Here is a 72,089-nt window from a genome sequence, read left to right on the forward strand (position 1 = left end):
TCTGTGGTCAAGTGCGACCCTGAGAGTGAAAGTGTCAGACACACACTCGAGATCCAGGCTTGGCTCCTAGCAGAGGTGGGTTGTGGGAGGGAACTGGTATGTTCCCGGGGGCTATAGAATATGGCACTGAGGCTGCCGTGTCTCTCCATGGGCATCTCTAATGGGTCATTTACCAGAGGATAATTATGGGGAGAGATCAGGGAGAGAATTTGAGCGTTTCTAGAAAGGTCCCAGTTCGAGTGTCAGAGTGGATTAGTGCTCAGTGAGTCACTCATTCACACACACACTAACTTCCTGAGGGAGGAGAGAGAAGAGGAAAGCAGCTGATAAATATTGCCTTGGGCTAGTCCTGACAGAGTCTGACTACCTGAGAGCTGCCATCTCTTTCAGCAGGAGATATGGAGACTTGTGAGTAGGATAAGGTCGACTCTCTCGTCAGTGCGGTTTCAGGCTTTCTGCAGGAACTCCTTTCCAATCCCCAGACTCTTGAAGCAAAGGTCCCTCAGCATTAGGTTAGATCCCCTCCTTTCTGAGGTCTCGGGGAAAGAAAATCAGTTTTAATCTTGATATATCGGAGATTAAGTGTAGGTCAGACGGCTCCCAGGTGGCAGCCAGGTGTGACTGGAAGGAAGGACCAGAGCAGAGAGAGACGTCTGCATAGTACACATCTTCCTGTGCTCCGCAGTTCCCCTTCCCTTTTCCTGCAGCCTTGCCATTGGAGGGGAAACCAGTCCCTACCCCCTCTCAGTCATGTTCCAAGTCACCACTGGCCAGAAACAATCCCGTGACCCCATAGGAGCAGGAAGGGTATTTGTGGCTAAAGAGAGGAGAGCATCAAAAGCTAGTGTCCTGACCTTCCTCCCTCTATCCATCTTCCCTCCTTTTGTCCCCTCCTTCCAGTCCCCATCTCCTTTGGTCCCCTATTCCTCCTTTCCCTCCCCTCTGTGCTTCCCCTGTTCCTTCCTCCATTCTTCATCTTAGATGACATAATCGCCCTCTAAACTCCATATCCAGGAGTCTTCAGTCAATCAGTCAATCATATTCCCTTAGCACTTATTGGGTACAGAGCACTGTATTGTTTGGAAGAGTACACTATAACAGAGTTAGTAGAGACATTCCCTGCTCACAGGGAGCTTACATGCTAAGGGGAGAGACAGGCATCAATATAAATCATTAAATTGCAAATATGTACTTAGGTGCTGTGGGGCTGAGGTAGGGCTGGTGAATAAAGGGAGCAAAATAAAGAGATTTTCAGTGTTCTGACTCAAGCTGTTCCCACAGACCACCCCTAAATCTGCAGATCTACCAAGGTTGTATTCCTGGCAATAGCCTGCTGATCTAACAGTCTATACAGAGTCAACATATGCCCTATCACTTTGTCCATAAATAGTCTTTAAAAATAAAACTCTTACATGTACTGTGTACTTTGCTGCATTCTTGCCTAGCATACCTGCCGTCCCAGGAGGAACACAGTTGTAGAGAGTGTGAGGGGCTGGAGAAGCCATTAGCAATCGAATCAACTCCTTCATGCATGTTCTCAGGCCCACAGTGTTTTTGACTGGACTGAGTTTCACTGGTCATTTCCCATAGAAGACTCATTCACTTAGCTGAAAAGCTGCCCATATCTTTAGCATTACCCCCGTTAATAAAGAGGTTTTATTTTGGCTATATAGACTGGACCTGGGGCGGGGGGTTATACAAAATTGGTTATTTTGGTTGTATAGTCTGGCTTGTTTTTATTTCTCCATGACTCCTCATTATCTGAGTTTGCATAGAAGTGGAACCCTATTTGGGGGAGAGTCACTAGACATTAATTGATCTCTGTTTCAGATGGTTTTGGAAGTGAAATCTCTTTCGTGTCATTAGTTCAGTTAGACCCCATTCTGAGGTGAAACCCTGATTTTGTTTCTTCACAAACATTAGAAAGAATTCCAAGTGCTTAGTACAGTGCTCTGCACTTAGTAAGTTCTCAAAACATATTGAGTAAATGAATTATAGAGCTGTTACAGCACATTAATTGGGCTGATGGGAAGGAAGCCAGATCTTCCTCCATCATAGGAGAGTCCTCCTCTAGAAGCCTCTGAAGTTATGTGTTCAACCCCCTTTCCTGTCCAGGTACATAAAAGTCACCCTGTCCCAACACCATTAGAGTCTAAGTGAGCCTTGTTTCTCCCAAGAATTCTGTGGTTTTCAGCTTTCCTGGCTTCTCTCCCTACCTCACATATGCACCCCCATATCACTCACCTTCCATTTCCCCTTCTACCAGTCCTGCTGCCGTCACTTTTTGAGCTCATCACTGCCTTCTGCCCCTTCCCCTGGGCTTGACACATTAGGGAGTTAAAACCAGAGTGGGATTGGGGAAGAGGAAGGCAGAGGTGGAGGAGAAAGAGCTTTCTTCATCATCACCGAGCTTTCTCTCCATCTCTGCATGCCCAACATCTCTAAGGCACCCCTCCTCTATGCTCCCCATCATCCAAAATCTCGCCCCCCACTTACCTTGGGTTTTCTCCAACCTTCTCCCTTCCCCAACTCTCTCTTCCTTAAATAACCCCAACCCCCTAAACCTCTCTTCTCCCCCAAGCGTTGCTTCCCGGGCTTTGACTCTCCTCATCTTTTTAACTCTGGGGGGTGAAGACTGCTGGGTGTGGAAGAGGTTGGAGAGTGGCCAAAGCAAAGTCAACTCATTAAGATCCTCCATGAGACCTTCCCTGATAAAGTCCTCTTTTCTCCAACTCCCTTTCCTTCCAGTGTTATCTATGCACTTGGCTTTTTTGACCTTTGGGCATTTGATATTCACCCCACCCTCAACCCCACACCACTTATGTACATATCTAAAATTATGTATTATAAATTACTCCTTTGTACTGTCTGTTGTCCACTATAGAATGTAAACTCATTGTGGGCAGGGAATGTGGTTATGAACGCCAATGTACTGTACTCTCCCAAGTGCTCCACACAAAGTAAGCCCTCAGTAAATACCACTGATTGATTGTTGTATGAGCATGACAAATACTTGCAAAAATAAATTTAGCACAGAAAGAATTTTCAGGAACTGCGGAGAAAGGAAAGCAATTCAGGGATGCAAAGAAGGGCCAAGAAAACTGAGAGAATAGGGAGAAATAGACTAGCTAGGAAGAACAGTGTAGATCTACTTTTCTGATGAATTCACTCAAGCTATGACCAAGGTTTAATCACTTAATAAAGCAATTATCTCTATCTGACTGTTATGGAACTGATTTACAGGAGACAGGACTATTGCAAGGACAAATAGTAGACCTGAATTTGTAGAATGAAAAAGGAAACTGCCTCCATAAGCTTGAATTAATGGAGCTTGACCCAAGTAAAATATCAGGTATGCAGGATACTCTTTTTCAGTCATTAAAAGAAAAAAAAATGGGGAGTAAAACGCAAGACCATAAAACTTCAGCTGAGTTGTTTTGAGTTGTTTTTTTTTTTTCTACTCACTCATTTCTCTCAAGCTGCAGGTGAAAGATTGATTCTGGGGAGTAGATGGCAAGAGTCAGGTTGGCTCTGTTCTGTGCTCATCTGTGCTCATTACCCATAATGACATTTTTCTTAGCACAGGAAATTGTGCCATGAACGGCTTCACCCCAGGCAAGGACCCCAGCCCCGGAGACTGGTGACATCACAATGCCAAGTGTTCCACAACAGAACAGGGTTGGGGAGGCGTGGGGGGGGGGGGCAATCACTGGGCAGCAACCTGCCCTTGGCTGAGACTCGATAAAGTTTCCCAGGTGGAAGATGTAGAATCGAGGGGCTCCTGCTTTCCCTGGAAAATGCTCTGTGGACAGAGCAGCATTACCTCAGATCTTCTTTGTTCTGTCCCAACTTTACAGGTGGAGGGCGACATGACCTCCTCAACTGCCCCACCATCCAGGTAGTATGGGAACTGAGGAGAAGGGGATTGGGCACTGGGAAGGTCTTATCACGTCCTCCAGACCTTCTGTGCAGGAGGAAGGGAGATGATGATATCTCCCTTTGGGTTGTACTGGTGACTCATGGGACTGGTGAAGAGATGAGAAGGACAGGCATATGGCATTTCGACTCTCTCACGTTTAAGGTGGTAGAAAAAGTGGGTCCTCCATTATGGCCTAATTGGCTGTGGGATTTGAATTTTCAGGAGCCATTTCAAGTGGGGCAGCTGCGGACAGAGGGGTGATTTATCCACAACCCAGTGGAAGACTTTGTGTTGGCTCCACACCCCAAAATCTTAAGCTTGTCCAATATGTTGTGTTTGTTAAACATGCATCACTCTGCTCAGGCTCTGTTGGGTTGAGAAGCACGAACTGGATTGGAACTGAATGGGGAAGGGTTGAGCAGAGGTTTGGGTTTCAGAAAATCTGGAGGGGTTGTGGCAGGGGAAGGAGTCATGCCTGGGGAAGGTGGAGTTGGAGATGACATGACAGTGGGGGAGCCGAAGTAATGAAAGAGGAGTACAAATGTGCCAGAAGATTTGTACTGTGTAGCTCGTGATAGGTAGCGAATATGTCCAGCAGGTATGGAGCTACATAAAACAGCCATCCAACTGGTACCAGAGTTGTCAGATGTGTGGCCCCGGTGGCCTGGATGAAATCAGCCTGGAGTCTTTCCATCTACATTCACAACCCGGCAAATCCCAGCCCAACCCAGAATGCTCCGTGCACGGCCCCTTCAGTCCCTCTGTACACAAATGAGATCCAAGCTCTAATACTTATCCTGTCTTGACTCCTGCATCAGCCTCCTTGCTGACAGCCCAGACTCCTGCCTCTCCTCATTTCAATCCAATCAATCATTCAGTTGTTATTTCCTGAGCATTTACTATGTTCAGAGCATGATACTAAGCACTTGGGAGAGGACACTAAAACAGAGTTGTTTGAACATCCCCTTCCCACATAAAGCTCAGAGTCTAGAGAGAAGACTCTGGAGAAGCAGCGTGGCTCAGTGGAAAGAGCCTGGGCTTGGGAGTCAGAGATCATGGGTTTGAATTCCGGCTTTGCCACTTGTCAGCTGTGTGACTGTGGGAAAGTCACTTAACTTCTCTGTGCCTCAGTTACCTCATCTGTAAACTGGGGATTAACTGTGAGCCTCACGTGGGACAAACCGATTACCCTGTATCTACCCGACAGTGTTTTGCACATATTAAGCCCTTAACCAATACTAACATTATTATTATTATTATTAGAGGGGGAGACAGACGTTGATATACATCAATAAATTATGGATAAGTGAATAAGGGCTGTGGGCTGAGGGAGGCGGTGTAAAGAGAGAGATCAGGGTGGCACCAAGGGAAGTGGGAAAAGAGGAAAGGAGGGCTTAGGCAGGGAAGGCTCTTGGAGGAGATGTATCTTCAATAAGGGTCTGAAGGTGGGGAGGGTAGAATATTTAGGATATGGAGTGGAAGGACCTTTCAGTCCAGAGGCAGGATGTGTTTGAAAGGTCAGCCGTGAGATAGGTGAGATTGAGGTACAGTGAGAAGGATGGCACTAGAAGAGCCAAGTGTGTGGGCTGGGTAGGAAAACAATGAGGTGAGGTAGGAGGGGGCTAGGTGATTGAATGCTTTAAAGCCAATGACAAGGAGTTTCTGTATATGTGGAGGAGAATGAGCAATCACCGGAGATGCTTAAAGAGTGAGGAAACATGGGGTAAAGTTTTTGTAAAATACTGATCCAGGCAGCAGAGTGAAGTATCTATTGTAGTAATAATGTTGGTATTTGTTAAGCGCTTACTATGTGCCGAGCACTGTTCTAAGCGCTGGGGTAGACACAGGGGATTCAGGTTATCCCACGTGGGGCTCACAGTCTTAATCCCCATTTTACAGATGAGGTAACTGAGGCACCGAGAAGTTAAGTGACTTGCCCAAAGTCACACAACTGACAAGTGGCCGAGCCAGCATTCGAACTCATGAGCTCTGACTCCAAAGCCCATGCTCTTTCCACTGAGCCACGCTGCTTCTCTTCTTGTAGTAGGGAGAGACAGGAGGCTGGGAGGTCAGCAAGGGCGCTGATATAGTAATCATTCAGTACATACTTCACTATGCTGCTCAGATTATTTTTCTAAAAAAAAGTTCTGTCCAAGAACATCAACTTCCACATCAAACAGAAAATTCTTCCCATCAGATTTAAAGTACTCAGTCATTTTGCCCTATCCTATCTTTCCTCACTGATTTCCTACCGCAACCTAAACCCCACACTTTGCTCATCTCATGCCAACCTGCTCAACAGTATCTCAATCTTGCCTATCAAACTGGTGACCCCTTGTTGACATCAAAACTCTGGCCTGGAACTCTCTCCTGCTTTATAAATGCCACTGATGGCGACCCATCCAACTCTCTATCAAGCACAAACTCACTATCAGATTCAAGGCCTTCAATCAACCCTCTCCACCTTACTTACCTATCCTTGCTTGTCTCTCACTACAACCCAGCCCACACACTTCATTCCTCTAATACCAATCTACTCACTGTTCCTGGCTCTCGACTCACCTGCCATTGACCATTTCCTCACCTTCCCTCCTGCCTGGAATACCTCCTTTTATGTGTCTTATAGACCAGAACTCTCCCTAGCTACAAAGTTTTACTTAAATCATTACTCCATCAGGAAGTCCCCCTAGGCTAAACCGTCAACCCTCCACCTTATTTTCTTTCTTTACTGCTTCATCTTTCCCACTTGCATTCATTCATTCATATTTATTGAACTCTTACTGTGTGCAAAGCACTGTATTAAGCGTTTGGGCGAGTACAATATAACAACAGACACTTTCCTGCTCACAATAAGCTCACAATCTAGAGGAAGAGACAGACATTAATATAAATAAACTAATAAATAAATTACAGATATATACATATGTACTGTGGGGATGGGAGGGAAAATGAATAAAGGAGCAAGTAAGAGCAACGCAAAAGGCAGTGGGAGAAGAGGAGAGGAGGGCTTAGTCAGGGAAGGCTTCTTGGAGAAGATGTGCCTTCAGTAAGGCTTTGAAGTGGGGGAGAACAATAATCTGTCTGATATGAGGAGGAAGGGTGTTCCAGGCCAGAGGCAGGACATGTGCGAGAGATCAGCGGTGTGATAGACAAGATTGAGGTACTGTGAGAAGTTAGCATTAGAGAAAACAAGTGTCTAGGCTGTGTTGTAGTAGGAGAGTAGCCAGGTGAGATAGGAGGGGGCAAGATGATTAAGTGGTTTATAGCCAGTGGTTCTTTAAAATGCTTTAAAACCAACCAATATGCATTTAAGTACTCATGCTATTCTGAACCCCAAAGCACTCATGTACCTATCCCTATCCTTGTTGCTTTCCTAACCTGTAATTTATTTCATTATCTATCTCCCCATCAGTTTCTTGAGGATGGGGATCATGTCTAGCAACCATATCATCTTGTCCTGAAGAATTAATACAGAGATTTCCTCAAAGTAAACATCTAACAAATTGTATCAATCGATTCACTCGATGCAATCACTTAATGTGAACTGGCCTCCAGACCCCCTAAATACTTGTCCCCATGGCTTTTGAAAAATACAAGATGGCTCTCAGGGCCATCTTATTCTGAAAGAGAACTGCATCCCCAAGTGATGTGAGGAATCCTAGAATCTGTGCCTCATTACTCTTGGCCAAGTCTAGGGTCAGAGCTGAAGGGGATCAGAGGAGTAACAGCATGTTGAGTTTATTATGAGCAGATTGTCTTTGGTCTCATCCCTTCAAGCATTCAGAATTATACCTTTGCTGTCTGCAAAGCTCATGTCAGCACCTTACCAGGGTTAGGTTGGGCCCACCTACTCTGGCATCAAGCTGGGCATGATGGGAAGGGGCTTTACAGACACTCATGGCTTGGGACTCAGAGGATATGTGTTCTAATCCCGTCTCCACTGCTTGCCAGCTGTGTGACTTTGGGCAAGTCACTTAACTTCTCTGTGTCTCAGTTACCTCATCTTTAAAATGGGGATTAAAACTGTGAGCCCCATGTGGGACAACCTGATCACTTTGTATCCCCTCATTGCTTAGAACAGTGCTCTACAAATAGTAAGCCCTTAACAAATATCACTATTATTATTATTATTATTATTATTATTGCCCTCCATGACCAGGCTCCTCCCTCCAACCTCACACTCAGACTCAAGCTTTCTCTTTTTTTCATGGCCATACTCCTCCACCCTTTGGACAAAAGGATTGCTTCAATAGGAGGAAGGGAGCACAGCTTTCTTTTACTGCTCCTAGTATGTCTTCTCCCATGCTCTCAAACCGGCTTCCAGGCCAACTCCACCAAGGAAGCCAGTTAGACCTTCTCCCATGGTGCAGTGTGGAAAGGGTGGACCCTTTGCCATCTTTAAAAGGTCCCCTATAACCAATTACTTTGTGAGGAACAATCACGCAGACCTAGTCAAATTTGCTGCTATAACCCTTTTTGCATGATGGCCTCCAGGTAGCTTCTCTCAATGATGGCGGTGGTAATACCCATCCCAAATATGAGTTGTTGAGTTTTCGAGGTGTTGTTTTGAGAGACACATAACTCTTTTCATCTGTAAGCACACCGTGGTGCTGCAAATGCTTCATTATCTGAGTACCTTTTCCCAGTGCTTGGTATAGTGCTTGTCATAAAGTCATCTACCAAATGACAGGAATAATGATAATGATTACAGTGTTTGGAAAAATGTTGATAAATGATATATTGGTGCTTTCCTGTAATCCCAATTATGATTTATTTTGCTCTTCTTCACAACTGAAGATGTAGTTTTTGACAATGTCTTTTCAGACATGGGGTCAATGATACTGCAGTGGACACTGTGTGGTTTGGGTTCACTTTTCCATGGTGTGGGAGGAGAGCTGGGTTTTACAGTGAAATGAGTGTCCCACTGGCCTACACAGTAATTAGACAACTGTATTTGACTCCACAGTCTGTTAAGATTTTGAAATGCTTCAGGTTTGTAAAGCATTGCATAAACCCTGCCTCTATAAAAAGTTATGCATTCATTTTCAATCACTCACTTAGAGTCCCTGTCCCACATGAGGCTTACAGTCTGTCTGACCTGTTCATGTTTTTTCTATGCCAGTAATTATTACAGGGCTTAGAACACAGTAAGTGCATAACAAATACCATAATGATGATGTGAGCTTTTAGAAGATTAGGAGATCAGTTTCTGGATCAGGCCGGGGCCAATTTTACAGGCATTGCCTCATCTCTCCTTTTTATCTCGAGATATTTTCTGAGAATTCCACGCTTTCTTCTGCCCACACCCTCAGAAATGCTTTTTTCTTTGATGTGCAGGCTTGAAAAACAAAACTTGAACAAGGAGGATCCAGTAGAGTGTGATGGAGGAAGGAGGCAAAGCAGAATGGGGTCTGCCCATTACATTTCAAGTTACCCAGTTCTCACCTGGCCCTTCGGGAAACTGAGGGTCATCCAGTGGGGAGAGGTCAGTGGAGAGAGTGAGGTGGGGAGAGGAGGACGTTTGGTATCCACCAAGCTATGGGGAAATGATGCAAAGGCTTACAATCCTATAACGATACTGGGATATTCATTTCAGTGACTATCTAGTTGTAGGTTTGGGTCTTATAGATTTTCTATGAAAATATTTACCCACTAGTGTTCAAAGTAGTAGTGATTATGACTACTGGCTTTACCAAAAGGAAAGAGCTTGGTACCTTTCTTTACATTAACAGCATTTAGTGGACACCTCCTAGAAGCTGCGTTTGCACCGTGGTTGCAGGGGTGAGAATGAGGCAGGGACAATAGGAGAGGTGGAGTATGGGAGGGTGCAGGTTTAGGACAAAGACACCACTTGAATCTAAGTAGCCCCTACTGACAAACTCACAGGTCTTATAAGAGACTGGGATGAGATAGATAGGGAAAGAGATGGGTGGCTATCTCCCAGATCTTCCCCGTTGAGTTTCCATTAATCAACCAACCTATCGATGGTATTTACTGAGTGCTTGCTATGTATAGAGCCCTGTATTAAGTGCTTGGGAGAGTTCAGTGCAACAGAGCTGGTAGACATGTTCCCGACCCATAAAGAGCTTATGATCTAGAGGCAGAGAAAGACATTAATGGATATAAATAAATATGGATAAATATAGAAGTTCTTTAGGGCAGATATGGCTATCAAATGCTTACATAGTACAGATACAAGTACAGAGGCAATGCAGAAGTGAGAGGGAATAGGGGAGAAGAGAGCTTAGTGAGGAATCGTATCTTGGAGATGTGATTTAAATGAGACTTTAAAAGTGAAGAGAATGGTGGTCTGTCATATATGGAGGGGGTGGGAGTTCCAGGTCTGAAGGAGGAGGTAGGCAAGTGGTCAGTAGTGCAATAGATGAGAGTGAGGTACAGTGAGTATCTTTATGTTAAAGAAGAGAAGTGTCCAGACTGGTTTGTAGTCAGAAAGTAGCCAGGTAAAGAATGACGAGGCAAGCTGATTGAATGCTTTAAAGTTAATGTCCATCGATGGACGTATCCTATTTGCCGTGCTCTGAAATAGAATCCTGGGGAACCTACAGGAAGAAATTTGAAAACCTTCCATATAAAAGCAGCTTGGAATATTACTGTGTGACAATTGAATGCAACCACGTATTAGCATTTTTGATTCAAGAACCCAGTAGCACAGATTCATCAGGGAATTCGTTGTACCTCCAGAAAATCCCCAAAGTTCTAGCACCATAAATAATAGCATTTCCCAAGTACCTAAGACACTTGGTATTTACGGGGTGTGGAGCCTTAAGGTAGGATCTTGGGAGGAGTAAATGGAGAAGAACGAGTTTCTATCTCCAAATAGCATTTGCCTGAACCTGACAGAGAATTGATGTGGGTATTGGAGGGGCGTACCAATACCGTGTTCTGGTTGGCGATTCAGGGGCCCTCACAGCTAGAAGGAGAGCCAACTGTGAGGTGGTGGGCAGCTTTGCCTTCTGAAAAGGGGGTGTACTTTTCCCCTCCAGGGCTTCCACTAGTTTATGAGGGAGGATACAGTTCTGGTCCTCAGGCATTCTCAAAGAGGGAACTCCACAAGTTGACACTGGACCAATAGGATCCTGGGAAAATCCTTTGGTCCAGTACCTCAAGTGCTAATGGCGGCCACATACGGCTCAAAGCAGTTAGGAGGGAGTTTCAGTGGTCAGAAGGAAAGGAGATTCCTTATCACCCTGCTACCCTAATCAAAACTATTTTATCTAGTCAACAATTTGAAGTTAGCCAGGTAAGGCAACGATGGACTGCCAGAAGCTGACCTCTCTCTTATCCTTGACTCCTCTCTCATCCTTGATCCTCTTTCTCTCAGTCAACCCACATATTCAATCCATCACTAAATCCTGTCGGTCCCACCTTCACATCACTGTTAAAATCCACCCTTTCCTCTCCATCCAAAATGCTACCACGTTGATACAATCACTCATCCTACTCTGCCTTAATTACTATATCATCCTCCTTGCTGATGTTCCAGCCTCCTGCCTCTCCCCACACCAGTCCATACTTCACTCTGCTGCCTGGATCATTTTTTTACAAAAACATTCAGGATGTGTCTTCCCATTCCTCAAAATATTCCAGTGGTTGTCCATTGACTGCCACATCAAACAAAAACTCTACACCATTGGCTTGAAATCACCTTGTACTCTCCTACATCACCTTGCTTCTCTCCTACTACAACCCAGCCCACACACCTCTCTTCTCTAATGCTAACCTTCTCAATGTACCTCGATCTCATCTATCTTGATTTCGACCTCTTGCCCATGTCCTGCTTATGCCCTGGAAAGTCCTCCTTCCTCAAATTCGACAAGCAATTACTCTCCCCCACTCCAAAGCCTTCTTGAGGACACTTCTCCAGGTGGACTTCTCTAACTTAGCTCCTGACCCTTTCCTCTCCTCCCACTCCCTTCTGCATTACCCTGACTTGAAGTGGAGTCTGTAAGCTTGTTGTGGGCAGGGAATGAGTCTGTTGATTGTTATACTGTACTGTCCCAAGTGTTTAGTACAGTGTCTGCACACTGTAAGTTGAATAAATCCCCCTGGACTAGGCTTCTGCTTCTCGAGGACAGATTAGTCAAGCCCTTCAGATTTCCACTCAGCCTCATTTTTTCTCCATAATCTAGGACTGTTTTCCCTGCCTTCTGTTGATGTGGAAGGGTATGATAGCAGGAGTGAAGCTAAATCTTCAGTTGCTCCTCCTAGGCTGCCTCCAGAAAACACTATTACGCTGAATGCCAGAGCACTTCCTGCCTGTAAGCAAAGCAAATCCCGTCCCTCTAGACTGTGTCTGTTTCCCCCTTTAGACCGTGAGCTCGCTGTGGGCAGGAATGTGTCTGTTTGTTATTCTATTGTACTCTCCCAAGTGCTTCTTACTACAGTGCTTTGCACACAGTAAACACTCAGTAAAAATGATTCATTGAATGAGTAAATGAATGAAGATTCCCCCAAAATGAGATGCCAAAAGGGAACTTTTAAATAATAATGATGTTGGTATTTGTTAAGCACTTACTATGTGCAGAGCACTGTTCTAAGCACTGGGGTAGATACAGGGTAATCAGGTGGTCCCACATGAGGGTCACAGTTAATCCCCATTTTACAGATGAGGTAACTGAGGCACAGAAAAGTGAAGTGACTTGCCCACAGTCACACAGCTGACAAGTGGCAGAGGTGGGATTCAAACCCATGACCTCTGACTCCCAAGCCTGGGATTTTTCCACTGAGCCATGCTGCTTCTCGAGATGGTAATCATCCAGCCCTTCCCATAATGGCTACTATGCCACTTTTCTTCACAAATGGCCACATGATGGAAGGTGCTGTTTTGTGCAAATGCTACCAGGTTCCTTCTCTCAAAGACGGTACTGCCAATAGCTATTTCATAGGAGGACTTCTTGTTGTTGTCTTATGCTGTCGAGTTGTGTCCGACCCAAAGCAATGCCATGGACACATCTCTCCCAGAATGCCCCACCTCCATCTATAATTGTTCTGGTAGTGTATCCATAGAGTTTTCTTGGTAAAAATACAGAAGCAGTTTACCATTGCCTTCTTCTGCACAGTAAACCTGAGTTTCCACCCTCAACACTCCCCCATGCTGCTGCTGCCTAGGATGGATGAGTTTTGATTTATAGCAGATTGCCTTCCACTCGCTAGCCACCGCCCAAGCTAGGAATGGAATGGGTAGGCCTCTGCTTGACTCTCCCTCCCATAGATGACACCGGTAGAGTACTGGAAACTCTTCAGGTGCAACCCTGAGATGTGCACAGGGGGGATACTTGTGGTTTATTTGTTGGGTGTGAGGTTGGGTCTCTGAGTCAAGATGTTGAGGAATTTTTTTGAGGAAGCAGCATGACATTTTTAGACTAGGAGCATCTTTTGGAAATCCCACTCCACCCTATGTAGGTCTACATTTCCTTTGTCATAGTTCTGTAGGCAAACTCTGCTTTATTACATAGTTGCTGCACCATTTGACCTCCTCAGTGATTACAAGGAAATATGGACTGCCTCACTGCCAAAAGCCTCAAAACATTAGAAATTCATGATCAGCAGAGGGGGTGATTTTCAGGTTTTAGCCTTTCTCCCTTTAATATTTTGGGAGATTTTCTGAAACTGCCCCTTGCTTCAACCCCTCCCCAGAAGGGCCTCCTCAACGGAAGACAAGCTTGAAATAAACAACTTGCAGACAAGAGGATCCAGCAGAGGGTGGTGATGTAAGCAGAGATGAAAGAGCAGGGACTGCTGGTAACTTGCCCAAGGTCAAAAGGCAGAAAAGGGGCAGAGGAGGGATTAGAACTCAGGACTTCCTCTGACTCCTAGGCATGGGATCTTTCCACTAGTCAATGCTGCTTTTTAAATGGACCATCAATCCCAGAGCAGCAGAAAGACACAGCCAAGCAAACAAAAACTTAAAAGAACATTATAGGGCTATAGGACATGATGCTTGTTTTCTAGGAGTATAGAGTCTACTGGAAACAGAGGTTCAAGGAATGGTAATAATTGAGTACCTACTAAATGCAGAGCACTGAACTAAGCACTAGAGAGAGGGCAGCTGGGATAGGAATTATGGTCCTTGCTCTCAAATAATGTGGGAAAGGGTTTGAGTTACTTCCCTAACTAGTTCTGCTACCAAATCCCATGCCTGATCCTGGTCTTTAGGGGAATTTTATCCCTGAGCCTTTCCCCATCTCAGGTCGTTGAAACCCATTCTATCCTCCAGCCCCTGAGAGCAATATCACATCTGTCTTCCCCACTGCTGCTGCTGAGCTGTAACTGGGAGTCACAAACATCAAGCATCCTGTTTCTTTCTCCCCTGCAGATTTGAATGGTTCATTCCCATTGTCTCCCAACCCCACACTGCCCCATTTTGGATGTATTGTCTGTCCCATCATATCTGATGGATCAATGATAAAGTGGTCTTTGTGAAAAGTTGGAATCTGGGGACTCAGACCACTCCCCAGCCCCCAGACAGGAGTGGGTGTCTTGAGAAGAGCCTTGAATACTGAGATCAGAGGTCTCTCAAGGCTGGGAGGTCTCTCAGCGAACTAATCTCTAGGAAGCCAAGGGGCAGTGAGACTGTGACCCCAATCACGGTTCCATGTGGATCCCCCAACCCCAACTATCCCATCTCATCATTCCTCCATATCTGGGATCCCTGGGCAGTGAGTGTTCGAGCCCACTGGGGTGTAGGACTCCACGTCTCTCCATATCGAGAAGCAGTGTGGCCTAATGGATAGAACATGGGCCTGGGAGTCAGAAGACTCTGCCACTGTTTGCTGTGTAACCATGGGCAAGTCACTTCTCTGTGCCTCAGCTACCTCATCTATAAAAAGGGGGTTAAGATTGGGAGCCCTATGTGGGGCAGGGAATGTGTCCAATCCAATTACCTTGTATCTACCCCAGTTCTTAGTACAGTCCTGGCATATACTAAATGCTTTAAAACTCCACAGTTATTGTTCTTATTGTTATTACATCCCACCCCTTGTCCTTTTCCCTCTCTGTTGATGTCAATATGGAACATCCATCCAGGACATACAACCTCCTTAGGAGCTGGTGTGGAATCCAAGTTGGAAATGGGAGATGTCCTTCTCCCAAACATTCTCATCCTCTGGTTACTGTGAATGATCAGAAATGGACTGATGGTCAAGAAGGTGAAGGACAATATCTTGGAGTAAGTCACCAGGTGAGGAGATCTTTCCCTCATGTTGACTAAAATGCTCAGCGTTACAGTCCCTTATCCATAAAGGAGAACGTAGAGAGTGACCAAGGTGTCTACATTCTTGGCCGCCCTGACCTCGGGCATCACCCTGGAGGAGCAACCAGATCCACTGAAGTTTTGGACCTGTCGGTGGTGTCTGTGAAGGACAAACACCTTGTAGCCGTTGGCCGTACTCATGAGCCCCACAAAAAAGGGGTCCCGCAGGGAGAAGACCACCATGTTTACCAGAGTGGTGACTGTAATTGGACTACTGGAGGAGCAATATTAAATAATAAATATCATTTGAATATTGGTGAGATTGTGGGGTCTCTCCAAGTATATCAGTGTAGTTACCTCTATCAGCAGACTGAGGACCCACGAGAAGAGGCAGGAGGGAAGGATTCCTCTGGATGATTTGGCTTTGACCTAGGCCCACTGGCATGTGCTGGGCCTGATGGTGATGTCCTGGAAGATGCTCAGAAAGCAGGTGGTGGAGATGACAAGGCCCCGGGCTACTCGGTAGAGGTATAAGAGGATTTTACATCCAACCAAATCCAGAAAGTTCTTCAGCCCCCAAGCTGACATGGTCTCTGGGATTCAAAGAGTGAGAAGGTTGATGGTATTAGCCAATGCCAGCTGCACGAGGATTAAATCTGAAAGGTATATCTTGTGGCTGGTAAAGACCACGTGAGCACAAACCAGGAGAAGAAAGACATTCCTCCAGATGCCAATAATGATCTGTAGCAGAAGGAGAATGCCGTAAGACATCTCACTAGCATCCATTCTCTGGGATACACAGCAGGAACTTAGGTAGACTTCATCCAAAGGAACATGGTCTGCGGGATGGGGAGGTTAGAAGTTCCAGTGGCAAGACAAACATTCCCACATAAACACACAACAAAACACAGAAAGACCAGTAGCTCAGGATAATAATAATTATAATAATAATATTGGTAGTTGTTGAGCACTAACTATGTGCCTGACACTGTGACAAGTGCTAGGGTGGTACAAGCAAATCATGCAGTGTTTGTGTTTGTATCTATTGGACCTGATATCAAATTGTAAAAATGCACAAATCCCACATATGTTCCAATTGTATTCACATAACCCACCTCTTCATCAAACTAAAGAAAGAAGGGATCTTATTCTGGAGCCACAAAATATTTACTGAATATGGTGGCTGATTGAAAACCACTGGTAATAGAACAAGAGGCCCTGGTGTTTGTCCAAGGACAAGAACCCAGCTTAGAGGATCGGGAGGTCTGAGCTCCAGACCTTGAGCTGCCTGCCAGTGTCAGAGGTGTAGAATTCTGACTGGAGAATCAGGCATTCCACCAAAGTATTCCAAGAGTTGGACATGTATCGTGGATTATGAGAACAATAGAGAGTAGAGTTGGGCGACAAAGAGGTTCATTGGCTCCAAAGGCTGCTGGGTCCCAGAACTATAGCCCAGAATTGGCACTGTGCTGCAGATAACAGATCCTGAATGTCAATCACCTTTCCATGCCCTTCAGTGAATCATGTTGTAGGTACTTGTTCATTCCAAGCGCTTAGTACAGTGCTCTGCATGTAGTAAGCGCTCAATAAATACTATTGAATGAATGAATTGAATTAATGAATGAATATATTAATTGGTCACTTGGTGTTTTCTGAAACTCAGTCTCAACATGTATGGGTATTGGTTTATTATTCCATTAATAATTATCTTTGCATTGTTTTATCTGTAAATTAGCCCTATTTTTTCATAGGAGAATTTTACCACTAGTGATATAGTCTCCCTCTCCTATAATCAATGCCTTACCATGGCATGGGAGTTTGCAGATGCCAATGAGGCTTAGAGTTATTCCATTGAGAGATACTCTCACTAGGGTTACCCATAATGGAAAGGTCTAAGATGAAGCATTCGACAAAACTGATTCACCTCTGCTAGGCAGCAGTGATATGGGAAAGAATCAAAGGTGGATGATCAAATGATTAAATTGTTGATCAAAGAAAATGGAAGAGACTCAAGTTTTTGCTGTGCAGAAGCAATGGTAAAACACGTCTGTATTTTTACCAAGGCAACTCTAAGGATACACATACCAGAATGACTGCAGATATAGTGCAGGAAGATGAGCCCCTCAGGTCAGAAGGCACTCAGCGAGCTACTGAGGTTGATCAGACGATGTCTCAAAATATCATGGGTATTTATGATGTAGCCAGAATAGAGCCTTCGGACCTTCAGTCGCTGATGTTGCTGTACAAGAAATGAGTACCCGCAGCTGTAAAGATACCCTGAATATTGGAACATGGAATATGAACCAGGGAAAGCTGGAAATATTCAAGAATGAAATGACCCAGTTGAAGATTGACATCCTAGGAATAAGCGAACTGAAATGGACTGTTATTGGGTATTTCCATTCAGATCAGCAAAATATCTACTGATCCGCTCATGCTGAAAAAAGAAGAAATGGCGTAGTGGTAAATCTGACATAGAACTTACTATGACAGTTATTGGGTATAATGATGTCAATGATATTGGTTAGATTCAGAGGAAAACAATTCAGTATTACAATACTTGAGGAGTGTGCCCCAACAACAGGTGCAGAGCAAGAAGTAGATTTTACAGTGAAGTCCAGAGATAAAAACTGCAAGCAAGATGTGTTGGTGATCACTGGGGATTGGAATGCAAAAGTTAGTAATGGAATGGAAATGAAGGTTGTTGGAAAATATGGCCTTGGAAATCAGAATCAAGCCCGAGACAGACACTGATTTCTGTGAATCAAATGACTTTTTTATTGCCAACACCTTCTCATCCAAACTGGCCCCCACCAATGGCTCCAGGGTCTCAAAGAGAGTGAGGCTGCAGCCCCCAGCCCCCAGCCCCCTGCCCTCCATTCTCTAAGGGCAGGCTGAGGAGCCATTGCAGGTGTATGGAGCCTTCCCAGACTGAGCCCCCCTTTTCCTCTGCTTTTCCTTCCCTCCCCATTGCTCCTACTCCCTCTCTGGGCCCTACCCCCTACCCCCAACCCATAGTACTTGTGCATATTTGTACAGATTTATTATTCTATTTATTTTATTAATCATTAATATATATCTATAATTCTATTTATCTATTTTGATGCCATTGATGCCTATCTACTTCTTGTGTTTTGTTGTCTGTCTCCCCCTTCTAGACTGTGAGCCTGTTGTTGGGTAGAGAATGTCTCTATCTGTTGCTGAATTGTAGTTTCCAACTGCTTAGTATAGTGCTCTGCACACAATAAGAGCTCAATAAATAAGATTAAATGAATGCATGAATGAATGAATGAATGATGATACTACTCTACTAGCAGAAAGTAAAGAAGATTTGAAGGTTCATTATTAAAAGTTAAGGAACTGAGCAAAACAATATACCTACATTTGAATGTCAAGAAAACAAAGATCATGATAACTAGAATTTTTAACACATTCATAACAGAGTGGAGTGGAGATTGAAATAGTTAATAATTTTTCTCTCCTGGGATTGATAATCAATAATAAAGGAACTAAGACTCAGAAAAACCCTAAAGATTAATGTTAGGAAGACTTGCTATGAGGAGCTTGGAAAAAGTTGTGAAAAGTGCTGATGTAACAATTGTCACAAAAATACAAATTGTCATTTCTATGGCATTTCCAGTAACAGTGTATGAACCCGAAAGCTGGACAGTGAAAAAACAGAATAGAAAAAGCATCGATTCTTGTGAAATGTGGTGTTGGAGAAGGCTTTTGCAAATGCCAAGGACTGCCTGAACAACAAATTGATTTTGGAACAAATTAAGCCAAAGTGGTGTTTGGAAGGCCAATGACTCCACTTAGATTAGCATATTTTGGGTATATAATCAGGAGGACTAATTCTCTGGAAAAGTCCAGGGAAAACCTGGACAAGGCAGCACAGCCCCTAGATTGTTAGCGACCATAACGACAATAACGGAAGAACCGCTAGAAATGTTAAGGATTACGGCAGATGACAGGACGTTCTGGAGAAAATATATCTATTGAGTCGCTATGAATCGTAAACAACTGGACGGCACTTGATAATAATGATATAGTCTTCAAATATGCAGGGCAACTATATTTATACTTTTGTTTGTCTTTCCCTTTGGAGGGTCAACACCCTTGCAGCAGGGGAAGTAATACATCTCTGTTTTGGACTTCTCAAGTACCTAAAACAGTGTATTGACCTCAATAGATGCTCTGTAAATGCTATCACTAATACTAGTAGTAATACTTATAATATTTGTTAAGCCCTTGCTATGTGCCAGTCACTGTTCTAAGCACTGGGGTAGATACAAGATAATGGGCTTGGACACCGTCCTTGTCCCACATAGGGCTTAATCCCTATTTTACAGATATGGGAACTGAGGCCCGGAGAAGTGAAGTGACTTACCCAAGGTCACACAGCAGATAAGAGGCAAAGTCAGGATTAAAATGCATGGCCTTATGACTCCAAGGCTCATGCTCTATCCACTAGGCTTAGTCACTCCAACTATTACTCCAACTATTATTACTACCACATCTAGTAATAATAATAATGTAGGTATTTGTTAAGCGCTTACTATGTGCAGAGCACTGTTCTAAGCGCTGGGGTAGACACAGGGGAATCAGGTTGTCCCACGTGGGGCTCACAGTCTTAATCCCCATTTTACAGATGAGGTAATTGAGGCGCAGAGAAGTTAAGTGACTTGCCCACAGTCACACAGCTGACAAGTGGCCGAGCTGGGATTCGAACCCATGACCTCTGACTCCAAAGCCCGTGCTCTTTCCACTGAGCCACGCTACTTCTCCATTCCTACTGCTCTAATAATGTTGGTATTTGTTAAGCGCTTACTATGTGCAGAGCACTGTTCTAAGCGCTGAGGTAGATACAGGCTCTAGAAACTAGACAGCCACACTCCCAAGAGGCAATCTGAAAGATAATGGTGTGAATTCAGTTTCACCATAGTGCAACTCTGAATGGCTCAGAATCCAAAGGAGGAGGTATAATCTCCCTTCTCAGCTCCCTGGGTCCCATCACCGCTCCAAACTTAGGATCACGTGAGCATTAAGTGTGATTTTCCCCAACATAAAATTGCCGACCCTTTCCTCACAACCCCTTTGCCCCACCCTGGCTGAATAAAAAATGTGACAATTTCAGCCTCACCTCGCTACACACTCTCGTCAATCCCTGACCCGGGACACAGACGGTCGACTTCAAACTGCCTCCTTCTGGAATGTTGCAGGAAAGAAAAGTGCAACTACAGCATGAGGTATTAATATAACCTGGGAAAGCTGGTGGCCAGAGTAGTTGTTTGCTGCAACTTTGAGTAGTTCTTGGACACTGAATCACAAGGAACATGAAATTTTGACTTCTCTAGGCATAGGCCCTACTGAATTGGTTTTTATTTGGGACATTTATCCTGGTCCCTTCTGCCATTTTAGTGTTGCATTGTTCCCGATGTATCTGCCTCCAGTTTCCTCCCCAATTTATCCCTAACTTAGCACTTTTCCTATCTTGCCTTGTTTACTGTTTCAGCCAGTTGCGGACCTCTCTCCCCACTCCAGTCTCTACTTCACCCTGCTGCCCGGATCATTTTTCTACAAAACTTTTCAGTCCATTTTTCTCCACTCCTCAAGGAACTCTAGTGGTTGCCCAGTCCACACTAAATCAAACAGAAACCTTGGGATTTAAAGAACACAACTACCTTCCCCCCTCCTACCTTCACCTCACTACTCTCCTATTACAATCCTGCCCAGACACTTAGCTTCTCTAATGCCAACCTACTCACTGTACCTCCAACTGCCTATCCCACCTCCGGCTTCTCACCCACTCCTTGCCTCTGGCCTGGAACACCCTCCCTCTTCAAAACTGACTGACAATTACACTCCCCACCTTCAAAGCCTTATCGAAGACACATCTCCTTTAACAGGCCTTCCCTGATTAAGCCTTCATTTCCTCTTCTCCCACTCCCTTCTGTGTTGCCCTGATTTGCTCCCTTTATTCACACCTTCTCTTAGCCCCATGGTACTTATGTACAATTCCGTAATTTGTTTATATATATTAATATAGGTCTCCCCTTCTAGACTGCAAGCTCTTGTGGGCAAGGTATGTGCCTATTACATTGTTCATTCATTCATTCATTCAATCGCATGTATGTAGTGCATACAGTAGGCAGAGCACTGTACTAAGTGCTTGGAAAATACGATACTACAATAAAGAGAGACAATCCCTGTTCACAATGAACTCACAATCTAGAAGTGGGGAGACAGACATCAATATGAGTAATCAGGCATCAATATAAATAAATACAATTATAGATATGTACATAAGTGGTGTGTTATTTTGTGCTCTCCCACATGCTTAGTTCACTGCTCTGTACACAGTAAGTGCTCAATCAATATGATAAATTGATGGTTTCATTAATATTCACAGATTTCGACCTCCTCAAGGTTTGGGTTCTGTGTCTAATTCCCACCTGTACATTCTTTCCCAGCATTTAGTACAGTGATCTTCACAGAGTAACCATTGACTATATACTATTATCATGTCTACTACCATTAATGATTTGACATGACAGTTACCGCCTAATTTGTGAGGTCCAGCAGCTGGTCAACACCATCTCTGCAGTAATGACCTGAACCCAGTAGACATCTTTGGAGATCAAATGACAGTGGTCACCTGCCAATTGTGAGGGGTAAGATTGGGCTGAATCGGGATTGGGGTGGGGGGGGGAATGTTACTATGGAGAGCGTGGTTGAAAGCAAGGATCTTGTCCACAGTGAGTTTTTGAATTCTAGGGTGCACACAAAAGGCATTCAATCAATACTCTGGATCGATTGCCTGTCTACTTGATTGCTTGGAGCCTTTGGAGGTCGCTTCCAACCCACCCCACATTCTGGAGCCTCTGGTCTTTGGAAGGAAAAAAAAAAACACACGACAGAGATTTAGTAGGTTAACAACTCAGCCCTCCCCATTATGTCTGCACTCTTCATCCCAGATGAGACCTGAGATTGAATCTCTATTCAACTCTCATCTTCTCCCAGTCCAGTCATTTCAAAAAAGTCCCAAGCCCAACACACACATCCTGCTCTATTGTACGTCATGTGTGGGCAGGCCTCTGGTCCTAAAAGAAAAGAGAAGAGAGAGAGAAGTACCTCTGTCCTACTCACTTGTTCTCCGCTCTCCTGTTGGCTGGGCAGACAACTTGCTGAATTCTGGCAGGATGAGGCTAAGGCAGCATTTATCAACTGGTTTCCTCATTTCTCTCCTCCCTTAGGGAATGAATGCTGTGTTTGCGTGTATAAGTGACTTTCATTCATTCATTCATTCAATAGTATTTATTGAGCGCTTACTATGTGCAGAGCACTGTACTAAGCGCTTGGGATGAACAAGTCGGCAACAGATAGAGACAGTCCCTGCCGTTTGACGGGCTTACAGTCTAATCGGGGGAGACGGACAGACAAGAACAATGGCACTAAACAGCGTCAAGGGGAAGAACATCTCGTAAAAACAATGGCAACTAAATAGAATCAAGGCGATGTACAATTCATTAACAAAATAAATAGGGTAACGAAAATATATACAGTTGAGCGGACGAGTACAGTGCTGTGGGGATGGGAAGGGAGAGGGGGAGGAGCAGAGGGAAAAGGGGAAATGAGGCTTTAGCTGCAGAGAGGTAAAGGGGGGATGGCAGAGGGAGTAGAGGGGGAAGAGGAGCTCAGTCTGGGAAGGCCTCTTGGAGGAGGTGATTTTTAAGTAAGGTTTTGAAGAGGGAAAGAGAATCAGTTTGGTGGAGGTGAGGAGGGAGGGCGTTCCAGGACCGCGGGAGGACGTGACCCAGGGGTCGACGGCGGGATAGGCGAGACCGAGGGACGGCGAGGAGGTGGGCGGCAGAGGAGCGGAGCGTGCGGGGTGGGCGGTAGAAAGAGAGAAGGGAGGAGAGGTAGGAAGGGGCAAGGTGATGGAGAGCCTTGAAGCCCAGAGTGAGGAGTTTTTGTTTGGAGCGGAGGTCGATAGGCAACCACTGGAGTTGTTTAAGAAGGGGAGTGACATGCCCAGATCGTTTCTGCAGGAAGATGAGCCGGGCAGCGGAGTGAAGAATAGACTGGAGCGGGGCGAGAGAGGAGGAAGGGAGGTCAGAGAGAAGGCTGACACAGTAGTCTAGCCGGGATATAACGAGAGCCCGTAATAGTAAGGTAGCCGTTTGGGTGGAGAGGAAACGGCGGATCTTGGCGATATTGTAGAGGTGAAACCGGCAGGTCTTGCTAACGGATAGGATATGTGGGGTGAACGAGAGGGACGAGTCAAGGATGACACCGAGATTGCGGGCCTGCGGGACGGGAAGGATGGTCGTGCCATCCACGGTGACGGAGAAATCTGGGAGCGGACCGGGCTTGGGAGGGAAGATGAGGAGCTCAGTCTTGCTCATGTTGAGTTTTAGGTGGCGGGCCGACATCCAGGTGGAGACGTCCCGGAGGCAGGAGGAGATGCGAGCCTGAAGGGAGGGGGAGAGGACAGGGGCGGAGATGTAGATCTGAATGTCATCAGCGTAGAGATGGTAGTCAAAGCCGTGAGAGCGGATGAGTTCACCGAGGGAGTGAGTGTAAATGGAGAACAGAAGAGGGCCAAGAACTGACCCTTGAGGAACTCCAACAGTTAAAGGATGGGAGGGGGAGGAGGCTCCAGCGTAGGAGACCGAGAATGATCGGCCAGAGAGGTAAGAGGAGAACCAGGAGAGGACAGAGTCCGTGAAGCCAAGGTGAGATAAGGTATGGAGGAGGAGGGGATGGTCGACAGTGTCAAAGGCAGCAGAGAGGTCAAGGAGGATCAGACTTGCCGAGGAGTAATCATCTCTGACACTTGGGCAGTATCTCAGCCTGGTACCAAACAACCCAAAAGTCTCCACACTAATTAGTTTTCAGTAATTGCATTGGTCATTCAATGACACCAGAAGGTGAAGGAAAAGGAAGCAATTTGGGGATGCAAATACAAATTAAGGAATCTATTCTTTACCTGCAGTATCACTCAATAATGTGCCCATTCTGATTATCTCTATGCTTTCCTTAAAATCCTGGAAACAACAACAACCACAAAAGAATAACTACAAAAATAACAATGATAAAAAACAAAACTAATAATATTAATGATGCCCTTTATTAATCACTGACTTTTACAATTCACTGGAACAGATACAGACTTTTCAGATTGTACACTGTCCTTGTCACACAAGGAGCTCACAGTCTAAGAGGGAGGAATGACAGGAATCTTCTCCTTTATTAATAAATGAAGAAACTGAAGCACAGAGAGAATAAGTTTCTCTTCCTTGGTCACACAACAGGGATTGAACCCTGACTAGAATCCTGGTCTCCCAAATTCCAGTTTTGGGCTCTCCCCTCTAGGTTACACTGTGTTCTAGGGGTACACTTGCTGGCAAGTTTCTTGACTGGGGAGGGAGATAGGTTTTTTTGTGGTATTTGTTAAGCCCCTACTTGTGTCAAGCACTGTTCAGATATAGGATAATTAGGTTGGACAAAGTCTTTACTCCACATAGGGCTCACAGTCTAATCTGCAGGAAGTAGGATTTAACCCCCATTTTACAGGTAAATTAGCTGAGGCAAAGAGAAGCTAAGTGACTTCCCCAATGTTACACAGCAGACAAGAGGCAGAGCCAGGATTAGTATTCAGGCCCACTTAATCCCAGGCCCGGGCATGCTCTTTTCACTTGGCCACACTGCTTCCCGCATTGCTTGTGTTGGTTCTGATGGAGAAAGCTCTGACAGTTGATAGTTGCAGCAAGTCCTGTCACTTGGAGGACACCAAGAGGAGCCACAATGAGGGATTTTTAATTATTATTATTACTATTTTACAGTATTTTTCAAGGGTTTACTATAGACCTGGAACTCTACTAGGTTCTCTACTAGCTAATCAGGTTGGACACAGTCCCTGCCCCACATAAAGTTCACAGACTTAATCCCCATATTACAGATGAGCTAAATGACTCAAGAAGTTAAGTGACTTGCCCAAGGACATACAGAAGACAAGTGACAGAACTGGGATTAGAACCCAGATCTTCTGATTCCCATGCCCGTGGTCTTTCTACTAGGCCATGTTGCTTTCCTACCGGAGCATCAATTCCCCTGGCTATAGAAAGTCACGTTCAAGTGCCCAGATGCTTATGGGGGAGTACAATGGAGCTATAAATTATGATGCCTGACTTGTACAAGTTACAATTTAGTGAGGCAGAATGTCAAGGAATGGTAATGTTTCGGGTACATACTGCCTGTAGGCCACTGTACTAAGCAATTGGGTGAAGGCAGTGGAGGTAGGAAATATGGTCCTTGTCCTCAAGGACTGTGGAAAAAGTGCCTAACTTACTTCCCTCACTAGTCCTGCAACCATATGCCATGTCTGACCCCGATCTTTAGCGCTTCTTGTCCCTGTGCCTTTGTCAATCTCAGTGCTTTGGATCCCATTCTATCATCCAGCCCCTGTGAGTGAAGACCCATCTGCCTTTGCCTTGCTCCTGCTGAGGTGTAACAGAGTCACAGCCATTGAGGGTCCTGCTTTTCTCTCCCCCATGGTTCCTGAGTGGTTGTTCTCACCATCTCCTTTACTCACACCACTCCATTTAAGTTCCATCACCTGTTCTGTCAGGCCTGGTGGACCAAAAATGTAATGGTCTTTGTAAAAGAGTGGAACCTGGGGACAAGAGCCTCTGGAATTGGACTGGATGTCCTAAGAAGACCCATGTTCCCCAAGATCAGAGCTCACTCAGGGCTGAGAGGCAGCTGACCCACTACCAGGAAACACTTGCCCCTTCCCTGACCAAGGCCAGGCCCCCCTCCACCCCCAACCCCTCTTGTCCAATCGAATCATTCCCCATGATCAGGAAAGCTTGGGCAGTGAGTGCCTGGCCCCATCAGGGGTGAAGGGGGCTCCATGTCTCTCCAAATCTCACCTCTTGGTCCTGTCTCCTTCCTATTGATGTCAATATGGAACATCCACCAAGTTCATGCAACTTCCTTAGGAGCTGGTGAGGAATCAGAGTTGGAAATGGGAGATGTCCCTCTCCCAAACATTCTCACCCTCTGGTTATTGTGAATGATCAGAAATGGACTGATGACCGAGAAGGTAATGGATAACACCTTGAAAGAATTCACCAGGTGAGCAGATTTTTTCCTCATGTTGATTAAAACACTCAACATGACTATCTCTTGCCCATAAAGTAGAAGGTAGAGGGAAACCAAGGCTACCACACACTTGGCTGCCTGGACCTCGGGCATCACCCTGGGTGAGGAACGAGATCCGTGGAGGTGCTGGACCTGACGGTGGTGTCTGTGCAGGAGAAGCACCATGTAGCTGCTGGACATGCTCATGAGCCCCATGTAGAACAGATCCCGCAGGGAGAGGACCACTACATTGATCAAGGTGGTGACTTTAACTGGTTTGTTCGAGGAGCAATATTTGAAAATAAATGTTATTTGAATATTCATGAGATTTAGCGGTCTCTCCGTGAACATTGGTGTAATCACATCCGTCAGTAGACTGAGGACCCAAGAGAAGAGGCAGGAGGGGAGGATGCTTCTGGGTAATTTGGCTTTAGCTCCTGCCCACTGGGCAGTGCCGGGGCTGATGGTGACAGCCTGGAAGATGCTCAGGAGGCAGATGGTAAGGTGCAGATGGTAAGGCCCCAGCCCACTCGGTAGAAGTAGAAGAGGATTTTACATCCAATAGCATCCAGGAGGTTTCTCAGCCCCCAAGCTGATGTGGTCTCTGGGATGCCAAGAGACAGAAGGATGAGGCTGTTGGCCAAGGCCAGATGCGCAAGAATCAAATCTAATGGGTTCATCTTGTGGCTGGTGATGATCACATGAGCATAAATCAGGAGAAGGAAGACATTTCTCGAGATGCCAATAATGATCTGTAGCAGAATTAGGACACCATATGATATCTCACTGGCATCCATTCTCTGGGATTCACACAAGGAACTTAGTGAGACTTCATTTAAAGGAATCTGGACTGGGGGAAAGGGAGGATTAGAAGATGCAGTGGGAAGTCTCTCTCTCTCTCTCACACACACACACACTCAGAGACATACATATTCAGAGACACATACACTCTGCACACAGCAGGACACAGAAAGACAATTAGCTCAGGGCACAATCCATTTGTCTGTATTCACTGAACCTGATACCAAACTGTAAAAACCTACAAATCCCACATTTGTTCCAGCAGTATTCATGTAACCTACCCTGTTGTCAAACTAACGACAGAAGGGATTCTACTCTAGACCCACAAAATATTTACCAAATATTGTGGCTGATTAAAAGCCACTGGTAATGGGACAAGGTGTCCTGCTATTTGTTCAAGGAGAAGAACCCAGCTCAGAGGATGAGAAGGTCGGGTTTCTAGACCTAGATCTGCTTGCCAGTGCCTGGGGTTGAGGATTCTGACTGAAGAACTGCTCAAGGAATTTCAGGAGTTGGATGTACCCAGTGGTCATCTGGATCAATAGTGAGCAGACGTGGGCAGCAAAGACCTGCAGCGGCTCCAAAGACTAGTGTTCATTCATTCAGTCGTTCAATCACATTCATTGAGCAATAACCATGTGCAGAGCACTGTACTAAGGTCTCAGAAGAGTACAACACAACAATAAACAGATTCATTCCCTGCCCACAACAAGCTTACAGTCTAGAGTGGGAGAGACAGAGAATGTAAATAAAAGAATTACAGATATGTACATAAGTAATGGGGAGCTGGGGCGGGGTAAAAACATAGGAAGCAAGTCAGGGTGATGCAGAAGGGAGTGGAAGAAGAGGAAACGGGGTGGGGGGGCCTTTGTTTGGGAAGGCGTCTTGGAGATGTGCCTTCAATAAGGCTTTGAAGGGTAGGAGGGTAACTGTCTGTTGTATTTGAGGAGGAAGGGTGTTCCAAGGCAGAGACAAGATTTGGGCTAGGGATTGGCAGCTAGATAGGCAAGATCGAGGTACAGTGAGAAGGTTAGCATTAGAAAGTGAAGTGTTTGGGCTGGTTTGCAGAAGGAGAGTAGCCAGGTGATATGGGAGGGGACAAGGTGGTGGAGTGCTTTATAGCCAGTGGGAGGACTTTTTGTTTTATGGGCAACCACTGGAGTTTTTTTAAGGAGGATCCCTTGTCTTGAAAGTTTCTGTAAAAGAATGATCCAGGTAGCAGAGTGAAATATGGACTTGAGTGGGAAGAGTCATGAGGATGGGAGGTCAGCAAGGGGACTGATACAGTAATGCAAGTGGGATAAGATAAGTGTTTGCATTAATGTGGTAGCAGTTTGGAAGGGGCAGATTTTAGTGATGTTGTGAAGATGGGACTGACAAGAGCTAGTGATGGATTGAATATGTGGGTGAAATGAAAGAGAGGAGTCAAGGATAACGTCAATGTTATGGACTTGTGAGACAGAAAGGATAGTGGTGCCATCTACAGGATGGGAAAATCAGAATAGGAGAGGGTTTGGGTGGGAAGATAAGGAGTTTTGTTTTGGACGTGTTCAACTTGAGACGATGAGAGGACATCCATGTAGAGCTGTCTTGAAGGCAGGAGGAAATGCGAGACTGGAGATAGGGAGAGAGATCCGGAGAGGAGATGTATCATCTGCATAGAGGTGGTAGTTGAGCCACGGGAGCAAATGAGTTCTCCAAGGGAGTGGGTGTAGATGGAGCAGAGAGGGGACCCAGAACTGAACCTTGGGGGACCCCCACAGTTAGGGGATGGGAAGCAGAGGAGGAGCCCACGAAGAAGACTCAGAATGAACAGCCGGAGAGCTAAGAGGAGAACCAGGAGACGACAGAGTCAGTGACCTCAAGGTTGGATAAAGTTTCCAGGTGAAGAGGGTGGTCCACAGTGTCAAAGGCAGCTGAGAGGTGGCAATGGACTAGGATGGGCTAGAGGCCACTGGAGTTGGCAAGAAAGAGATCATTGATGATCCTGGAGGGGCGGTTTCTATGGAGGAAAGGGGACGGAAGCCATACTGGAGAGGGGCAAGGAGAGAATTGGAGGAGAGAAATTGAGACAGTGGGTGAAGGCAATTCACTCAAGGAGTTTGGGGAAGAATGGTAAGAGGAAGATGGAGTGAAAACTGGAGGAATCTGTAGGGTCAAGAGACAGATTTTTTTTGGTAGGGGAGACATGAGCATATGATAATAATAATAATAATATTTGTTAAGTGCTTACTCTCTGCCAAACATTGTTCTAAGTGCTGCGGTAGCTACAAGGTAATCGTGTTGTCTCATGTGGGGCTCACAGTCTTAATTCTCATTTTACAGATGAGGGAACTGAAGCACAGAGATGTTAAGTGACTTGCCCAAAGTCACACAGCTGATGAGTGGCAGAGCCTGGATTAGAACCCACAACCTCTGACTCTCAAGCCCGGATTCTTTCCACTAAGCCATACTGCTTCTTGTGTATTCTTTCACAGCATTTAATACAGTGGAACTCACATAGTAAACCTCTAATAAATACTATGCCTATTACTGTTAATGGTTTGACCTGACTGTGCAGTCACCGAATTCGTGAGGTCCAGATTCTGGTCACCAACCTCACTGCAGTGACGATACACATCTGGGCAACATCATTAGAGATCAGGTGACCGTGGCCACCTACAAACCGTGAGGGCTATGATTTGGCCCAACTAGATGTGATGTGGAGGGAGCAGAAGTAAAGAAGGAGAGAGTGGTTGAGAGAAAGGATGTTATCTGTTAAGTTTTATACTGTTCCAGCATTTAGACTGCAAAGAAGCAGAGCTCAGTCAGTACTATGGCTTGATAGATTTATTAAAAGATTGAACGGAGCCATAAGATATTGCTTCCAAACAACTCCCATAAGCAGGAATCTCCCGTCAGTTGAAGGAAAATATTCACAACTATGACTTAGCAAGTTAGGAACTCAGCAGCGCAGTTAGGTCTGCACTCTACAACCCAGCCAAAAACCGAGATCCAGTCCTCTGTTCAACTCTCATCATCCCCCAATCCCAGTCATTCCAAAAGAGCACCAAGCCCAGCTTGCACATCCAGCCCAGTATCCACATCCTACTAACCTGTTCTTGGCTCTCCGGTTACCTGGGAGGGCAGGTCACCAGACTGGCAGGATAAGGCTGAAGCAGCATTTATCAACTGCTTTCCTCATCTCTCCCCTCCTTCAGGAAGTAATTAGGGCGTGTGGGTGAATGAATAACTCAATTAGCATTAATCGGCTCTTACACCCAGACCAGGACCACTAGTGGCCCTCAGCCTGGGATCAAGGAACTCAGAGATCCTAACACTAATTAGAGATTCCACCCTATGACAACTCAATTAACGATAACTAAGTGACATCAGCAGGTGAAAGGATGGGAAGCAATTTGAGGAACCAAATACAAGTTGTGCAATTCATCCTTTGTCTCCAGTATCACTGAGTAATATGCCCATTATGAAGATCTCAGCAACTGATTTTCTCTGTGCTTTCTTTAAATTTCCACCAGGAACAACTGCAGCAACACCTCCAATAATGATAACAATAACAATGACAATAATGATGACTTTTATTAGGCACTTCTTTTCTACAAATCACTGGACTGGATATAAGCTTTTCAGATGGGAAACAGTCCCTGTTCCACATGGGGCTCACAGTCTAAGAGAAAAGGATGACAGGGATCTTCTCCTCTGCAGCCCATTAGCTGGGGACTGAACAACCCAGAGATCTTTATACTAGCTGTTGTTTCTCGTGTTGTCAGAGGGTGGAGTCATTGAGAAGCATCAGAAACTGAAAAAACAGGAAGCAATTTGGGGACCAAAATACAATTTTTGTGATCTATCTTTTGCCACAGGTATCAGTCAATAATGTTCCCATTCTGACCATCTGAGCTAATGACTTGCTCTGGGATTTCCTTATATTCACAGTTACAACCTCAATAATAACAAAAACCATAATTTTCACATCATAATCAGTCTAAGAGGGAAAGAGGACAGGGATCCTCTTTCTAGGATGAGGAAACTGAGCTGCAGAGAGCATATTTTGTTAGCCCTTGATCACACAACAGGGGAAGGGCCATTACTAGAATGCTGGTCTCCTGATTTCCAGGCCTGGATTCTTCCCACTAAATTATTCTCCCTCCTCCCTCTGTAATCTAGTGGTATACTAGCTACTGAGGCTTCTGACTGTGAAGAGAGATAGAGCTTTTTAGGGTACCTATTGCATGTCAAGCACTGTTCTAAGTCCTGGGGCAGACAACAGATTGTCTCACTGGACAAAGTCATTGCCCAACATTGAGATCATAGTCTCAGCTGCAGGGAGCAGGATTTAACAATAGTTTTACAAATGGGGCAATTATGACAAAAAGAAGCTCGGTGACTTCCCCAAGGTCACATGGCAGACAAATGGTGGAGCCGGAATTAGGACTCAGGTCCTCTGACTCCCGTGCTTTTTCCACTTGGAAACACTGCTTCACATTTTATTTGTATTAGTTCAGTTGGGGAAAGCTCTGAGAGTTGTGGCAAGCCCTCATACAGTTTCCTAGCCTCAAGGAGTTCAATAGGGACAGCTTCAAAGACTTCAGGTGTTTTTGTTTTGTTCTGTTTTTAAAATATTTGTTAGGAGTTTACTATATAGCTGGAACTCTTCACAGCTCTGGATTGGATACGTTAGTCAATTTGAACATAGTCCCTGTCCCACAAGGGGCTCAGAGTCTTAATCCCAATTTCACATATGAGATAACTGACTCATAGTAATTAAGTGATTTCCCCAATGGTCATAGAGCTGGCATGTGGTGGATCTGGGATTAGAACCCAGGTCTTCTATCTCCCAGGCATGAGGTCTTCCCACTAGGCCTTGCTGCCTCTTTACCAGAACATCAATTCCCATTGCAATAGAAAGTCATCTCCAAGCACACAGGTGCTCGAGGGAGTATGATGAAGTTATAAGATATTCATTCATTCAATCGCATTTGACATGATGCCTGCCTTTTAACAGTTTACAATATATTGAGATAAAATTTCAAGAAATGGTAATAATTGAATATCTATGGCCTGCAGAGCACTGTAATAAGCATTTGGGTGTGGACAATAGAAGTAGGAAATATAGTCCTTGTGCTCAAGGAATTTGGGAAGGGGGTTTGACTTTCCTCACTAGTCCCACTACCTTAACCCATACCTGACCCAGACCTTTGGGGCATTTTTTCACAGTCTCTTTCCCCATCTCTTGGCTTTGGATCCCATTTTCTTCTCCAGGCCCTGTGAGTAAAGACTCATCTGTCTTCCCATTGCTGCCTGCTGAGATGTAAATGTGAGTCATAACCATCAAGTGTCCTGCTTCTCTCTCCCCCTAAGACTCAGTGTGGTCTTTCCCACCATCGTTCAATATAATAAAAATAATATGAATAGTGTTTGTTTATGCACTTATTGTGTGCCAGGCACTGTATTAAGCACTGGTGTGCATACAAGCAAATTGGTTTGAACACAGCTCCTGTCCCACATGGGGCTCGCAGTCTCAATACCCATTTTTCAGATGATAAAGCTGAAGCACAGAGAATTGAAGTGGCTAGCCCAAGGCCTCACAGCAGACAAGTGGCAGAGCCAAGATTAGAACCCATGACCTTCTGACTCCCAGGCTTGTGTTCTATGCACTATGCACTATGCCATGCTGCCTCTCCTCCCCACACCACTCCATTTTAATTACATCATCTGTTCCATCACATGTGATGGACCAATAATTCATTCATACCAGTCAGTTGTATTTATTGAGAACTTACTATGTGAAGAACACTGCACTAAGCTCTTGGGAAAGTACAATACAACAATAAACAGTGACATTCCTTGACCACAAAAAGCTCTCACTCTAAAGTCAGGGAGGTACAAATAAATAAAATTACAGTTACATACATAATTTCTTTGGGGCTAGGAGTGGGGAAATGTAAAGGGATAAATAAAATTTCAGATATGTACATAAGTCCTTTGGGACTGGGAGGGGTGAAGAGCACAGGGAGCAAGTCAGGTAGTGGGGGATGAGGAAAAGTGGGGCTTAGTCTGGGAAGGCCTATTGAAGGAGATGTGCCTTCAAAAAGGTTCTGAAGTGGGGGAGAGTGGTTGTCAGATTAGAGGAGGGAGGGCGTTCCAGGCGAGAGGCAGGATGTGAGCTAGGGGTCAGCTGTAAAACAGTTGAGATTGGCCAAGACTAGCGGCAGGACATTCTAGTGTAAAGGGTACATTTTGTGGCTGGTGTAGACCCCATGAGCATAAACCAGGAGGAGGAAGACATTCCTCTTGATGCCATTAATGATCTGTAGCAGAAGCAGGATGCCATAAATTATCTCGGTGGCATCCATTCTCTGGGATTCTCAGCAGAAATGTCGTGAGACTTCATTCAAAGGTACCTGATCTGAGGAATGGGGAGGGTTAAAAGGGACAGTGGGAAGACACACAAACAAGCAAACTTTCATTCATTCATTCAATAGTATTTCTTGAGCGCTTACTATGTGCAGAACACTGTACTAAGCGCTTGGAATGAACAAGTCAGCAACAGATAGAGACAGTCCCTGCCGTTTGACGGGTTTACAGTCTAATCAGGGGAGACAGACAGACAGACAAGAACAATGGCAATAAATGGAGTAAAGGGGAAGAACATCTCGTAAGAACAATGGCAACTAAATAGAATCAAGGCGATGTACATTTCATTAACAAAATAAATAGGGTAATGAAAATATATACAGTTGAGCAGACGAGTACAGTGCGGAGGGGATGGGAAAGGAGGGGGGAGGAGCAGAGGGAAATGGGGGGAAAAGAGGGTTAAGCTGCGGAGAGGTGAAGGGGGGGGTAGAGGGAGTAGAGGGAGAAGAGCAGGGCAAGTCACTTCCCTGTGCCTCAGTTCCCTCATCTGCAAAATGGGGATTAAGACTGTGAGCCTCACGTGGGACAACCTGATTACTCTGTATTTACCTCAGCACTTAGAACAGTGCTCTGCACATAATAAGTGCTTAACAAATACCAACATTATTATTATTATCTCCCCTGTTAGACTGAAAGCCCCTTGTGGTCAGGGTACAGGTAGCCTCTATATTCTGTACTTTCCCAAAGCCTATTGCTATGAAGATCACCAAGTATGCCTCTCAAAAATGATACTCCTGCTGCTAATAATGACTATGACACTTGCAAAGCTCTTGCAATGTGCCAATCACTGTTCTAAGCACTGTGGCAGATACAAGTTAATCTAGTTGGACACAGTTCCTGTCCCACATGGGGCTCACTTGCTTAATCTCAATATGACAGATGAGGCCCAGATATTTAAATGGCTTGCCCAAGGTACCACACAGAAGACATGCGGAGGAGCCAGGATCAGAACACAAATCCTTCTAACTCCCAGGCCCATGCTCTATCCATTAAACCATGATGCCCCAACTACTGTGGCTACTGCTATGAGAGAGTGATCCATTTAGAAATAGCTCAAAACCAAATTGCTTGCTACATGAAAAGGAGAGACTGTTTTAGATCAATCTACCAGAGGCTTAACCTCTCAGGGTCACACCTGGAGATTTCCCAGAACTCTACCCGCTTCGACTTTGGGAGGGAGAGTCAAGCAGAGGCATACCCATTCCATTCCTAATTTGGGCAGTGGCTAGTGATTGGGAGACAATCTGCTACAAGTCAAAACTCACCTGTGTTGGGCAGCAGTGTTCTGGGAGAAAGTCGGGAGTGGAGACTCAGGTTTACCACACGGAAGGAGGCAATGGTAAACCACTTCTGTATTTTTACCAAGAAAACTCTATGGATACACCTTCCAGAACAATTAAAGATGGAGATGGGGCATTCTGGGAGAGATGTGTTCATGGAGTTGCTATGGGTTAAAGATGACTCAATAGCATGAGACAAGACTAGAAGCGTGAATAAAACTGTGCCAGAGAGCAAAAATCCAATCAACCCATAACTGACATCAAATTGAAATGCTGCCTGGCTAACTGTCAAAGAAAAAATAAGTCATCAGAGAAGATTCAATCAGAGAGTAGCAGTGTGTAGAGTGGTGATCTGATTGCTCTAAAGTGGAAAATGTTCTGCCTTCTCGCCTCTGTTCAAGGAAGAGTAGATTGTCACGACACCAAATAGCCCAATGGCTGATGGCAAAGAGGATTAAAAACATTAATAAATAAAGGATCAGTATGAAAATCACAAATGGTTGGGCTTGATAGAAGAGCTATGGAGAAGAGGAGCTACAGTAATCCTTTCTGGAATGATCCGAAGCTCAAGGACTGTTCCTCTCAGCAGCGATATATGGCTGACATCTCCTCAGCCCGATTAGAGTGAGGTAGAAGAACCGAGAGGATTCACAGATCTTAACATTAACAGGGGAAAGGGAGTATTTCCTGGACTGTCTCTTGATTTGCTTCAAACCTACACTGCCTATGCACTCGTCGCCTCAAAATGTAGCCTCCAAAATGCCTGAACACAACCTATACGTTCAATTCATAATAACAATGCACCCATTAGAAGTAAGTTCCTCGAGGACAGGGAATGCGGGTGATAGTATGGTGGTGCTCTTCCAGGTGCTCAGCATGGTGCCTAGCACTCAGTCAGCCCCTAGTGAGTAAGACTGCTTGCTGGATTGAATGAAATTCATTCATTCATTCATTCATTCATTCATTTATTCAATAGTATTTATTGAGCGCTTGCTGTGTGCAGAGCACTGTGCCTAGAGCTTGAAATGTACAATTTGGCAACAGATAGAGACAATTCCTGCCCAATGACGGGCTTACAGTCTAATCGGGGGAGACAAACTCACAATAACAAGTCAACATAATCACGATAAATAGAATCAAGGAGATGTACACCTCATTAACAAAATAAATAGGATAATAAAAATATATGCAAATGAGCACAGTGCTGAGGGGAGGGGAAGGGAGGGAGGAGGAGCAGAGGGAAAGGGGGTTAGCTGAGGGGAGGTGAAGGGGGGAAAGGGGAGGGAGTAGAGGGCAGGGGGGAGCAGAGAGGGAGTAGAGGGAGCAGAGGGAAAAGGGAAAGCTCAGTCTAGGAAGGCCTCTTGGAGGAGGTGAGCTCTCATTAGGGCTTTGAAGTAAGGAAGAGAGTTAGTTTGGCGGGGGTGAGGAGGGAGGACATTCCAGGACTGCGGGAGGACGTGGCCCAGGCGTCGACAGCGGGATAGGCGAGACCGAGGGATGGTGAGGAGGTGGGCGGCAGAGGAGCGGAGCGTGCGGGGTGGGCAGTAGAAAGAGAGAAGGAAGGAGAGGTAGGAGGGGGCAGGGTGATGGAGAGCCCTGAAGCCCAGAGTGAGAAGTTTTTGTTTCGTGCGGAGGTTGATAGGCAACCACTGGGGGATTTTAAGAAGGGGAGTGACATGCCCAGACCCCTTCTGCTGGAAGATGATCCGGGCAGCGGAATGAAAAATAGACTGGAGCAGGGAGAGGCAGGAGGAAGGGAGATCAGAGAGTAGGCTGAGACAATAATCCAGCCGGGATATTATGAGAGCCTGTATCAGTAAGATAGCCGTTTGGAGGAGAGGAAAGGGCAGATCTTGGCAATGTTGTAAAGGTGAGACTGGCAGGCACTGGTGATGGAGTGGATGTGTTGGGGGAATGAGAGAGCTGAGGATGACACCAAGGTTGCAGGCTTGAGAGACAGGAAGGATGTTCGGGAAGGAAGGAAGTCAGGAAAAGGACAGGGCTTGGGAGGGAAGATAAGGAGCTCAGTTTTGAACATGTTGAGTTTTAAGTGGCGGGCAGACATCCAGGTGGAGATGTCCTGGAGGCAGGAGGAATTACCATCCTGAAGGGAAGGGGAGAGAAGAGAGGAGGAGATGTAGATTTGGGTCTCATCTGCATAGAGATGATAGTTGAAGCCATGGGAGCGAATGAGTTCACCAAGGGAGTGAGTGTATATGGAGAACAGAAGAGGGCCAAGAACTGACCCTTGAGGAACCGGTACAGGTAGAGGATGGGAGAGGGAGGGGGACCCCCCGAAGGAGCTCGAGAATGAATGGCCAGAAAGATAAGAGGAGAACCAGCAGAGGACGGAGTCCGTGAAGCCAAGTTATATCTGCACTCTTTAATCCCAGGCAAAACCCAAGTTCCAATCCCCTGTTCTACTCTCACCATTTCCCAGCCCAATCATTCCAAAGAATCTCAACCCCAGCACTCACATCCTGCCCCACTATACATTATATGTTTGGTCCCTGAAGATGAAAGAAAGAGAAGAGAGGTGAGAAGTTCCTCTGTCCTACTCACCTGTCCCCAGCTCTGCGGCTGGCTGGGAGGACAGTTTGCTGAACAAGGACGAGGATGAGGCTGAGGCAGCATTTATCAGCTGCTTTCCTCATCTCTCCCCTCCCTTAGGGAGTGACCTATGTGTGTGTATGTGTGCGTGTGTTTGAATGAGTGACTCACTTTGTATTAATCAGCTCTGACACTCAAATCCGGACTTTTGCTGTCCATCAGCCTGGGATCACAGAATCCATAGGTCTTTATGGTAATTAGTTGCCATTAATTTAGTTGTCACAGGGTGGAATCCTTGAATTACATCTGAAGGTGAAGAAACAGGAGGCAATTTTGGGATCCAAATATAATTTAAGTGATCTATTGATCAAGCTCTCAGTATCCCTCAATGACGTGCCCATTTTGAAGATCTGAGCTATCAACTTTCTCTGTGCTTTTCTTAAATTCCCAGCAAGAACAACCATAACAACAATGATAACAATGAAAACAGTTATAAAGATGATGCTAACACTAATGATAATAACAGTGATGACATTTATTAAGCACTTACGTTTTAAAAATCACAGGAGTAGATAGAAGCTTTTCAGATCGGACACAATCCCCGTCCCAAACAGGGCTCTCAATCTAAGGGACAGGGAGGGCAGCAATCTTCTCCGTACTTTACTCATGAGGAAACTGAGGCACAGAGAGGTTAAGTTATTGCCCTTAATCACACAACATGGTTAGAGCTGTGACTAAATCACGGTCTCCTGAATTCAAGTCCTGTATGTTTCCCACTATGCTATGCTTCCTTCTCCTTCTTTAATCTTGGGGTACACTAGGAAGGTTCCTGACTGGGAGGGGGAGATAGGATTTTTTAATGGTAGGTCTTAAGCAGTTAATATATATCAAACACTGTTTTAAGCAGTCGGGCAGATATAAGATAATCAGGTTGGGCAAAGTCCCTGCCCCTCACAGAGCTCACAGCCATAGTCCCTACTTTAAATATGAGGGAACCGAGACTCAGAGAGACTGTGAACTCCTCTTGATCAGGGAAACAGGATGGCGTAGTTGATAGAGCATGGGCCTGGGAGGCAGAAGGTCGTAGGTTCTAATTCCAGTTCCACTATTCATTCATTCATTCATTCATTCAGTCAGTCGTATTTATTGAGCCCTTACTATGTGCAAAGCACTGAACTAAGCACTTGGGAAAGTACAGTACAATGATAAATGGTGATAAAAGTCCCTGCCCACAGTGAGTTTACCATCTAGATGGGAGGCTACCGACATCAGTACAAATAAATAAAATTAATGACACGTACAAAGGTGCTGTGGGCCTGGAAGGGGGGAAAAGCAAAGGGAGCAAGTCAGTGTGATGCAGAAGGGAGTGGAGATGAGGAAAAGTGGGGCTTAGTCTGGGAAGGCCTCTTGGAGGAGATGTGCCTTCAATAAGACTTTGAAGGGAGAAGAGTAATTCTCTGTTGGATTGAGGAGGGAAGGCATTCCACGCCAGAGGCAGGATGTGGGCGTGGGGTAGGCAGTGAAACAGGTGAGCTCGAGGCACACTGAAAGGGTTAGCACTAGAAGAGCAAAGTGTGTGGGCTGGATTGTAGAAGGAGAGAAGAGGGGTGAGGTAGGAGGAGGTAAGGTGATGGAGTGCTTTAAAGCCAATGGTGAGGAGTTGTTGTTCTTTTGATCCGAGGTGGATGGAGCTGGAGTCTTTTGAGGAGAAGGTGGTGACATGTCACGAATGTTTTTGTAGAAAAATGATCCAGGCATCAGAGTTAAGTATGGACTTCTCTCCCTCTCCCTTTCCTTCCTTTTTTTAATAGTTTCATCGTTCCTAATGTGTCTCTTGCCTGTCCTCTCTCCCCTCTCACAATCTTAGATTAAGATCCCCTTGAGGACCCGGGAGGGAGAGGGCTTTTTGGTTGGAGGGGCCGAGGTTTGGGCCATGAGCAGCTCTGGTCAGAAATGAGAGGGCCAGATCCCTTTGACTGCATGGTGCTCCCCAAGCTAGACCCGACAAAATTAAATGTTTGTTCAGGACTGGAAACAACAAACTTTCCCTGAAGACTTTCTGGGACCCTGAGCCCTACCATTGCTTCAGTCAACGCTGTCATTTATGAACTTGCTGTAATTCATGTAATAATAAAAATATAATAATAATAGTAAAAATAATAACTGCATTATTTGTTAAGCACTTACTATGTTCCAGACACTGTACTACGTCCTAGGATGGAATTTAAGCAAACTCAATCATTTATTTTAACCACTTCAGTTTTAAACAATTTTATGATTCTCTCCCCCATCAGACTGGAAGCTTCTTAATCATAATAATAATACTAATAATTATGGAACTTCTTAAGCGCTTACTATGTGCCAAGCACTGTTCTCAAGCACTGAGGTAGATAGAAGTTAATCAGATTGGACACAAGTCCCACTTGGGGCTCACACTCTTAATCTCCATTTTACAGATAAGGTAACTGTGGCCCAGAGAAGCGAAGTGATTTCCCCAAGATCATACAGCAGAATGTGGCAGAGCAGGGATTATAACCCAGCTCCTCCTGACTCCCAGAACCATGCTCTATCCACTAAGCCAAGCTGCTTCTCTTCTGGGTAGGGTACATCCCTCTTCTTTATTCTCGCCTTCCTAAGTAATAATGATAATGATGGTATTTGTTAAGTGCTTACCATGTGCCAAGCACTGCTCTAAGCGCTGGGGTAGATACAAGGTAATCAAGTTGTTCCAAGTGGGGCTCATAGTCTTAATCCCCATTTTACATAAGAGGTAAATGAAGCACAGAGAAGTTAAGTGATTTGCCCAAAGTCACACAGCTGATAAGTGGAAGATACAGGATTAGAACTCACAACCTCTGACTTCCAAGCCCGTGCTCCTGCCACTAAGCCATGCTGCTTCTCTAAATGTTTAGTACTGGTAGCATGCCTATTGGGCATACAGTACCGTTACTACTATTCTGGGCCTCAGTTTTCTCACCTGCAAAATAGGAATAATACCATCTCTTTATCCCTCTGCCCCAGCATCCACCCCCACAAGGGAAGATGTGAGGGTGAAAGTGAGACAAGGGTTGAAAAGCACTTTGTAAAAATAAAAACACTGTATAAAAATATTGTGCTATAGTAACAGTGAAGGAATTCAATTACACTCTCAAAGACAGACTAAATAATTCAATAGAGAAGTGAGTTAAGGGTGCTTGATAGAATAAAGACTATTTTATGGAACAACTAATCCTGCTTGAAACTCACAAAGAAATATTTTTGTTCAGGATTATGGTCACAGTGTCTTCACTTCATGTGTTTGTGTTCACCTCTCCCGTTAGACTGTAAACTCCCTGTGGTCAGGGCACAGGTAACCTCTTTATTCCAGACTTTCCCAAAGTTTAGTACAATGAAGAGCACCAGGTGTGCCTCACAAAAATGCTACTGAGGCTGCTAATAATGATTATGGTGCCTGTGAAGCTCTTACTATGTTCCAAGAACTCTTCTAAGTGCTGGGTTAGATAAAAATTAATCAAGTAGGCCACAGGCCCAGCCCCACATGGAGCTCACACTCTTAATCCCCATTTTAACAACAAGGTAACTGAGGCCCAGAGAAGTGAAGTGACTGCCAAGGTGACACAGCAGACATGTGGCAGAGCTGGGATTAAAACCCAGGTCCTTCTGACTCCCAGGCCCATGGTCTCTCCACTAAGCCGTGCTGCTCCTGCTACTGTGACTACTACTATTAGAGAGTGATCCATTTAGAAATAGCAAAAAAACAAAATTACTTGCTACACAAAACGGAGAGACTGTTTTAGATCACTTTACTAGAGGCTCGGGTAAAAGTGTTCAAGAGAGCAAAAATCCCATCAGCCAAAAATTGAATTATCAAATAGAAAAGCTGCATGGCTAACTGGTAAAGCAGAAAGAGATCATCAGAGAGGATGCAATTGGAGTATAACAGTGTTTGGAGTGGCGATCAGGTTGCTGTGAAGTGAAAAACATCCCATCTTTTCACTGCTGTTCAAGGAAGAGGAAATTGTCATGACATCAAATGACCCTTTGACAGATGGCAGGAAGAACCAAAAAAACCAAAAACAAAACACTGAACAAATAAAACAACTAAAGAAAGGATCAATATGACGATCACAAATGGTTGGGCTTGGTGGGAAGTCTGTCAAGAAGAGGAGCTATGTTGATCCTTCATGAAATGATGAGAAGCTCAAGGATTGTTCCCTCTCAGCAGTGATGTATGACTGGTAACTCCCCAGCCAGATCAGAGTGAGATAGAAGGACCTAGAGGATATACAGATCATAGCGGTCACAGAGGAAAGAGAGTATATTCTGGACAGCCACCTGATCTACTTCAAGTTTACATTGACTGTACTTGTTTCAACAAAATGTAGCCTCCAAAACACCTAAATAGCAGCTAAACATTTAATTATTAATAATGCACCTAGTAGAGGGTAAAATCCTTGAGGACAAGGAATGTGGGTTATAGTGTGGAGGTATTCTCCCAAGTGTTCAGCACAGTATCTAGTACTCAGTCAGTGCTTATTAAGTAAAACTGATGGATTGAATGAAATAATAATAATAATAAAGCAATGATGATGTTTGTTAAGTATTTACTATGTGCAAAGCACTGTTCTAGGGAGTGGGGGAGATACATTCATTCATTCATTCAATAGTATTTATTGAGTGTTTACTATGTGCAAAGCACTGTACTAGGCGCTTGGAAAGTACAAGTCGGCAACAGATAGAGACAGTCCCTGCCGCTTGATGGGCTTACAGTCTAATCGGGGGAGACAGGCAGACAAGAACAGTGGCAATAAATAGAGTCAAGGGGAAGAACATATAAAAACAATGGCAACTAAATAGAATCAGGGTGATGTACATCTCATTAAACAAAATAAACAAAATAAATAGGGTGATAAAGATACAAAGTCATCAGGTTGTCCTACATGGGACTCACAGTCAATCTCCATTTTACAGATGAGGTAACTGAGGCACAGAGAAGTTAAGACATTTGCCCAAAGTCACATAGCATGCAAGTGGCAGAGCCGGGATTAGAACCTGCGACCCCTGACTCCCAAGGCCGTGTTCTTGCCACTAAGCGAAGCTAAGTGAAGAACTTGGAAAAAAGTCCAAATTGAGCTTGCTGTAAAGAGAGGGAAGATATTTAAATTAAATGGCTGGTACTGCTGGTTCCTTCATTTATTATTTCCAAGCCATGCTGAGCCTTGCCATCTGGGGTGTTCTCTTTGTCTCCCAGGCATGATGAATAAAGAGCATGGAGAATCTTCTAATTGTGACTCCCTCTACCAGAGAAAAGCCTCCAGATGCCTTCAGACCAATTTGTTATAATAATAATAAAAATGATAATCATGGTACTTGTTAGGAGCCAAGCACTGTTCTAAACACCTATATGGGACTCAACAGTCTTTATCCCCATTTTACTGATGAAGGAACTAAGGCACAGAGGAAGTGAAGTGATTTGCCCAAGGTCATACAGTAGATATGCGGCAGAGTCTGGATTAGAAATCAGGTCCTTAGAACCCAGGTCCTTCTGACTCCCAGGCCCGTGTTCTTCCCATTAATCCACCCCTGACCTGCCCTGCTCCAGCCCCCACACTCTGCTATTCTGCCCATAATTCAGGTGCCAGCTGTTCTCATCCTTGAGGGCACCACATCCTCCCTGTAACTTCAACTTATCTTTGGTGTACTGGATTCTTATCCTTGTTCTGTCCTGTCTGAGGTCTCCCTCTTTCACCTGAAAGACTGGGGGCTTAGAACTCTGGGACAGCTGCAAAGGAGAGGAAAGTTGGCTCTCGGAGTCTGGAGTTGGGGGTAAGACTTATTTACTCTCCTTATGTCCCCTTATCCTCACTCTATCTGCCATGTTCTCTCTCCATGTGGTTCCAACTCAACCGACCTCACCCGTAAGCCCTTAAGCCACCTGGGAGCCAATTCAGACAGCGAGGTAAGGAGGTGAAGAGGAGGGAAATGCGGAGGGCACAGGCTCCATCTAGGCCTATTTTGGAAAAAGGGGGGCATGAATGTGGTGTGCTACTGAATAAGACAGATGGTTAGAAGTAGATTGAAAGCACCAAGTGGGAAAGAGTGCTTGATCTCTTAAACCTGCATCTCCTAAAACTCCTATAACATAGGAAGTCCTAAATTATTGGTGTCATTGTCAATAATAAATGTATAAAGGATTAAGTCCTTACCTGAAATGTATTTGAGATGGAATGGAGTGGCCGAGAGCTACTCCCTGACATCAATTAATCAAGGATATTTATCTAACACTTTGTGAAGAGTCTAGGTATTAAGTGCTTGAGAGAGTACAATTAGTGATAGTAATAATAACTGTGGCACTTGTTAAGTGCTTATTAAGTGCCAGGCACTGTACTAAGCACTGGGGTGGATACATGTAAATCGGGTTGGACACAGTCTCTGTCCCACATGGGGTTCATGGTCTTAATTCCCACTTTACAGATGAGGTAAATGAGGCAGAGTGAATTGAAGTGGCCACACAACAGACAAGTGGCAGAGCTAGGATTAGAACCCATGATCTTCTGACTCCCAGGCTTGTGCTTTATCCATTAAGCAATACTGCTACCAATTCAGTTGGTAGACAGGATCCAATGAGCCTCAGACTTCTAGGATGAGTAATTCCTATCTAGGGTCATTTAGTAGTGGTAGTGGCATTTATTGGACACCTTCTGGATGCAGTGTACTGTACTAGCATGGTGTAATGTCTAGAACATGAGTCTGGGAGTCAGAAGGTCATGGGTTCTAATTCTGACTATGCTGCTTGTCTGTTGTGTGACCTTGGGCAAGTCTCATCTTTTCTGTGCACCTCAGATACCTCATCTGTAAAATGGGGACTAAGACTGTGAGCCCCACGTGGGGTAGGAACTGTGTTCAACCTGATTTGCTTGTATTTCCCCAGTGTTTAGTTCGACGTCTGGAACACAGTAAGTGCTTAACAAATACCACAATAATTATGAAACAGCAAGGCCTAGTGAATAGATCACAGGCCTGGGAGTCAGAGGGTCATGGGTTCTAATTCCCACTATGCTGCTTTTCTGTTGTGTGACCTTGGGTGAGTCTCATCTTTTCTCTGTGCTTCAGTTAACTCATCTGTAAAATCGAGATTGAAACTGGGAGCCCTAAGTGGAACAGGGACTGTGTCCAAACCAATTTTCTTGTATTCACTCCAGTGCTTAGAACAGTGTCTGGCCCAAAGTAAGCACTTAACAAATACCATCATTAATATTATCATTATTATTATTATAAGCACTTGGGAAGTACAAAACAAAGAAGTAGAACATTCCCTGCCCACAAAGAGCATCCACTTTGTAGGGAGGGACAGACAGCTTTAGGATCGCTGGCTAGTCTGAGACTTCTTATCAGGGACTCCATGCAGCAGCTCAGACCAAGGAAGGCCACAGAGCAAGCTGAGACCATTTCAACCAATGAGAGGTGATGATTATGTTGGAGGGGCCTAGGATGAAGAGGGGGGAGTACTTCCTCCTCCTATTTGTAAATTATTTTAGGATTGTCTCACCTAATGGATTGCAATCTTCTTATGGACAGGATCATATCTTGATCTTCATTTGTTCTCTCCATTGTTAGTGCAGCATCCTCCACATTTTAGGCACTCAGTCAATTGACCAAAGAGATGGGATAGAACCTGAAGTTGTAATGTTTGGGGATTAGCCATTTTCCCAAAGCTTTCACAAGGTTAACCCAATACTTCATCCTGTTATTAGCAGCTAAGCTCAGTGATCCATCCATCCATTACTGGGTCACTACAGTGGTCAATCTAGTCCAATACTCTGACCCTACAAGGGCTGCAGGATATTTAAAGGAACCATGTGATGGCTACACTCTTTGATAGCTAATAAACATACTTGTTGAGGATGCTAATGGTGGTGGATATAGCCACAATCAGTTGCAGTAAGAGGAAGTTGAGATAGACACCGAGAAGCACTTTCTGACCATTAGGAGGATTGAGCATTTAGAAAAAGTTTCCTGGAACTGGTGGAGAAGATACCCTCAAACTGCATCCATGTTACAGATGAACTCCCACTGGGGCAGTGGAGAGCAATGGAAAATTGAATAACAATTAATAATGATAATTAATTAACAATAATAGTATATGTTAAGTCTTTGTCTAAGCCCCAGGGTGGATACAAGGTAATCAGGTTGGGCACATCTCTGACCCAAATGGGGCTCACAGCCTTAGTCCCCTTTTTACAGTTGAAGGAATGGGGACATAGAGAAGTTAAGTGATTTGCCTAAGGTGACATAGCAGACAAGTGGTGGAGCCAGGACACATCCTCTGACTCCCAAGCCCATGCTCTTGCCATTAGGCCATGCTGCTTCTCATGAAATGCATTTTATTCCAACTGATTCCACCCATGAAAGGGAAGAGTGCAAGATGGGAGTCAGAGAAAGAACTTACAAGGCAAGATGAGGGATATGAGAATGTCATACAAGCAAACAAGACAACTGGTCTGTGGATGGGATCTCGGATGTACCTGGGGCTTTAGGAAGCAGCTTCTCTAAGGCTGTTTCCTGACAGGTAAATTAGAAATAACCAATGGGGATAAGTTCTGGGCTCGACAAATCCCTTAAGTAGCAGGGAGGGGAATCTGTACATTTGCAGAGATGTCCAAGTTGGAGCATCAGAGTAGATTAATGCTCAGCAATTCACTTACTCAGACACACACACAATAATCACTCCCTGAAGGAGGGGAGAGGTGAGGAAAAGTGGCTGATAAATGGTGCCTCAGCCTTGTCCTGCCAGAGTCTGACTGCCTGTAACCTGCCCTGCCCACCATCTCTGGTGATGAAGACGGGTGAGCAGGTTGCAGGCATCTCTTATTCAATAGTATTTATTGAGCGCTTACTATGTGCAGAGCACTACACTAAGCGCTTGGAATGAACAAGTCGGCAACAGATAGAGACAGTCCCTGCCGTTTGACGGGTTTACAGTCTAATCAGGGGAGACAGACAAGAACAATGGCAACAAATAGAGTCAAGGGGAGGAACATCTCGTAAAAGCAATGGCAACTAAATAGAATCAAGGCGATGTACATTTCATTAACAAAATAAATAGGGTAATGAAAATATATACAGTTGAGCGGACGAGTACAGTGCTGAGGGGATGGGAAGGGAGAGGGGGAGGAGCAGAGGGAAATGGGGGGAAAAGAGGGTTAAGCTGCGGAGAGGTGAAGGGGGGGGGTGTAGAGGGAGTAGAGGGAGAAGAGCAGCTCAGTCTGGGAAGGCCTCTTGGAGGAGGTGAGTTTTAAGTAGGGTTTTGAAGAGGGGAAGAGAATCAGTTTGGTGGAGGTGAGGAGGGAGGGCATTCCAGGACCGCAGGAAGACGTGGCCCAGGGGTCGACGGCGGGATAGGCGCGACCGAGGGATGGTGAGGAGGTGGGTGGCAGAGGAGCGGAGCGTGCGGGGTGGGTGGTAGAAAGAGAGAAGGGAGGAGAGGTAGGAAGGGGCAAGGTGATGGAGAGCCTTGAAGCCTAGAGTGAGGAGTTTTTGTTTGGAGCGGAGGTTGATAGGCAACCACTGGAGTTGTTTAAGAAGAGGAGTGACATACCCAGATCGTTTCTGCAGGAAGATGATCCGGGCAGCGGAGTGAAGAATAGACTGGAGTGGAGTGAGAGAGGAGGAAGGGAGATCAGAGAGAAGGCTGACACAGTAGTCTAGCTGGGATATAACGAGAGCCCATAGCAGTAAGGTAGCCGTTTGGGTGGAGAGGAAAGGGCGGATCTTGGCGATATTGTAAAGGTGAAACCAGCAGGTCTTGGTAACAGATAGGATGTGTGGGGTGAACGAGAGAGACGAGTCAAGGATAACACCGAGATTGCGGGCCTGAGAGACGGGAAGGATGGTCGTGCCATCCACGGTGATAGGGAAGTCTGGGAGAGGACCGGGTTTGGGAGGGAAGATGAGGAGCTCAGTCTTGCTCATGTTGAGTTTTAGGTGGCGGGCTGACATCCAGGTGGAGACATCCTGGGGGCAGGAGGAGATGCGAGCCTGAAGGGTGGGGGAGAGGACAGGGCTCTGCTGGGGCGATTCCAGGGTTGGGGTCTAATAGGGAAAATTCACTGGGAGACGGGTTCTGTGTGCTCGGGCAGGGAGAAGTTGGGAGTTGTGGACACTGAGATCTTGAGTTTAAACAGAATAATTTTTTTCTTCAGACCAGTGAAGACCAATTTTTTTCTTGGCCAGGTCTGGGTTTGGACAAGATGGTTTGACTTATTTATATTTTTTTTTGTGGTATTTGTTAAGTGCTTTCAATGAGCTAGGCAGTGTTCTAAAAGCTGCATTAGACACAACATAAGCAAGCTGGACACAGTCCATATCCCACATGGGGCTCACAGCCATACTCTCCATATTACAGATGAGGTAACTAAGGCCCAGAGAGGTTAATAACTTGGTCAAAGTCACACAGCAGACAAGCAGAAGAGTTGGGGTTAGAACCCAGGTCCTTCTGATTTCCAGGCCCATATTTTGTCCACTAGACCACTCTGCTTCTTTGCATTGTGTGTTTGCTTCATTCCCTCATTGGGAATTGATCCTCTTCCCAACGACCCTGAACTACCTGGTCCCTTTTGAGCTTTTCTGGAAGCTCTCAACATGGATGAGGGGGATGCTGCCAGAGGGAAACTGTGGAGATAGGGGCTGCCGTCAGATGGGGACCTCTAGATTGTAAGCTCACTGTGGGCAGGGACTGTGTCCGTTTCTTGTTATATACTCTCCCAAGCCATTAGCACAGTTCTCAGCACACAGTAAGCGCTTAATAAATACAACTGACTGACTGAATCAGATTAAGGATTCCTGGGTCTCTCCCAGCTCTGGTTGCCCCTGCAGTCAGACTGTAAGCTCTTTCAGGGAAAGGATTGTATCATTTGCTTCTAAGGTACACTCTCAAGAGCTTAGTTCAGTGTTCTGCACACAGTAGGTGCTCACATAATACTAATGATTAACTGATAGAAGTGTGGAGTCAGGCCATTCCAGGCTCTGTCTCATGGGTGGTAGAGGCCTAGGTGAGCCTCCAATCTCATAAAGAACTGCAGCATTAACAGCTGCTAATGCCCGACATTAACAATTCCTAGGCTACTGGCTGGAGGCCTAGAGGTGTAAACTTGCACCTAATACTAATGAAAATAATAATTATGGTATTGGTAAAGTGCTTACTATGTGCCAAGTACTGACATAAACGCTGGGGTAGATACAGGGTAATCAGGTTGTCCCATGTGGGACTCACAGTTTTAATCCCTATTTTACAAATGTGGTAACTGAGGCACAGAGAAGTGAAGTGGCTTGTCCAAGGTCACACAGAAGACAAGTGGCAGAGCCAGGATTAGAACCTACGTCCTCTGACTCCCAAGCCTGTGCTCTTTCCACTGAGCCACGCTGCTTCAGGAAGAGATTGCTTTCCACTACCTCATTTCCTCGGAAATATCCTGAGAGTAATCTTCTTTTAGTGTGAATGCTAATTCTTATCTGTTCACTCATCATTTCAACCCTTCCTGCTTTTATTTATACATTGACAGAAAATAAATGTTCAAAGGGGGTTGAGAAACATTATTGGACAAGCAGTTCATATCGCATTCCTGGAAAGAACGTTACGGACGTTAGATGGTTCATTCTCTTAGCAGCGATTTCCAATATGTCCACTTTCTCAGTGTTTACCACAAGATTATTACCTGTCAATCAGAATCTTGGACTGCATAGACCAGTGGTGGGGTTTAAAAGCCCCCATTCAGTTTTCCTCCTCCCATCTTTCCATTTCCTACTGAAAGCCAAATATCTAGACTTCATCCCTCCAATGCCAGCCAACTCATTCTACATCAATCTTATCTATGTTGCCAACGACCTCTTGTCCATACCCTCCAACTCCCTCCCCCTTCATTTATGATAGTCTACAACTTCCCAATTTCAAAGCCTTATTGTCACACTTCCTCCAAGAGGCCTTCCGCAGTTAAGCCCTTATTTCCCCCACTCCCCCTTTCTCCTGAATACTGTAAGCACTTACTTCTGAACCCTTTAAGCACTTGATGTTCACCCACTCTTAGCCCAGTACTTCTGTACAAATCCGTAATTCATTTGAATTTCCATCTCTCCTGCTAGACTGTAAGGTGATTAAGGGCAGTCAAAGTGCTCACCACTTTTATTGTATTGTTTTTTCCAGGTGCTTAGTAGAATGCTCTACACACAGTAAGTGCTCAATAAATATACTTTATTGACTGGTCTGACTGAGTAGGGAAATCCCTGTTTCCTGATTTTTGGATGGCATCCATTAATCTTTTTTAAATATGTGCTAAACCTGCCAATAATTTTGCTTCAGGAATATGGGTCCTGATAGTAATCATGTGTTCAAACGAATCTCTCTACCTTCTCTACTTTTCCTTCTCTCTAGGCTGTTCTGCAAATGGCTTCTGCTGATCCTGACTGAGATTTCAGAGAATGGATACCAGAAAAATCTTGTCTGTGACCCTGATTCTGTTAAAGATGGGCATTGGAGCCTCAGGAAATGTGTTTCCCCTCCTGGTATCTGTCCGTATGATTTCCACCAATCAAATGCCCAGCTCCTCAGAACTGATCCTTACCCACTTAGCTTTGGCCAACACCCTGATGCTCCTCACCAGGGGAATCCCGGGGATCATGTCAGCTTGAGGGTGGAGAAATTTCTTGGATGCTGTGGGGTGTAAAATCCTCTTTTATTTTCACCGACTGGCTCATGCTCTCTCCCTTTGCACATCTGCCTCCTGAGCATCTTCCATGCCATCACCATCAGCCCCAGCACCTCCCGATGGGCAGGAGTCAAATCCAAACTTCCCAAGTGCATCATCCCCTCCTGCCTCCTCTCCTGGGTCCTCAATCTCCTGATCGATGTCACTGCACTCATATACATTTCAGGCCTGCTGAACAGCACCAGAAATACAGTACTTCTGAATTACTGTTCTTCTGTCAGTGTCACTGCAGGAATCACCTTGGTCAATGCAACTGTGCTTTCTCTGCAGGATCTCTTCTTCATGGGAATCATGAGTGTGGCCAGCAGCTACATGGTGTTTGTCCTGTATAGACACCACCGGCAGGTCCGCCACCTCCATGGGCCAGGACGCTCCCCCAAGGAGATGTCCAAGGTCAGAGCGGCCAAGAGGGTTATCGCCCTCGTCACCCTCTATGTCCTCCTCTGTGGGAGGGATGCAGTCACGATAAACAGTTTGCTCAAGGGGAGAGAAAATTCCCCCAAGTTGGTCAGCAGACACTTGGTTTTGACATTTACCTTCTCGGCCTTCAGTCCGTTCTTATGGATTCAGAGTAACCAGAGGATGAGACTGTTTCTGAAAGAGGAATCTCCCATTTCCAATTCCGATGGCATCTCAAGCCCCAGAGATGGAATTTTCTCCCCTCCTGTCACTCCACGAGAAATTCCAGGTGGATCAGGGGAAGCAAACAGAACAGAGATTCCCCAGAGGCATCTGCCTGTGTCCCTCACTGTTCATTCCCATATAGTTTGATCTCTGAATTTCTCTGGAATCATAAATAGATTGGCTTCAAAGTGCTCACCAAGGACAGTGGATACTCCACTACTTCCCTCCTCCATCTTGTCCTCCTTTCTCCAGGTTCCTGTATCTCTTTTCCAAATGGCCAGGTCCTTGGAATGGATAAGGATTCGTGCCTGCTGTGTGACCTTAGGCAAGTCACTTCACTTCTCTGTGCCTCAGTTACCTCATCTTTAGCGATTGAGATTGTGAGTCCCACGTGGGACAGGGACTGTGTCCAACTCGATTTGTTTGCATCCATCCCAGCACTTAGCACAGTGCCTGGTGCATAGTAAGCACTTAACAAATACCACTACTGTTATTATTATTATTATTTGGGAGAACAGCATGCAGGCAGGATAAAGAAGCGTCTTCTGGTATTGCCAACTTGGGTGTTGCCTTCACTGGTCCTCAGTTGCCCCAAACAGACATGGAGGAACCAGGATTTTCCCTGCATCCCAATGGTTCCATTCCCTTCCTGGAATAAAACTTAGACTGTAAAATCCCTATATCCCCATTAGACTGTAAAGGTTCTCAAGCAAAAAGATCACATCTTCCAACATTACTGTCCTATCCTAAGTGCATAGTACAATGCTCTGCATACAGCGCGAGCTCAATACTTTTTGAGTGTAAGCTTCTTGAAGGCAGGTACCGGATCTTCTAATTCCACTGGATTCTCCCAAGATCTTAGTACAAGACTCTATACATAATAGGTATACACTATATGCAATTATTGCTACTACTACGACACACATTCAAATTTGAAAAAAGTACTATTGAGCCTTTCCAGAAGAGAAGGATTCAATCTACTGTGTGAAGAACTGTACTAAGCTCTTAGGAGAGTACAATAGACTAGAATTTATAGTTATGTTCCCTGCCCACGAGTTTACAGTCCAAAGAGGAATGATAAGGCAGACAGTGTGAACTGCAGGGCCTTTTGTTAAGAGGTGAACACTTTACTTGAGCTGTGAATCATATTTCTGACTTGAAAACTTTTTCTCTGAAGTGTGGCTCCTGCTAACAAGACATCAGTTCACAAACCATCAATCCTTCAGGGATAGGTTCCTCCTCATGATTTTTCAATCTCTCAGCAGTGTGGTCTGTGCAAAAAAGGCTCAGAATCTTGCTGGGGATGGAGGTTTTTGCGAGCATGCGAGGGCAGCTTTTATCCTGGCCCTGGTGCGAATGGAGCATTCTGGGGAAAGGGCCTGTCGGTGGCAGGAGGGAAGCGGGAGGGGTTTTTATGGTATTTAGTAAGCGCTTACTATCTTCCAGGCATTGTATTAAGCATTGTGGTAGATACAAGCTAAGCAGGTTGGTCACGGTCCATGTCCCACTTGGGGCTCACAGTCTTAATCCTTATTTCATAGATGAGATAACAGGAATGGAGACGTTAAAGTGACTTTTCCAAGATCACACAGCAGGCAAGGAGTGGAGCTGGGAATAAAGCCCAGGTCATCTGACCCCCACACCCATGTTCTTTTCCCTAGGCCATGCTGCTTCTTCAGGGTTACCATGGTGCATTTCCCAACAGCACTGGAGATGTCTATTTGTGTAGGGGAGCAGCTTTAACCCTGCTGGGAGCAGGGATCCTTGGTGGAAAGGAGGGAAGGAAGCTGCCATCACTCAGAGGTGTTGTCTGTCCTCGGGTGACATCAGCTCATGAGCTGTCAAACACTCAGAAGTGGGATCCCTCCTCCTATAATATCATTTTATGAACTGTCAATCACTCAGATGAGTGATCCCTTCTCCTATAATATCATTTTATGAACTGTCAATCATGCAGATGTGTGGCACTTACTCAAGGAGTAACTCAGTCACCTCCGTACTATCAGCTGAACCTCAGTCAATTCCAAGGGAGGAACTGGGCAGAAGAATCGGTCAGAAGAAAGGTTAAATAGTCGAGCAGACAGAAAGTGAGGGTCTCTTCTGCTTGGCCCTGACTTCAGAACAGACCTAAGATTGGGCCCTAGCTTGCTGTTCTTGTTCTGAATAGAAACAGGCACCAGGAGGGAAAGCTAAAGGACGAGTGGGGAACCCTTAGACCAAATTGAGGACCTTATAAGGGACTGACCATGTTTAGTCCAGGATTCGCGTGTTCAAATTCGTTTGTTGTTTCTTTGTTTTTTAATGTTATTTGCTTTATGCCAGATACTGTACTATATGTTGGAGTAGATACAGCCTAATCAGGTTGAACACAGAGTTCATGTTCCACATTTAGCTCATAATCTTAGTCCCCATGTTTCAGATGAGGAAATTGAGATACAGAGAAATTTGAGTGGCTTGCCCAAGTTTCACAGTAGACAAGTGGCAGAGCCAGGATTAGAACCCCAGGCCTTCTGACTCCCAAACTCATGCTCTATCCACTAGGCCATGGTTATTCTCATTTGCTAATGTTTACTACTCATTTCTCACCCTTGCTGTTGCTGTGAATAAAGTTCATCCTCCATGGCAAAGGATACCAAAGTTTCTGATTTGATATTTTTGTCCAAATAACAAATTTGGAATATTTCTTTCTTCTACAAAAAGGGGAGGCTGTGAATTATATCATTTGTGAACCCAGCATGGCTCAGTGGAAAGAGCATGGACTTGGGAATCAGAGGTCATGGGTTCTAATCCCTGTTCCGTCACTTGTCAGCTGTGTGACGTAGGGAAAGACACTTAACTTCTCTGCCTCAGTTACCTCATCTATAAAATGGGGATTAAGACTGTGAGACCCACGTGGGACAACCTGATGACTTTTTATCTACCCCAGTGTTTAGAACAGTGATTGGCACATAGTAAGCACTTTAAATACCATTATTGTTATTATTATTATTAGGGAGAGTTATTTGGGAGCACAGGAAGGTGATATCGGTTGTCTTCCCCCCCAGACATATGGATCCAGAGGGTGCAGGACTAGAGCCACAACCCTAAAACTTTCCTGTGTCTCTTGTAATGTTTTTCCCCCTTTCTACATTGGAAACCCATTTTTATGTATTTTATGGTATTTCTTAAGCACTTACTATTTGCCAGGCTCTGTACTCTATACTGAGGTAATAATGTCGGTATCTGTTAAGCTCTTACTATGTGCAGAGCACTGTTCTAAGCGCTGGGGTAGAGACAGGGGAATCAAGTTATCCCACGTGGGGCTCACAGTATTAATCCCCATTTTACAGATGAGGTAACTGAGGCCCAGAGAAGTCAAGTGACTTGCCCCAGGTCACACAACAAATGAAAGGTGGAGCCAAGATTAGAACCCAGGTTCTCTGACTCCCAGGCTCATGCTCTTTCCACTAGAAGATGCTGCTTCTCCATATTTTCTCTTGAGTGCAGGGATAATATATCTATTTATCTCTCCCTGTCTCTCTCTCTCTATATATATATGTAAATTAACTATTGTTTTTTATATATACAAATATACATAAATTAACTATTGCATTTCCCTAGGGTTGATACGGGCAGAATACAGAACTGGATGGGTCATGGGTTTGAATGGCTTTGATTTGAAATTTATGTTGAAAGAGGCAGCCTGCTCTCCAGAGACAGCTGAGGTCTTAGTAGAGCTGGGTCTACTGGTTCCTGTAGAGTGTGCTAATAAAACCGATTTTGCCTCCAGGGTGTCTCCCACAAGTCCATTCACAGCAAGTAGTTGTGAGAAAAACCATCAAGTCTCACAGCTGGTGGGCAGCAGGGAGGGGAATCTGGGCATTTCCAGAGATGTCTTAGTGTCAGAACGGATTAGTGCTGAGCTAGTCATTCATTCACACACACACACACACACATACACACACACACAAACACACACACACACACATATCACTCCCTAAGGGAGGCAGGAGATGAGGTAAGCAGCTAAATACTGTCTTGCCAGAGTCTGACTGCCCACAAGCTGCCCTCCCAGTCTGCACAAGAGATGGAGATGGGTAAGTAGGATGGAATCATCCCTCTATATAAGTGGTGGTTTCAGGGTTGGGGTCTACTGGGGAGGTTTCACTGGGAGACAGGATATAGTAATAGCAATAACAATAATAATTAGAATGTCCTCTGACTCCCAAGCCTGTGCTCTTACCACTAAGCTGCGCTGCTTCTCGAAGTCAAGTGACTTGACCAAGGACACACAACAGCCATGTGGATTAGAACCCAGGACCTCTAACTTGCAGCGCGGTACTCTTTCCTCTAGGCCACATTTTGCTGGGCTCAGTGAGAAGCTGGGGGATGCAGACACCAGGATCATGGGGTTTTAACATGAAATTGTTTCTCCAGCCCAGTGGCTTGGCCAGGCAGGATCGGTGTCTGAATGCAGAGGACTCACTGGGAGAAGTGATCTGTGTGCTGGGCTTGCTGAGAGGTTGGGAATTGCCAGATGCTTGCGTGGTAATTGTTGAACAGGAGTTTGAGTCTCCAGTCTAGCATCTGGTCTATGAAGTTCAGCATGGGATGGGCTGAGATTGTATGGATTGGGATGTGGATTTACATAATTAGTTTCCCTTTTGATTGTCCTGGGTTTCCCTGTCCATTCAGGGCTTTCTGAGGATCCCAAAGAGGGAGACAGAAAAAATTTTTCTCAAAACAGTGGCTGAAAGCAGGTTCTCTCAGGTGGGAAAGAGCCTGGGCTTCGGAGTCAGAGGTCATGAGTTCGACTCCCGGCTCTGCCACTTGTCAGCTGTGTGACTGTGGGCAGGTCACTTCACTTCTCTGTGCCTCAGTTACCTCATCTGTAAAATGGGGATTAACTGTGAGCCTCACATGGGACAACCTGATTACCCTGTATCTACCTCAGCGCTTAGGACAGTGTACATAGTAAGCGCTTAACAAATACCAACATTATTGTAAGAGTCTGGACCCAGTTGAGCCATCCCTGGCTCTCGCCCTATTGAATCCTAGTGTCAGGGGACTCGGACCTGCCATACCAGATCCAAGCTGGTAGTGGCCGGGCCTGCGGGCTCGGGACCTTCCACTCCTGGAGCGGGGCAGGACGGAGTCAACGAATCGCCAACCCCAGAGGGTGTGTGGGACCACCCCACCTATAACGCTATAGGCTGTAATTCCATACCCCAAACATTATAATTCTATTTATTTTTATTAATGATGTGTATATATCTATAATTCTATTCAAAATGATACTATTGATGCCTGTTTACTTGTTTTGATCTCTGTCTCCTCCCGTGTAGGCTGTGAGTTTATTGTGGCAGGGATTGTCTCTTGGTTGCCGAATTGTACTTTCCAAGTGCTTAATACAGTGCTCTGCACTCAGCGCTCAGTAAATACGATTGAATTGAAAGAATAAATATGGATGGGGCAGGGGTAACTGCTCCCCACCCATCAAGAGCAAAATGCTGGGTGCCCAAGCTGACCCTGCAGACAGGTGGCAGAGCAGGGATAAGAACCCAGGATATTCCCAACTCCCAAGCCCACCCTATATCCACCAGGCCACACCTCTTCCTTTCACTTACTATGTGCTATACCCAGAACCGAGTTAGTTACATTATAAGCACAGGGGGCACAATCCCTGTCCCATTTCGGCTCTTTTCTTCCCGCTTGGACTCACCACTTTCTCCACCCACTGATAAATGCAGTTTGTACCTTGCCTAAACAACGCGTTAAACTTAATTCCCTTCAACATATCGCTTCCTGTAATTGCAACCAGGTGGACAGATAGGATCGAAGCAACGTCCAAAAGATTGTACATATTTTTCTTTGTTGCATTTTTTATGGCTATTGATTCACCCAACACTCTGTCGGTTCCATCTATGTAAGAGAGGTCAAGCTTGTAGCCTCCACCGGGCTACTCACAGCCCGGGCAGTGGAAGTGATCCAGGGTCACTCTCATGCATAGGTCGAGGTGAAGTGTTGAAGGAAAATGGGCTGAACTAAAGACTCTGGCATTTACTCAACCCCTGGACCCACTTTTTGAGACTAACCCTTTTTAACATGAACTCGACCCCTAGTCAACTTCCTAAACTAACTCAACAAACACGACACTCAGCCCTCTATTTATGACATCGTGCCAAGGAGGAGGGGCCCCTGGTTAAATGATCTGCAGAAGGAAAGACAAAAACCGGAGAAGGAAAACCGAAGAAGAAAGCAAACTGCAGGGTCATCCCAAATGCCAGAAACCAAACAAACTATATGATAGTAATAGACTAGGGCATACCCGGAAGAAGCTCGATGTTACGGTCCACAAGTATAGTATAAGAGGAGGGGAAATTACACCCTTGCTGCCTCTCACTGTCCTCCATAGAGAAGATGGGGACAGCCTGGGCCCGAAGGCCCCCATGCCAGCCTTCCTCGTTAAAGAGGTGTCTTCTGGATGGGACCTATCTTGCAGTAGGAAAACTTTATGCTTGGGTTGGGTGGGGTTCAGTTACGTTCTCGCTAGAGTGAATCTTTGACTTAGATATCCAGTTTCTACGTTGTGGTTCTCATTCCCTTGGCTGCCTCAGGTAACAAGCTGGCCACTCGGGACTCGAAATCATTGGTGTCAGAAGTGGGATACTTGTGTCTTGGGGCTCCCCGAATGAAAGGCAGTGTCCTTCCCATCTAACAAACATTTGACAGGAGGGATTGGCTCCGGTGGCTTGTCTGTGTAAAGTATGCATAAAATGAGTTATGTTGAATGAACTGTCCAGTATTGTGAAGTGTTGTGAAAATGTGTCTTATGCAGTTTGAGGAGAAATACCTGACTGAGTTTGGGTAATTCCAAAGGTTGAGAGTCATCTTGCTGGTTTAGCCATTTAAAGCTGTTTCCCTTCTTTTAGTTCATTGCAGAGAATTTACAACTGAGGCATGGGTGCAGATAGGAAAATCCTAAGGAGCTGGGTCTATCAGTTTAAAATAGCAAAGAGAAATTGTGTTTAAAGGGAAGGTGCCTCCCTCCAACAAATGGGTAACTTTCAAACGAATAGTTAGCCCTCAAACGAATTGTTAACTAGCCTTTTTTTGTGAAGCATGGATCACAGTGTTTGAAAGTTAATTCTCATCTACTTCAGTAAAATAGGTAATTGGGAAAGGATAATTTTTCAATTGCTCTTTCATGGCCAGGGAAGCCTGTAGGAGTGGTGATTCGGGTATTAGAACTGAGTAGAATTGACATTCTGTTGTGTTTGTTAATTTGGTAAAGAGGTGTATAAGCAAGTGGAGGATTGACTTTCATCTTATGTCCGACTGTTATAAATGTGATAGTTTAAGTGAAGAAATTTGCCTTGATTAATTCACTAGGGAACTAAAAACGTAGAGTAAAGGGGAAAAGAGAACATTAAAAAAAATACTTAATAAAATGTTCCTCATATAATTTTGGATAAATGGCAGTATGGCAATTTGGTGTAAAGAAATGTTCTGAAATAAGAGGTAATACTATGATTGAAGGGGAAAATTTGTAATAATTGGATCTTCATTTTTCATGAATGGGAAATAGAGGAGAACGTAAAGAATTTGTTAAAATCATGGCAGGCATAATGGGTTGCACAAATTTCTCGGGAAATGGACCCAGCAATGGGATATCTCCTTTATTCAACAAAGGGACTTAAGGTCCCTCTGAAGCCCCAGCCTTCCACATGGCTTCTAAGAATTAACTAAAGCAGAATTAAGCGGGAGAAACTTACATCAGCTATGAATCTTAAGAAGTCTGATAAAGGGACAGCTGCACACAAAAGAGGGATTTAATTGTTGAGTATTACCGATTGAATGTACTGAAAATGGGATTCATTCGTTAATCTTTGCTTGTGAAATTGATCTTTTGGCTAAAGTAATATTTAATATGAAACCTCCATTATGTTGAGTGTTAAAATAATATAAGCTTTGTATTCAATTTCTAATATAACCTAGCAAATGGCTCTACCATTTATGTGCTGTGTGACACTGGATAAGTCACTTCACCTCCCTGGGCCTTAATTACCTCATCTGTAAAATGGGGATGGAGACTGTGAGCCCTATGTGGAACAGGGACTGTATCCAACCAGATTTGCTTGTATCCATCCAAGTAGTAGCTTAGCAAATACCATAATTATTATGCTCATTACTATGAATGTTTGTCACTGTGTGATACACAATCATATGTAAGGGAAAGGCCTGGTTGTTTCTTTATCTTTGTCTTCAAAATTATGTTTCCTTAAAGGGACTGGGAAGGTTTACATCCCAAGGATTTGAAAAGTGACAAAGGGATATCATCAGAGGTAATTATTTAAATTATTAAGGATGATTCTTAAATACTATCGGTAAAGAACTGTTATATCAAACTTTATCAATTGTATCTGACTATATGATGCTGTTTGTTACTTTGGAAAGGTCAAAGCAGAAGCAATAGACAAAGTTGATTCACGTGTGCTGGGCTACACTGGTATGAGAAAGAGTCAAAGGTAGTTGATCAAATAATCAAAATGTTTATCAAAGACAACACCAGAGACTCAGGGTTGTGAGGGAAGAAGGGGGCGTGGTAAACCACTTCCATATTTTTACCAAGAAAACTCTATTGATACACATACCAGAACGACTACAGAGAGAGTGCTTGAAAATGAGCCCCTCAGGTCTAAAGGTACTCAAAGAGCTACTGGGGAAGAGCAGAGCAGGCAATGTCTCAGAGAATTATGGCTTTTTATGCTGTGGTCTGAATAAAGCCTTCAAGACCTCGGGTCTCTGATGTTGCCATATGAGAAATGAGTACCCGAAGCTGTAAAGATACCCTTACTGTTGGAACATGGAATGTGAGAAGTATGACCCCGGGAAAGTTGGAAATAGTCAAAAATGAAATGGACCAATTGAAGATCAAAACCCTAGGAATAGGCAAACTGAAATGGACTGGTATTGGGCATTTCAAATCTAATGAACACATCATCTACTACTCTACTCATGCTAAAAAAACATAAGAAATGGTGTAGCGGGAATTGTGACAGAGAAAATTATTAAGTCGATTATTGGATATAATGATGTCAATGATCGATTGATATCTGTTAGATTCAGAGGGAAACCATTCAATATGACAAAACTTCAGGTGTATTCCCCAACAACAGATGCAGAGCAAGAAGAAATAGATAGGTTTTATGTTGAAGAGCAGAGAGAAATTGATAAAAGCTGCAAGCAAGATGTGTTGATTTTCACTGGAGGTTGGTAGTGGAATGAAAATGAAGGTTGTTGGAAAATGTGGCCTTGGAAATTGGAATCAAGCTGGAGACCGACTTAATGATTTCTGTGAATCAAATGACTGTTTTATTGCCAACACCTTCTATATCCAATCTGAACGACGACTATACACATGGACTTCACCAAATGGAATATATAGAAATCAAATATGCTGTATTATTTGCAGAAAGAGATAGGGGGGTTATATTCTGACAGCAAAAACATGGCCTGGAGCTGACTGTGGAGCAGATCATGAGCTGCTAATATGTAAACTCAAGCTAAAACTTATAAAGATCTATCTTGCCTTACAGCTGCCCAAATTTGACCTGACAAATATTCCCCCTGTATTTAAATATCACGTAAAAAATAGACTTGAGGTGCTTAATCTCAGATTTGAGGAGCTTAATCTCACAGGCAAGGAACCAGAGAATATGTGGAGGGAGATTAAAAAATGTCATCAAGCAAGAAAATGACAGAGTACTGCAAAAGATTAGGAAGAAGAAAAAGCCAAAATGGATGTGAAACATAACTCTGGAAGTAGTCAAAAAAGGAAAGGAAGCAAAAATCAGAGGAAAAAAGAACCTGGTTAAAGAACTGAATTTAGAATTTCAGCGGTCTGCCAGGAAGGACAAACAGGAATATTATGACAGCATATGTAAAGAAATGGAAGTCAATAACAAAATGGGACAAAATGACTATTTCAGAAGATTAAGGAAATTTAAGGGAACACTTTGTCCTCGGGTTGGCCTTGTCAAAAACAAAGATGGACTCATAATAAATGATACCTGTGGAATCAAAAGAAGACAGAAATTATACACACAGGGCCTATAGCAGAAAGATGGCAATATCCAAGATGTATTTGAAGAAGCTCTTTTGGAATTAGAGCCACTCATCAGGGAAAGTGATGTTAGATTAGCTTTACACTGTCTCACCAAAAATAAAACATCTGGCTTTGAAGGTCTGTCTATTGAGGTGTTTCAGGCAGTGGAGAGGAATCGGGTAAAGTCCTTATCAAGTTATGTCAACAGGTATGACTAACCACTCAATGACCATCTGATTGGAAGAGATCCATATTTGTTCCATTACTGGAGAAAGGAGATACAACTAAATGGGACCATTATCATACAGTTTCCTTGATCTGGGGAGTGCAAACCCAAGGTAGGAGCCCCATAGCAGGGGTCTGACACCAGAGAAATCATTGGCACAAACTTCACTTCCTTTCTTCACTCTCTCTGAATGGTTCCTGGGATCTGCGACAGGAACAACTATCTGGCTATCTTCTGACTAGCAGGTCAACAGGCGATGGACAGCCTGGTTCCAACCCGGTTCGACCTAGGCCCCTCTGCGGAACAACAAGGCTGCCAAGGATCTAGCCAAATGCCTCCAGGAAGAGCTGACTCCGTGACCATCAGCTGTGTACACAGCTTCTGTCGACTGTGTCTTCTCAGGTGCTTGGGTGATGTTCAACTGTACCTCTCCTGCTCTGAGTACCATGGCGACTGCCAGGTGAAACACCTAGAAATCAAGCAACCTCTGGGGAGGCTGGCAGTGCTCACAAAGCAACTCGGACCTCACCTAATGTGGAGCACCCACGAGGAGGAGAAACTGTGAGAGACACCGGCAATCTCTGTAGCTGTTCTGTCAGAAGGGAGACACTGCAATCTGTGTGTCCTGGTACTGTTCCACGGAGCACGGGGAATACAGAGCGAGTCCGATAAAAAAGGCTGCGAAGCATTACAAGAAAGGTTATCTATTCCGTGGCCATCCCAAGGTAAGTGTTGAACGTCGAATTTGAACGTCTTTGACTGGTGCAACACCGATATCTCCCTATCCTACTCCCGAGGTGCGGGAACTAGGTGAGAAAACCCCAAAGCAGCACATACATATTCTGAGCGTGCCCGAGATCTAGTTCAAGTTCATCGACGGCCACTGTGCATTTCAGGAGAGGTTGCAGGTGCTTCTTCATCCTCAGTGGACAGAAGTTGAGGAGGTGCAGACTGCTAGCTGCAGAAAAAAGCAATTCAGCGAAAGTGAAGGTGAGGTTCTGGTCCTGGCCGGGAGCATCCCTTCTTGACCGTTAGTGGGAGTTTCAATGTGTCCGATGGCCTATTGACTCTCCTGACATCTTTCCCGGCAGGTGGAGGCGCAGAAATGGAGGCGGAATCCTATATCTTAGTTTGAGAAAATGCACCGATTCCCGGATGGGGAGCTCAAGCTGTAGCTTCAGAGGCTGGAGAAGGATGAAAGGGAGAATCTGCAGAAATATAGGCAGAATTAGGAGCAACTTTTCCAGCAGAGCCACACTCTTCCGGCACTGATCACAAAGCTGGAGAAGTACCAGAGGGGGAACATCGAGGTTCTGCACATGAGAGTTCAGAAAACAGGCTTGAAGCGAGATGGGGAGGGAGCAAAGAAGGTCTTTTCCGGGTTTTCCACGGGACCATGCCCGGAGCCACTATATCCCTTTTCGGGAAGGTCCTCCAGAGCCGAGTCGTCGATGGTAGGACCCCAGTTGCATACCTCCATCCAGGGCTATGGGCAAAGCTTCAAGCCCAGGGGACAAAAACACTGATTGACAAGAAGGAAATGTACATAATCTCAGGATCCCAACTCTTAACTGTTGGAATGAAACGGGTGCAGAGGGGATTAATGGAGTACCCCCACGGAGAGCCATGTTAGAGGAAGGTATGCTTGGGCAACAGGTCCATAGGCCACATACTAATCTAGTGTCTTCTTTCTTTTTAGGACACCAGAGGAACATTGCACAGTTATATAAGTGTTCTGTGCTCTTTGTGGACGATCCGAGAAATGAAGGGCCAAGGAGTCAATGTGCAACAGGGGATACTTGGGATTTTTTGGAAGGGCACAAAGGAACTGTTCCACGTGACATGCTGAGGCCTGAGAGTGAGAGAATTATGACCGACTCTTTGTTCTCTCCAGGAGTGTGCCATTGCGGCAGCAATGGCCAAAGGCCATCATGTCCTTGGTGGCGCTAGGCTACGGGACCAAAGCCGGAGCGGAGCAGGAGCCTAGCCTAGCAGGCTTTTGCCCACAGGACTCGAGGAGGCTCCTTTACAGCCTCCACGGGGCTTGGATGACATTGCTGAGGTCGTGGAAAGGCCGCTGCAGCTCGAGGGCCCAAAGTGCTAGAGCAGCCAGCAGCACGCACGACGGGCCAAGGTTCCGAGGGCTCCTGTGCCGTCTGGGGTGGACCCATGGGAAGTAAAGATTCCGTGCACCTCCCCTGAGACTGCAGAGCCTCAGGCCAGTAGGCCGAACCTATGGAGCCAGCAAAGGCGCTCGGTATGCCTGGCAGTCTCCCTGGTGGTCTCTGTGGAACCTGATTGTCCATCGGTGGGGAGTGAGGGAGCTTAGGCCCGCAGGGCTTCTCTAGAGTTCCCATCACAATCACGAAAGAACACCATTTTGTGTTGGCCCTGAACCCCAAAATCCTAAACCTGCCCCACTTGTAGTTTTGGTTAAACATTTCCCAGTCTGTTCAGTGTGAGCTGTCTTGTGAAGTGTGACTTGAGTTAGAACTGGCTTGGAAAGAAAGGAAGTAAGAAAAAGAATTAGGAAGAAAAGGAGAAAGACAGTAAGCAAGCAAGAAGGAAAAGAAAGAAAGTTAGAAAGTAAGAAAGAGGGAAAGAGAGAAAGAAAAGGGAAAGTATGAAAGAGAAGGAAAGAAGAAAGAAAGAGAAAGAGAGAAAGGAAAGAAAATAAAAAAATGGTTACTCCATGCATACGACTTGCTTCAAAATGGTTCGCTTGGGTCTTTCCTACTAGATTCTATTCCTTCTAGATTACATTCTCTCAGCCTTTCAGCTTCTTTCACTCCTCAGAAAACCCTCATTACCCTTTTCTTATTTAATCCCTTATCTCTCCTATCAACGAAGAAGGTGAAGTTCTGTGACTCTTGGTCTCCAGCACTGAAAGGATCCTCTAGAATGTTCTTGTAGATTGGAATCGATCACTCTTTGAACTCTCTTTGACATCACTGTCTCTTTCTCTCTGCCTCTCTCTTTCCTCTTTCCATCTCTATCCCCTTGCTCTCTTTCCCTGTGTGTGCTCTATCGCTCCCTGTCTCTCACCAATTACTCTCTCTCTTTCTCTCTCTCTCTCTCTCTCCCGCTCTTTTTCTTTCTCTCCCAAATGCATCTCAGTAGATTTTCCTACCAAGTGACTAGCGGGCAACCTTTCTCCGGCTATAGGGGTCTACAGAAATTCTGGGATACATAGAAATGGGAAGCAAAACAACTCGGATAGTAGAAAGAGGATATCGTGTTCACTTGAGCACAGGGTTCCACACATATTTAGCTCCCAAGAATTACTATGGTTTCAATATCCTGGATGGAACATGCCTCTGTTGAGAGTTCTGTTGAATGTTTCTTCTTACACATTGCTTTCCTAGCACCACAGAATTTCCCTGACTCTCCTCCTGGGGTCTTATCATAGAAGTGAATGAGTGACCTGAATATGGCCACTGATTAAAGCTCCCAGATCAACCAATCTTAGCAGCTCTTTCACAATTCAGATTTGATGCGGTAGAGTGTCCTTTTGCTACATGGGATGAAAAAGCATGTGTTTCACCTCTGAGAATTTAAGCCTGGATTACGGACTGAAACAATGACTAAAGGAGGAAGAGGTGGGGAGGGGAGTTCACACGTCATGAGGAGGCCCTCGCAGATATAAACCTGGCCCTAGGTCCATTCCATTCATTTCTCGTTCCTGCCACGTCTGCATACACAGAGAGGGAACATTTCTACTTCATTTAAGGACTTTCCAGATCACATTTTGAGGACGCTCAAGAAATGATCAGCATTTCCCTGAAGAGCCCAGGCCCCGGGTGGACTATCTATTGCTCTCCAGAGAGTAGAGCCACCCCGTTTAGCCAGACGATCCAAACTCAGGAGTAACAGCTTCAGATAGAACACCACACGGACGGGGCCACACGGACAGGGAAAGAAGGGATGAGGGGCAAAGCCCAATTGAGCATCCATCCACCAGCAACTACACCCAGAAAAAAGTACTGGCAATAAGGGTTTCAGGAGCGGGAGGACCAGTCAGAGTGCCAGGAAAGTGTTGCGGCTTTGAGGTGGGGAGCAGAGGCATTGAGGATCAAACAGATCTCAACGAAAGGGACCAGCGACCCCAACTCTGTAGATGGTCTAGGTGAGAGTGATCACTGACAGGGATGCTTTAGTCAGAGCAGGAAGTGATGCTGGAGAAAGAGTCCAGGTTTTGGGACTTTCCCTCGAGCCCTTAGTGCATGGGCCTGAGCTGGCAGTAATGTCCATCATATATGTTCGTTTGAGAGAGTATCTCATGTGTTCACTGTTTATTCATGTGGCTTTGCTGTTCCTTGTCTCACTCTGAGATCAGAAAGGTCGTGGTTGGGAATTTATTGGACGATGTTGCTGGACTTTCTGATCCTAATTCATCTGTGTTTTCTCTTTAGAATTCTCACTAACAGGAAGGACCCTCTATCTTGGCAGCAGAACGGACTTGACCACTCACTTGTTTTAACATCCTCTTCCTTCAGCTCCCTAGAGCCTCTTCTGCAGGGAATACTCTCTCCATGCACGGAAAATGTTAGTTTACTTTTCAATTTCAACCACTCATGGCGTGGGGATCAGTTGGTGTGGCGAGCCATGTTTCAAAAGGAGAAATGTTGGAAGCGGAAGCAAGAGGAGTGCTAAACCTATGGGCATTAGACTGACTGTGCCTGCTCTGCAGAAAGGTCATGCTTTCTCTCCTTGAGAGGGGGACTTGACAGTCTGTCGCAAGAAGACCCGCCCCAACCAGGGTTTCTACTAACAGCTTTATACCCTGAGTGATACTGTGTGGGTGTTATGAGTGGCTCTAGTGAGGGGATCTAACAGCAAAATGGTATGGCATGGGAGGCTGTAATTACCGGCCATATCTGGCCTGATTCTCAGCACCTGCCTGGGGTCAACGTCCTGGGGCTCCTCCTTGAAAAGGTAGTCATTATACATGACTAGCAATTACGAATGGCACCATTTAGTCAAAATTCAACTCCTCTGTCTCGACACGAAGGCCATCTCCATCTTAGCCTCACCTTCTCTAACTCTACCCTCTCCTCCTTTGCTCGAAAACAGCACTTCCTATCTTTGCTCACATCTACCTACATTTAACATGTCCAAGAAGGAACTCTTCCTCTTCACCCTCCAACACAAGCATCCCCCTCTTTTTGATTTCCACACGACTTGCCATCAGCCTCCCTGCCTCACAGCACCTTAACTTTGACAATAGTCTCACCTCTCCTGCCTCATTCAGACTACTATTCATTTTTCTCACCACATCCTGGAGGTCAGACCTCACAGCATCGCTAAAATCTCCCCTTTCTTCTTGGCCACACTGCTACCACGCTAATCCAAGATTGCTATCTCATGTCCTGCCTTCACTACTTCATCAGCCTCCCAATGTTCCTGCTTGTTGTTCAGGCTTCAGTGCGGCAGATATCCTGGTGCCACTGATCCCGTCTCCGACAGGCATCACATTCTGTCAACCCTTCTCTCATACGTTGCCTGGTCAGGAGAGCTCACGAGTGGAAAGCAGGGGACAGTGTGAATTTGAAGATCCCGGAGGCACACGGTAACACTCATGACATTTGTTCAACACTTATTACCTACTCACCTTTTTGGACTTTCACTTGCCCTTGGTCCCGTGATTGGCATACACAGTTCACATCGGCGACTTGTAGTAGACTCTCAAATGCTCCCTAAACAGTGCTCGCCACAGAATAAGTGCTCCAATTACTAGTATCTGTTGGGCATGATATTCATCGCTGGGGAAGTTACAATACAATCATTTTCCACGGAAAAACACTCTTAGCTTCAGGGACTCATGCATTAGAATTTCGTGCATTCGTGCATGGGAATTTCGATTTTAAAACCGGCAGGACAAGGGCATCATGGGAAATCATTTGAGGATTCCAAGCAAGCAGGCAAGAAAACAAGCAGGCAGGCGAGAAAGATGGAAAGGAAAGGCACAGGCCCGGGAATCAGAAGAATTGGGTTGTATTTCCAGCTCAACCATGTGTCGGTTTTCAGATCTTTGGCAGGTTTTTTTAAATTGTTCTTGTCTTAGGTACCACGTGTGTGAAATGGGGATTAAAACCGTTCATTCCAGTGGGAAATGGGCTGTGTCCAATCTGATCAGCTTGTATTATAGTGGTTGGCACATAGTAAATACTTAAGTGAAGCCATAATAAAATCAAATGCATTTTTGCTCTATTCATTCATTCAATAGTATTGATTGAGCTCTTACTATGTGCAGAGCACTGTACTAAGCGCTTGCAATGTACAAATCGGCAACAGATAGACAGTCCCTGCCTAGACACTAGGCTGATTGTTGGTAGGGAATGTGCCTACCAAATCTTGTGTATTGTACACTTCCATGTGCAGTACACCATAGGAAAATGTGCAGTAAAGCATTTAAGAATGTAGACTACCATGCCCGGGAGAAAGATTTCAGCCAGAAGTATCATTGATTGTGGAGATATACGCTCCCTGTAAATGGGAAAAGAGCACTCGACTCAAAAACATCCACAGTAAATTAGGGCTGTAGTGAAATTCAAGGAATTACCAAGGAATGACGGGGATGAAAAAAGGCAGGAACCATATTCCATGGGATAGGAACACTCATGAAGAAGCGAAACAAAGGCTAAATTGGATAGGGTAGCCAATCCCAAGGAATCAAGAGAACAGGAAGGAAAGAAAGATGAAAGAAACAAGGAAAGAAATTAAGAATTAATTGTATTTATTGAGTGCTTACGGTGTTCAGGGCACTGTACTAAGCGCTAAGGGATGTGACCACAATGATATAATAGACACATCCCCTGCCCAGAACAAGGCTACTGTCTAGACATTGATATAAATAAATATATTAAAGATGCGTCCCTAAATGCTGTGAGGCTAGGGTGATGGGCCATGGTACATGAAGTGATCTAATCAAAATGAGGCAGAAAAGAGTGGGAAAAGAGGAAATAAGGGTTTCCTCAGGGAAGGCTTTTTGGAAGAAAAGTGGGGAGAGGGCGAAGAATAATTTTCTGTTGAATCTGAAAAGAGCGATGGTCTAGGCCAGAGGCAGGACAAGGACAAGATGTTGGCGGTGAGATAGATTAGATCGAGGTTCAGTGAGCAGGATGGCATTAGAAGAGCAACGTATGCGGTCTGGGTTGTAGTAGTAGAGTAACAAGGGGCAGTAGGAGCAGGCAAGGTGATTGAGTGCTTTAAAGTCGGTGGTAAGGAGTTTCTGTTTGATGCAGAGGTGGATGCGCAACCACTGGAGGTTCTAGGCTGGACTACATCGTACCCACAATATCGCAAAGGTGTTGGTTTAGCGATTACTCTTAGCTAATCGCTGGTGTGGGGACTGTACGATCAGAGCAGAGGCTGCCTGAGTCCCACTTCGGGCTCTCATAGCCTTGGAAGGGGGAAAACAGGTAGTTAAGCCCCAGTTCTACAGATGCAGCAGCTGAGACACACAGATGCCAAAGAGCCTTGTCCAAGGTCACACAGCACATAAGTGGAACGAGGACCTAGGACTCCTACCTCCCAGCCCTGCTCCCTTTCCCCACGCTTCATTGCTTCTCGAGATGTTGTGCGAGGTTGTTTCAATGGCGGCGGTCTTTAGGCATCCAGAAGAGCCAGCCGTGGCCAGAGCTATCATGGCAGTTGCCCTCTGTGGTTACTCTGGAGACCTACCTCACCGCTCAAATGATACATCAGTACTTTTGTACTTCGTCATCCTCTATGACGTCCCATCTATACTGTTCAGTTTCTTGAGACAGGGATCATGTGTACTACTTCCCACCGATACTCCAAATAGACAAGTCGACTCCTCCAACTAGACATGTCCAAACTAGAACTCTTTCTCTTCCCACTCAAATCTTGTGCCGATCCCTGTTTTTTTTTTGTTTGTTTGTTCATTCATTTGCTTGTTTGTATTTTCTTCTACTGCCATTTGTTCCTTAAAAGCATGGTTTGTGGCAGGAACTGTACTAAGTGCAGGGGTAGATTCAAGCTGATTTGATTGGACATAATCCCGTCCCACATGGGACTCACAGTCTTAACCCTCTCTTTCACAGATAAGGTAACTGATGGTATACATGGACCTGGAATTCATTCATTCAGAGGTGCCGACTTTCATTCAGTCGTCCTAATTGATTAACTGATTAGAGCCCAATGCCTCCTGATTCCCAGGCCTATGGCACTATCCACTAGAACAAATTGCTTCTCTTTCCCATCACTTTAAATAGTCCCACTTTTCTTACTGTCTCACAAGCCTATCTCCTTGGTGTTGTGCTCAGCTCAATCATTCGATCTATCCATCGGATTTGTTAAGGGCATCCGGTGTGCAGAGCGCTGTACTAAACATCCGGGGGAGCCCAACACAACAATACAGCCAACACCTTCATCGGATAAGGTGTTATGCTCCTAACTGAGATGAAAAAGAATTTTTCACCTCCAAAAATTCAGCCTTGTACTACGGATGGAAAAAATCACAAGTGGAGGAACAGGCAGGGAGGTGAGCTCACACGTCATGGGAGATTCTCGCAGTCATGGGAAAAGTCCTCCTTGGACTAGATATAAACCTGAGCCTACCTCTATTCCAGCCATTTCTCTCTCCTGCCATTTGAGCAGACAGTGAAAGGGAAATTTTCTACATCAGTAGAATACTTTCCATATCACAGCCTGAAGGCATCCAGGAAAGGATCAGCATTACTGACGAGTCCAAGCCTATGCTGAATAATCTATTGCTCTCCAGAGGGCCAAGTGCCCTTCCGCAGCCAGGCAAACCAAGCCAGGAGCCACAGCTTCAGATACAGCACCATATTGACCCGGGACACAAGGAAGAGAAGGATGGAGATGAGGACAGAGCCGATTTGAACATCCTAATACCAATACCTATAGTTGGAAAAAAAGTTCCGGTAAAGAGGGCCACAGGAGCGGCACACAACCAGCCAGAGAATCAGGAAGCCTCTGTGGCTGTTAGGCGGAGCAGAGAGTATCAATTACTACTAATTATAGCAGTAGTAGTAATTATAGTATTTGCTATACTAATAATAGTAGTAGTCACAGTATTTCTTAAGCGCTTACTATGTGCCAGGAACTATACTGTGCTGAGATGTATACAAGCAAATATGATTGGACACAGTCCTTGTTCCATGTGGACCTAGCACTCTCCATCTCCATGTCGCGTGAGGTAACTGACTCACAGAGAAGTGAAGTGACTTCCCTAAGGTCACACACACAAGAAAATTGGCAGATCCGGGATTAGAACCCACGTCTTCTGACTCCCAAGGCCGTGTTTTATCCACTATGCCATGCTGCATCTCTACTGCACCTGACTGTTCCTGTTCAACAAAAATGACACCTCCCTTTTTCCCTGTCTGCCAAAACGTGGTGGGTCCTTGTGTTTCACGACATTCCTGGTGTACAGTGAACATTCTTGGTTCAGATGTTCTTTTCCTATTTAGAGGAACTGAAGACGCGACTATCCACGGCTATTTTGCCTGACTTCATTCCCCTGAGCTTGAACATGCTCCCAAATTGGAAGCATGCACATGCGCCCAAATTGCTCCCATAGCAGATTAGGAAATTCCCTGGGTGAAAAAGTCAATTTTGAAGTTAGGGACTTATTTGCATTCATAGCTCAACATGTGAGATAACAACATCATTCTTCCAGAACTGCAAATCACCCTTGAAAACCTGTCCTCGGGAAAACCTTCCTCGATTAACTTTTCACCCACCCAGTTTGTGGCCAGCCACAGCCAACCTTAACATGATCAAGTGTAAAACAATCCTCCCACAACTCTAAATCAATCCCATAGATACCAGAAGAAAAGAGCTTTCAAGAATGGACACAAGAAATAGGGAGACAGGTCAACTTTATTTGAATAGGCTAAAATATGTAAAATGAGATGAGGTATTGCATCTGGTTTGGACAACGCACTCTTGCAAGTCTGAAGGCTGAGATCCTGTTCTAAGTGCATCTTCCCAGACTGGTTGAGGAGAGATGTCATGGCGATACTTCTGGAAACGATATTGGTCATCAGCGGGGTTGGAAATGTATCCACATCCTTCCGGCTCCAGACTTGGTATTCCAGGGCGTCGCTCCTGTAAACAAAGAGGGAAAAGAGTTACAGAGTGTTGGCGTGGAAACCATAAGTGTGCACAGAGGTGTTGGTTCAAGCGAGAACTGTGAGGGCTTTTTTCAGAGGGAGCGGAGCATCCCGAGAAAGCTACATGAAAACATTCCATATCCTGAAAATCTAAGGAGCCCACATGATAGTATGGGGTTCTGCTGCTATTGCTTGGATTTACACATCACTGAAGCGTACCCTGCACGTTCCCCCAGAGATACTTACAGACGTCTAAAGTCTCGGGGCAATCCACAGATTGCATTTCTTCCTGTGATTCCGGAACCAGTTTCTAACCTATAGGATGGGGCAGAAAATAGATCAGAGAGGTGACGGACAGCCCTCCCACTCACCCACTCCCTGGCACAGACAATCCCCGGCACATATACAAAAGCACACACACACACACAAATATACACACACGAATTCAGACAGGGATGGGGAGGAACAAACTTCTTGGACAAATCAGCGAAGGAAAGGAGTCAAAATTCAGGGTCACATATTGAAGCTTGCTGAGAAAGGGTGAAAGGACGAAGTCACAAATAGAAAAATCACCAGAGATTTCTACCTCAGTACCCAAGAGAAACGCCCACTGCCTCAGGTCGTCCTGCCGCGTTTGGGGAAATGAATATGCAGGGAAGCTGCTAGATCTGAGATGGAGAAAAGGCAGGACGTAGCATATCCGCCCCTTTGTCAGACCCAGCTGAGAAGATAGAGATTGCACTTGTTCCGTCGTCAGGTATGGAGTGCCTACAAACCGTGCCCACAACTCTCTGAGTTGCTGTTCGCTGAATCTGCCAGACGAGTTCTTTTTCTCCTGTGAGATTTTAGTGACCGGAACGATGTGACTGGTTCCCCGGATCGCCTCGCTGAGATAGCTGTCCATGCCTACACTGGGTGCCGGAGAAATCGGCATGATAGCCTCGGGGCAAGCCCTGGTGGA

The 72,089-nt window shown here is 45.1% G+C and overlaps 2 non-coding genes and 3 pseudogenes across 2 annotated transcripts; 2 read left to right on the forward strand and 3 right to left on the reverse strand.

Moving 5' to 3' along the window:
• Nucleotides 1-13,063: 13,063 nt before the first annotated feature.
• On the reverse strand, nt 13,064-13,201 carry LOC114808789. Its single transcript, XR_003756559.1, has one exon. It is a non-coding gene; the product is annotated as a small nucleolar RNA SNORA7 (small nucleolar RNA).
• ORNANAV1R-PS4096 (vomeronasal 1 receptor ornAnaV1R-ps4096 pseudogene) lies at nt 15,003-15,917 on the reverse strand (annotated as a pseudogene).
• Nucleotides 26,121-27,076, reverse strand: ORNANAV1R-PS4097 (vomeronasal 1 receptor ornAnaV1R-ps4097 pseudogene; annotated as a pseudogene).
• On the forward strand, nt 34,615-34,752 carry LOC114808795. Its single transcript, XR_003756565.1, has one exon. It is a non-coding gene; the product is annotated as a small nucleolar RNA SNORA7 (small nucleolar RNA).
• On the forward strand, nt 49,802-50,709 carry ORNANAV1R-PS4098 (vomeronasal 1 receptor ornAnaV1R-ps4098 pseudogene; annotated as a pseudogene).

Source organism: Ornithorhynchus anatinus, unplaced genomic scaffold (assembly GCF_004115215.2).
Source record: "Ornithorhynchus anatinus isolate Pmale09 unplaced genomic scaffold, mOrnAna1.pri.v4 scaffold_224_arrow_ctg1, whole genome shotgun sequence".
Classification (NCBI taxonomy): Eukaryota; Metazoa; Chordata; class Mammalia; order Monotremata; family Ornithorhynchidae; genus Ornithorhynchus; species Ornithorhynchus anatinus.